Here is a 72,089-nt window from a genome sequence, read left to right on the forward strand (position 1 = left end):
ACTGCAAGTGCAGAAGTTCTGTCCTACAGATCACACATGAAGCAGCTCCTGCAGTGATAATGCACCCAGATCAGCCATTATAAGCAGAAAACTGGCCTTTCTGCAAATCAGGATGTACGTTTAAATAATTTTTTGCCTACTTTTCTAATAGAAACACATCTCGGTATCTCACTCATCAAGTCACATGATGGTTTTTTATATCTGAACATAAGTAAGTCATCATAAAAGTCAGATTAAAGGGGAAAATTTATGGTGTCTGTGTCCAAAGATTAACAAGATGGTTGTGGAGGTTTTACATATCAGAAGATCACAAGTCAATAAGCTCATCATCTTTACATAAGAATTGTTTTGCCTTCAAGAATCTTATCTTGAAACAAAAAGATTTGTTTTGACTGGAAAACAGTTTGATTTACACGATTTTCCAGCAGTTTGATATGTCAGTCTGCCACTGTGGTACACAACTAGCTAACAAGTAGCTGTGCTGGTTAAACCATGTCATGTTGGTACTAAGGCGACCAAGGTGGGACAAGATCCCCCAGTCTGTGTAAGTTATAGCCTCAGATTTACACTGTGTGCCTTTCTGCTGCATTCTGGTCCAGATAACCCTTTCAGACCATAGACATGTATAAGTAGATGGCGCATAGCATCACGCTGCCGATACGAGCTGACATCTCATCATGCCGCCATCTTGGATGGGTCTCCATGAGCCTCCAATGCATTTATTTGTAAGGTGTAGGTCCAACCACAACAATAACTTCACCAATTTTTACCTGATTTTTCTTCCAGTTTGGTTTGTTACAAAGGACAGAGATATTATTATGATACAGATCACTGTAAAAGATTAAAAACTACGTGCTAAAATATTTTTATAATGCTATTTAACAAAGACATAAGGTAACTACAGGATAAATAAATGTATAAATGAATTTGATACTAACATGTTTGATAGCTAATTGATGGATTTGGATTTATCTATTTTTATCTGGTCAAATAAATTATTATTCAACCTTGTGAAAAGTAAATCCACACGATCTGCTTTCAATATTTTGCTGGTTATTGCAGCCGTATGCTGAACAAAATACGGGAATAGCTGCTGGTTTCTCTTGACTACGGTTAACTCTTTATCTTCTTTACATTTATTAATTCATCAATATAAAGATAGAGTTGTACAAAGTCTGAAAATAAAGTTTTGTATCAAAACTGCAATTCAGAAGTTACCCAGAAAAACACTCGGAGAGCGTAAACCTCCGTCTAGGCCTTTAAAAAGTTCCTGGATCCAAACGGTGATCTGGATCACCACTAATCATTAGATTTTTCCATAGACACCTCATAGGAGTAAAATTTATTATTTGCATTTAGATTATTCACTGTGTTAACATTATTTACAAACCAATTATGAAGAAAAGTGTTTTGTTTGTGTGTAATATATACGCGTTGTTCCACAGAAAAAAGTTATGTGGGGAAACTACATTGACTCTGCATTAAGACATGAAAGCAGAGACCAATCCAATATGGCGGCGACCCATCCAATATGGCAGCGATCCATCCAATATGGAGGTGACCCATCCAATATGGCGGCGACCCATCCAATATGGCGGCGACCCATCCAATATGGCAGCGACCCATCCAATATGGCGGCGACCCATCCAATATGGCGGCGACCCATCCAATATGGCGGTGACCCATCCAATATGGTGGCGACCCATCCACTATAGCAGCGACCTATCCAATATGGATAGGACCTTCTTTGTTGTTCTGATGCTCATTTGGAACTTCAGCAGATTTACATGCTGTTTTTTTATTCTAGTAAAGGTGTAAAAGTTTGGTGATGTGGCTCCACTGTGTAATAATGGACCGCTGCTTAATCAGGGTAGTTCACGTCTGGTGATGGAGCGTGTGGAGGGGAACATGGAGAACATGATGGAGACTGGAGCTGAACATGACGTCCTGAACATGACGTTTTCATTTTAGCTCTGTTCACTTTTGGCCAGCAATATTTTCTGATTTTTCTACTGTTCTATTAAAAATAAAATTAAATGTATTTTTCCAGACATTAATAGAGCCTGAGTTTACAATATTAATGTCTGTGCCTTTTATTTGATTTGGTCGTCCAAAATAATGTATTTAAATTTTTTTTAAAAAGTTGTTTTGGGGCCAAAAATTGTTATGCCGTGAAATGTGATAAATCATATGAATTAAAATGACCTGTAATTATTGTAATTACAGCATATGCATATATGTGTATATTGCAGCATGCATGGTGCTTTTTGTTGCGTTATGTAGATATTAGTTATTTCTGGTGAAGGTGTGTGTATGTATGTGTGTGTGTGTGTGTTCAGATGGCCACTCCTATTTCATGTTTTAATCATGTTAGGGACAAAAAGCATCAGTATCAGAAAACTAATTGAGCTCTTTCAGGATTCAGTAAGTTAATTTTAAGATTTACTTACTTCACAAACTGGGCCATTTCTCTCCTTCATGAATGACAATATTTGTAGTATAATTACCACGTACGATCCCCACAGACGGCTGCCCGAACCCTCAGAAAGCAGATTATGGCGTTTTATGTATTTTATGTTTATGCTTCTTGGGAATGAACCAAAGTGAAAAAAAAAAGACTTGACCAAATAAAAAACTTTGGAAAATCTGGATTTTTTTAAAGCCTACAATTGAATGTTCTGAATTTGAGACACTTTTTAAGACCTTGTTGGAACTTATAATGTACTGAAATAAAAAATGAAGGATTTTAACCTTGCATATATGACTTATGTTGGTGTTTCTCAGAAGAAACAGGACAAAAAAACACAAGACTTTAATCAGTTTATTGACAAAATGTAATAAAAGAACTGCTGTGAGTACGTTTCTGACTACATGACACCAGAAGATCCAAACAGACACAGAAGTCTCATCCTAGAAGCTGTTACCTGGTTAGGAAACATTTCAGACTGTACATGTTCACGGAAACAGGACGCTATAAAAAAGCTCTGCACTCAAATCTAAAAACTGTAGTTTTCTTCGGGTGCACTTCTGCCAAGAATATCCATTTCTCACTTTAAAATAAGTTTTTTTCATTGAACAACTTCAGACATGGTTAAAAGAAACCTTTTGCTACTAAATGTGGGTTAAAGCAGGTGGGAAAGCTAACAGACACCTTTAGTAAAACGTTATTATCCTTATTTCCTCAAGCAGACGTCACTGGAAACACCGGCAGAAATATTGGTGGGAATTAAATTCATACAAATATTCACTAAAATTATGTACAAAGTACTAAAAACATTTCACAACAATTCAGAACACTGCTGTATAAAAATGAAAAAGTAAATTCACGGTTTTTATCCGTAACGCTGAATCTTCCAACTTTTCTTTACAAACTTCTTTCAGATTTTGGCGGGAAACTGAACGCCGGACATCGGGACGCCGGCGACACTCCAACACACTCAACCCATCCAAATTCATTTTCAGATGATCCGAAGATTAAAACTAAAACTTATAAAGTGCTTAAAGGAAACTGGACCAACGAAGGAAGAAAAATCCAATAAAACATAAAAAAACAAACCATTTTGCATTTTGTCGTGATTTCATCAAAGGCAGGCCGATAAATTCCGCCTTAACTCCGTTCCCTCGGTTTGAAGAGGTGACCTGCCGAGCCACCACTCGGCACTTTGGTGTATTTCTCCGTGTGGACGTTCCTGCACATGCAGATGGCCAGAATCATCCCCAGCAGCTGGAAACACACATCACAAGTTACTGCATCCAACGTCACACAAACATCACAGGAGTTTATCTGCAGAGGAAACGTTTCGGCCCGTTTTATCGGCAGCTAACGCTAACCCTCGCCGTCTGAAGCGACGTCGGACGTTCTGAAGGAGAACATTCACTGTACAGATGGAACAAGACGGAAAATATCAGATTTCATTAGTATGAAGCATAATTTACACACCGACTTGCAAACTGACTTGTGTTTTCTGACTTTCACTGTTTATTAGAATGAGCTTTGACTTTCCATACTGTAGGATTGACTTGTATTTTCTGACTTGTTAAAGATACTTATAATATTCTACGTGTTTTTTGACTTGCAGAATCATCTGCTCTGTGTCTTCTTACGCATTCCAATACGGAGTTACAAGTTATAAAACATACGTCTCTGTCTTAATAATCTGTATTTTCAGGCAACGAGCGTCTCTTCTTTTTGTTTTTCCATGAGTCAACATGCTGATGGTGAAGAACGAGCAGCTGGCAGCCAAGTCAAACCCGCCGTCACATTGTCTTCACGTAAACACGTCTGTTTATGTGGCCGTAGGTTGTCTGACTGGGATGGAAACACAAATGCTTTATCACGTATCTAGGGAGCGTTCACAGCAAGATAGTCTGGGGGGCATCGGTGTGATTGGGAGGGGGTTTTCTAAGGACACGTCCACATCAGCCTTTCTGATCCGAATCCAATTCCGTTTCCTGGAAAGTCGCTTCGTTTGGGGAAATGTGAACGCACCAAACTAATCCTGATTCGGACCAAAGAAGCAGACTTGGCTCGTCTACAAACCAGGTCTCGGCCCGTCCCAAGAGGACCAAATACAGGAAGCGGACCACAAACCAAGTCCCTTCCTGCATGTGGTGTAGCGTTGCATTGTGGGTAAATCCATAGCGATGGCGTTAAGGGTCCTCTGCCTCGTCTGGTGTTCATACTGCGTCCATTGTTGCAGTGGATTTCTGCAGGATACTTGCATAAGACACAATAAAAACCCAAAACAGCCATAGTTTGGTCTCCATGTTTAACTGGCAGGTGGAGGAAACAGAGTTTTCTTCTTCACGCCGGTCTGGTCCTCTCTTCTGCTAAACACTAGTGCAGCGCCACCTCTGGTGGGAATGGGGAGATATTATTCTAATGGTTTGACTGGTTTCACCAAAGTGCAGCGTGAACACGGTCCGCATGGACACACCCCCCTACAGCTGGACCGAGTCCCCAACTGGACTGAGTCCCCAACCGGACCGAGTCCCCAACTGGACCGAGTCCCCAACCGGACCGAGTCCCCAACTGGACAGAGTCCCCAACCGGACAGAGTCCCCAACTGGACTGAGTCCCCAACCGCACCGAGTCCCCAACTGGACCGAGTCCCCAACCGGACCGAGTCCCCAACCGGACCGAGTCCCCAACCGCACCGAGTCCCCAACCGGACCGAGTCCCCAACCGGACCGAGTCCCCAACTGGACTGAGTCCCCAACTGGACTGAGTCCCCAACCGCACCGAGTCCCCAACTGGACTGAGTCCCCAACCGCACCGAGTCCCCAACCGCACCGAGTCCCCAACCGGACCGAGTCCCCAACCGGACCGAGTCCCCAACTGGACTGAGTCCCCAACTGGACTGAGTCCCCAACCGCACCGAGTCCCCAACCGGACCGAGTCCCCAACTGGACCGAGTCCCCAACTGGACTGAGTCCCCAACCGGACCGAGTCCCCAACCGGACCGAGTCCCCAACTGGACCGAGTCCCCAACTGGACTGAGTCCCCAACTGCACCGAGTCCCCAACTGGACCGAGTCCCCAACTGGACTGAGTCCCCAACCGCACAGAGTCCCCAACTGCACCGAGTCCCCAACTGGACCAAGTCCCCAACTGGACTGAGTCCCCAACTGCACCGAGTCCCCAACTGGACCGAGTCCCCAACTGGACTGAGTCCCCAACCGGACCGAGTCCCCAACTGGACTGAGTCCCCAACCGCACCGAGTCCCCAACTGGACCGAGTCCCCAACCGGACCGAGTCCCCAACTGGACCGAGTCCCCAACTGGACTGAGTCCCCAACCGGACCGAGTCCCCAACCGGACCGAGTCCCCAACCGGACCGAGTCCCCAACTGGACTGAGTCCCCAACCGCACCGAGTCCCCAACTGGACCGAGTCCCCAACTGGACCGAGTCCCCAACTGGACAGAGTCCCCAACCGGACAGAGTCCCCAACTGGACTGAGTCCCCAACCGCACCGAGTCCCCAACTGGACCGAGTCCCCAACCGGACCGAGTCCCCAACCGGACCGAGTCCCCAACCGCACCGAGTCCCCAACCGGACCGAGTCCCCAACCGGACCGAGTCCCCAACTGGACTGAGTCCCCAACTGGACTGAGTCCCCAACCGCACCGAGTCCCCAACTGGACTGAGTCCCCAACCGCACCGAGTCCCCAACCGCACCGAGTCCCCAACCGGACCGAGTCCCCAACCGGACCGAGTCCCCAACTGGACTGAGTCCCCAACTGGACTGAGTCCCCAACCGCACCGAGTCCCCAACCGGACCGAGTCCCCAACTGGACCGAGTCCCCAACTGGACTGAGTCCCCAACCGGACCGAGTCCCCAACCGGACCGAGTCCCCAACTGGACCGAGTCCCCAACTGGACTGAGTCCCCAACTGCACCGAGTCCCCAACTGGACCGAGTCCCCAACTGGACTGAGTCCCCAACCGCACAGAGTCCCCAACTGCACCGAGTCCCCAACTGGACCAAGTCCCCAACTGGACTGAGTCCCCAACTGCACCGAGTCCCCAACTGGACCGAGTCCCCAACTGGACTGAGTCCCCAACCGGACCGAGTCCCCAACTGGACTGAGTCCCCAACCGCACCGAGTCCCCAACTGGACCGAGTCCCCAACCGGACCGAGTCCCCAACTGGACCGAGTCCCCAACTGGACTGAGTCCCCAACCGGACCGAGTCCCCAACCGGACCGAGTCCCCAACTGGACTGAGTCCCCAACCGCACCGAGTCCCCAACTGGACCGAGTCCCCAACTGGACCGAGTCCCCAACTGGACTGAGTCCCCAACCGCACCGAGTCCCCAACTGCACCGAGTCCCCAACTGGACTGAGTCCCCAACCGCACCGAGTCCCCAACTGGACCGAGTCCCCAACTGGACTGAGTCCCCAACCGCACCGAGTCCCCAACTGGACTGAGTCCCCAACCGCACCGAGTCCCCAACTGGACCGAGTCCCCAACTGGACCGAGTCCCCAACTGGACTGAGTCCCCAACCGCACCGAGTCCCCAACTGCACCGAGTCCCCAACTGGACTGAGTCCCCAACCGCACCGAGTCCCCAACTGGACCGAGTCCCCAACTGGACTGAGTCCCCAACCGCACCGAGTCCCCAACTGGACCGAGTCCCCAACTGGACCGAGTCCCCAACTGGACTGAGTCCCCAACCGCACCGAGTCCCCAACTGCACCGAGTCCCCAACTGGACTGAGTCCCCAACCGCACCGAGTCCCCAACTGGACCGAGTCCCCAACTGGACTGAGTCCCCAACCGCACCGAGTCCCCAACTGGACTGAGTCCCCAACCGCACCGAGTCCCCAACTGGACCGAGTCCCCAACTGGACCGAGTCCCCAACTGGACTGAGTCCCCAACCGCACCGAGTCCCCAACTGCACCGAGTCCCCAACTGGACTGAGTCCCCAACCGCACCGAGTCCCCAACTGGACCGAGTCCCCAACTGGACTGAGTCCCCAACCGCACCGAGTCCCCAACTGGACCGAGTCCCCAACTGGACCGAGTCCCCAACTGGACCGAGTCCCCAACTGCACCGAGTCCCCAACCGGACCGAGTCCCCAACTGGACCGAGTCCCCAACTGGACTGAGTCCCCAACTGCACCGAGTCCCCAACTGGACCGAGTCCCCAACTGGACCGAGTCCCCAACTGGACTGAGTCCCCAACCGCACCGAGTCCCCAACTGCACCGAGTCCCCAACTGGACTGAGTCCCCAACCGCACCGAGTCCCCAACTGGACCGAGTCCCCAACTGGACTGAGTCCCCAACCGCACCGAGTCCCCAACTGGACCGAGTCCCCAACTGGACCGAGTCCCCAACTGGACCGAGTCCCCAACTGCACCGAGTCCCCAACCGGACCGAGTCCCCAACTGGACCGAGTCCCCAACTGGACTGAGTCCCCAACTGCACCGAGTCCCCAACTGGACCGAGTCCCCAACTGCACCGAGTCCCCAACTGGACCGAGTCCCCAACTGGACCGAGTCCCCAACTGGACTGAGTCCCCAACCGCACCGAGTCCCCAACTGGACCGAATCCCCAACTGGACTGAGTCCCCAACTGGACCGAGTCCCCAACTGCACCGAGTCCCCAACCGGACCGAGTCCCCAACTGGACCGAGTCCCCAACTGGACTGAGTCCCCAACTGCACCGAGTCCCCAACTGGACCGAGTCCCCAACTGCACCGAGTCCCCAACTGGACCGAGTCCCCAACTGCACCGAGTCCCCAACTGGACCGAGTCCCCAACTGGACCGAGTCCCCAACTGGACTGAGTCCCCAACTGCACCGAGTCCCCAACTGGACCGAATCCCCAACCGCACCGAGTCCCCAACCGGACCGATTCTAGTGGACTATCCTGATGGAAATGCCCCTGAAAAGCTTCACACCTTTGGTTTGTACTGAAGGTGTCTGGACATAGTAACACGACGGCTCGCTACGGGATGAAACTCCTACAAAAACAGACTTTTGCTTGTAAAGACGACAGATTTCAGACAGATTTATTCCCAGCGGACGTGTTACAGGATCTCTCTCTCTCTTTTTTTTTTCTTTCGTGGACATGATGAGTTTTTTTCACCTGATAAGGTGTGTCAGCTTGTTTATTTTTCTTTATTAATATAGATGCTAATGTGTTAACCTAATTTACACCACACTCGACATGTTGTGTTTATGGAACGTGACTGATATGTGTCTGTCATGTAATATATTTTGGTGTCTTTTTATACAAGAAATCTCACGGCGTGGTTGACAGCATGTGTGTAAATAAATGCCTGTAACTCAACAACGCCTTGTGCCTGTAATTAAATCTGAGGATTGTTACATTAGGTTTTATTGGAAATAAATTGATTATTTTATTGTAAATTAATTGTCAACTCTTATTTTGAAACATTTTTAACTCTGCTCACTCTGTTTTAAAAGAACCTGCAAGTCAGAGTCCCAGAGCTCTACAAAGTATCTTTTCTTAATGTTGTTATTACATTTTTAACCATTTTTTAACTGATTGTAGTCGTTTAAGCGCCAGTCCGAGTCAGACTGACTCGTGGCCACGCGACATGTTTACAGACCTCGATGAAGGCCACTCCGAGGCAGATCCCCAAGACGACCCAGATGTTGGTGACGAGCCACGTCTCCACGCTGGCAGAACATCCCTGATCAACACACAAGCCCATTAGTCAGTGAAGACCAGCTAAACTGCACCAGGCAGGGCGGGGCAGCGAGGGTTACCGAGTCATAGACGGGCCAGTCGGTGGTCTGAGACTCGCAGAAGCCGCTGTGGGAGAAGTTTCCGGAGGCGAGCGTGACGTTCTGGCAGGAGCAGGGAAACAGCATCTGGGAGCTGTTGATGACGATCACGTTACCGAACCAGTCCTGATGGCCGGTCCAGCCACAGCACGCCATCTGCAGGTCCACACAGGTAACAACAGATTAAGCCCCCCGGCTGACCTGCAGCAACACCACCATACCTTTAACAGAACATCGACTTTATTTTGTCCTAACTTCTCTAGTCAGGTCTGGCTGGGTGACCCCGATCCGACCCTGCAGTCCCACTGCTATAAACCCAGCTTGCTGGGATATCCCATGATGCACTGGGCTCCTGTCCGCTCTGGTTACATGTAGAAATGTCCAGTATGAGACGGTTCGAACCCGAAACGTGCCGAGTGTCCCGCCTCAGTCAGCAATGTTCAAAGATCCGTCTGCAGATTCTGAGCTCAGCTTTAACCCCCATAATAAAGCAGATTATATTTATTTAACATGTTTCTGTTTTAATAAATAAAGCTGGAAATAAAGAAAGGATTTCTGAATGGCAGTTTAACATATTTTCAAATCTTTCACTTTGATTGATTGATATTAATAAGAGGAGCTGGAGTTCCGGCCTGATCAGGACCAGACCCTCCAGAAGAACTCACATTCCTCTGGATGAAGTCCCAGACCTTCTCCGTGGTGGTGTTGTTTCCAGAGTATTCATCCAGCACCTCGGTGATGATCTTGGACATCCCATTGTTCAGCTGAAAGACAGCAGGTTGATTAAACTAAATAAACGGGAGTTATGATGATTAACATAAAGAAACTGGAGTTATGATGATTAAACTAAAGAAACGGGAGTTATGATGATTAAACTAAATAAACGGGAGTTATGATGATTAAACTAAAGAAACGGGAGTTATGATGATTAACATAAAGAAACTGGAGTTATGATGATTAACATAAAGAAACTGGAGTTATGATGATTAAACTAAATAAACTGGAGTTATGATGATTAAACTAAAGAAACTGGAGTTATGATGATTAAACTAAATAAACTGGAGTTATGATGATTAAACTAAAGAAACTGGAGTTATGATGATTAAACTAAAGAAACTGGAGTTATGATGATTAAACTAAAGAAACTGGAGTTATGATGATTAAACTAAATAAACGGGAGTTATGATGATTAACATAAAGAAACTGGAGTTATGATGATTAAACTAAAGAAACTGGAGTTATGATGATTAAACTAAATAAACTGGAGTTATGATGATTAACATAAAGAAACTGGAGTTATGATGATTAAACTAAATAAACGGGAGTTATGATGATTAAACTAAAGAAACTGGAGTTATGATGATTAAACTAAATAAACTGGAGTTATGATGATTAAACTAAATAAACGGGAGTTATGATGATTAAACTAAATAAACTGGAGTTATGATGATTAAACTAAATAAACTGGAGTTATGATGATTAAACTAAATAAACTGGAGTTATGATGATTAAACTAAAGAAACTGGAGTTATGATGATTAAACTAAATAAACTGGAGTTATGATGATTAAACTAAATAAACTGGAGTTATGATGATTAAACTAAAGAAACTGGAGTTATGATGATTAAAATAAAGAAACTGGAGTTATGATGATTAACATAAAGAAACTGGAGTTATGATGATTAAACTAAATAAACTGGAGTTATGATGATTAAACTAAAGAAACTGGAGTTATGATGATTAAACTAAAGAAACGGGAGTTATGATGATTAAACTAAATAAACTGGAGTTATGATGATTAAACTAAATAAACTGGAGTTATGATGATTAAACTAAATAAACTGGAGTTATGATGATTAAACTAAATAAACTGGAGTTATGATGATTAAACTAAATAAACGGGAGTTATGATGATTAAACTAAATAAACGGGAGTTATGATGATTAAACTAAATAAACTGGAGTTATGATGATTAAACTAAAGAAACGGGAGTTATGATGATTAAACTAAATAAACGGGAGTTATGATGATTAAACTAAATAAACGGGAGTTATGATGATTAAACTAAATAAACTGGAGTTATGATGATTAAACTAAAGAAACTGGAGTTATGATGATTAAACTAAATAAACTGGAGTTATGATGATTAAACTAAATAAACTGGAGTTATGATGATTAAAATAAATAAACTGGAGTTATGATGATTAAAATAAAGAAACTGGAGTTATGATGATTAACATAAAGAAACTGGAGTTATGATGATTAAGCTAAATAAACTGGAGTTATGATGATTAAACTAAAGAAACTGGAGTTATGATGATTAAACTAAATAAACTGGAGTTATGATGATTAAACTAAATAAACTGGAGTTATGATGATTAAACTAAATAAACTGGAGTTATGATGATTAAACTAAATAAACTGGAGTTATGATGATTAAACTAAAGAAACTGGAGTTATGATGATTAAACTAAAGAAACTGGAGTTATGATGATTAAACTAAATAAACTGGAGTTATGATGATTAAACTAAATAAACTGGAGTTATGATGATTAAACTAAAGAAACTGGAGTTATGATGATTAAACTAAAGAAACTGGAGTTATGATGATTAAACTAAAGAAACTGGAGTTATGATGATTAAACTAAATAAACTGGAGTTATGATGATTAAACTAAATAAACTGGAGTTATGATGATTAACATAAAGAAACTGGAGTTATGATGATTAAACTAAAGAAACTGGAGTTATGATGATTAAACTAAAGAAACTGGAGTTATGATGATTAACATAAATAAACGGGAGTTATGATGATTAAACTAAATAAACGGGAGTTATGATGATTAAACTAAATAAACGGGAGTTATGATGATTAACATAAAGAAACTGGAGTTATGATGATTAAACTAAATAAACGGGAGTTATGATGATTAAACTAAATAAACGGGAGTTATGATGATTAAACTAAATAAACGGGAGTTATGATGATTAAACTAAATAAACGGGAGTTATGATGATTAAACTAAAGAAACTGGAGTTATGATGATTAACATAAAGAAACTGGAGTTATGATGATTAAAATAAAGAAACTGGAGTTATGATGATTAACATAAAGAAACTGGAGTTATGATGATTAAAATAAAGAAACTGGAGTTATGATGATTAAAATAAAGAAACTGGAGTTATGATGATTAAAATAAAGAAACTGGAGTTATGATGATTAAAATAAAGAAACTGGAGTTATGATGATTAAACTAAAGAAACTGGAGTTATGATGATTAAACTAAAGAAACTGGAGTTAGGTGGGTTTTCTGCAGATCTAGGCTCCTCGGTACAGATCTGTTCATTTCAACTCTACTTTTTTTATTCTGCATATAAAAATTCAGAAACGTTCTTGTTATAATTGTTTTCGCACAGTCAGGTGTGTGTGTGGATGCATGAGGTGGCCGTGACATGGAGTCCTGCTTGCTCCGCCACGGGCCAAAAGAAAACAGTGACCTGAGGACTAAATCTTCACGTTATCAGATCACATGGATCCGGTTTCTGGTCCTGTTAATCATCCGGTCTCCTCGGACTGAAGCCACGTCTCGGTGTCTGACCTCCCATTCGGACATTTTCATGTGTGGTGAGGACACACCCGTAGATTCATGCTAACTTCAGGTAGCATGTCTAACAAGCCGGTCTGTGTTGGAAGATTGTCATCAGCTGCAGCTCCTGAAATCTGGAGGCGGAGCCAATTTGAACTGCACATAAACCACGCCCACTTTATTCAGTCATGACTTTTTTCTAAAACGTGTCAGGGTGACTTCAACATGGTGTTTGACGCATATCTGTCCAGCTGCTTTTCTGGTATAAACTACTCATTGTTAGAGCGCCCCCTACTTGCTCTATGAACATGATGTCATCATCTTTTGTCATTTTTAAGTCATGGACATAAAATAATTGAGCTGGTTTTAACATGGAGCTTAGACACGCATAACTTCATAGGCAAGGGATAATTTATAAGTCTGTTTAGATTTTGTTTGTTTTACTTTTAGAAATAATGAATAGTTCACATCATATCATTATATATTATATGATTATTATTAATATTACTGAAATAAATCAGAACATTCTGTTTTACATCGGACCTTTTAATAATTTTAAAACTGTGTTAAACTTTATGAATAAGGTGTTTCATGATGTAATGTTGTGTCTGAACACAAGAGGGCGCCAGCGATTCGCTGCCGATTTGGCCAATCAGAGAGCTCAGTGTGCTTCCGCAGCAACCGCTGCAAGCCTCACAGCAACGGGTGATGCTGCAGAAGCGAATGAAGAGGAAATGAAGCACTCACCACATCCTTTTGAAAGTAGACGAGCATGCCACTTGCCACCTGAGCGAAGAGGATCAGCAGAAGGCAGGTGAAGTACTGAGGAAGAGGAGGAGGAAGAAGCGATACATAAACCCAAAAAGCCGGGCTTGAACATCAGATGAACATAAGAAACAAACATCTGCATGAATTTAGGGTGAAAAAGTGCTTCCTCTTCATCATCCAGCCGCTTGTAGCTTCTGGCTGACGTTATCAGCCTCTCGTGGTTGTGGAGGAATTTAGCTCCACTTCCCGTCGTTGTTCCAGATCATTGAGGTTTGCAGGATCTGAAGGCCGCCCAGGATGTCAGTCTGGTCGAGGTCTGGATCCGCTGCTGTTTGGGATTATCGTCCCGTGTCATGGCGTCCAGGTCCGTCGCTGCAGATCGTCACCACCATGCTGACAGTGAGGTCCATGTTGGTCTTTGCAGCTTTGCCAACCTGCACCGTGGTGCCATGCAACCCTTCCCAACAAAACAATACTGGTTCCGTCCTTTTCAAACTGGGCTGTCAAAAGGCTAACATGTGCCTTCCTCCAGTGACATTTAATTGTTCATTATACACAGTTTATTTGCTCATTTATGAAAGATTCCTTTGGAAAAAGACTTGTCTGGACTGACGAGCCTCGCGGTCCAGACCGGAGTCTGAACTTTAAGGATCCTGCTGTAGGAGCGTCGCTGATGTCTTTCCTCCATGGCATCATGTTGACACACCTGAATGGCCTCAGTTTGCCACATTCTGCTTCAGATTTAGTCTAATAATCTGTCATGTGGTGTTCATCCGAGGCTGGATTAGTTGTCCTCATCCTGCAGAGGAACTGGACTTTAGGATTTCTATACAGCCAAACTTTCAGCGTTTTCTGTCGGGTGAAGAGGCTTCCTCCTTTCCATCTCGGGGAGATGTGAAATGATTGATGTGAGAGAAGTAATTGCATAAATATCCAGTGGTTTCTGTTCTGTTCTGAGTAGAGAAAAGGTCTTGTCCTCCACGTATGAAGTGGAGGGAATAAGTATCTGACCCCCTGCTGAAGTTGTAAGTTCACCCACCTCCATAGAAATGAACAGGCTCTAGTTTTTATGGTTGTTTACTGATTATGTGTGTGTAGGGGGAATATCAGTCAAAATCGCCAAAACAACACAATATGAAAGTTATAAATGGTTGTGTGTTTTATTAATGGAAATAAGTATCTGATCCCCAACAACTCTCTCAGGATTCTGGCTCCCACGGACTGGCTGATGCTCACAACCCACTCCTGATCTTAACTCGTCATGTACGTAAAGCACCTCCTCTAGAATCAGTATCTTACAGTTCAACGTCTGTAGCGCCATGGGCACGACCACGGAGACGTCCAAAGATGTCAGGGACAAGATCGTAGACCTGCACAAGCTTGGAATGGGATACAAAACCATCAGCAAAAGGCTACTGGTACCATTATTCAATAATTCATTATTAAAAACTGGAAAACAAACATAATGACCATAAACAGTCCTCGGTCTGCAGTTCCCTTCAAGATCTTGTGAGGATGGTGATGAGACGGGTGCGGAAGCAGCCTAAAATAACATGGAAGGAGCTTGTTAATGATCTTTAGGCAACTGGGACGGTTGGTAGCACACTGCTCCGATGTGGACTGAATGTCTGCAAGCTCCCCCTGGTCAAGAAGGTCCAGGCCGCCGTAAGTTTGCCAGTGAACCTCTAGACAAGGTTTGGGACAAAGTGCTGTAGTCCGACAAAACCAAAGCTAACGCAACCCGCCGTGTTTGGAGGACGAAAAAATGCAAGTATGACCCGAAGAACGCCATACCGAGCATGAGGTGGACACAAGTCTGGGAGCTGTTTTTCAGCAAAGGGCTGAAGCTTTCAATTTCCAAGAGGCAGTCAAGAAACCTGAAGGATTTAGGATTTATCTGTAAGGAAGAGTGGTCCAAAATCCCTCCTGCACTGTGTGCAAACCTGGTGACCAGCTACAAGAGACGGCTGTGCTCGCCAACAAGGATTTCTCTACCAAGTACTTACATGTGGTTTTTATTTATTTCCTTTATTTCACCAGGAAAGTCCCATTGAGATTAAAAACCTCCTTTTCAAGAGGGTCCAAGCCAAGAGGCAGCAAAAAGTACCAATTACAGCAACGTCTCGACTACAATTACTTACAAATTTTAAAAAAGCTACAGATTAGGGAGGATGTCTCAATCTGGATTTAAAGTTATTCAATGAAAAAAGTTCTGTTAGTTTCCAATCATTTTGCATCATGTTCCATCATGTGTTTCGCTTGGGGATCAAATACTTATCTCACTAAATACAAGGCACAACCATTTATAACGTTCATATTCTGGTTCTTTAGGGATTTTTCGTCTGCCTACACACACATAATCAGGAAACAACCATAGAAACTAGAGCCTGTTTATTTCTATGGAAGTGGGCAAACTTAAAACTTCAGCAGGGGATCAACTACTTATTTCCTCCACTGTATTATTTTAAAGGTTTTTCCTTTTTTTGAAGCCCTTGGAGTTGCAGTCGTGCTGGAAAGATGCTTGATAAATAACTGAATTACTCCCTAACCTCCAGTTTGATCAGTGGAAGTGTCAGAGCGGAGACTCACCAGACCCAGAAGACAGCGGACCTCGTAGATGGCCCCGATGCAGCCCACGAAGCCCAGCAGCATGGAGAAACCTCCCACTCCAATGAGGACGTAGCAGGCCACCTTCACGGAGGCGGAGTTATCTGAAGACCAAAAGATGCATCAGAACTGAAACGTGAACCCACCCTGCAACGGAAACGCCACTTCAACCAACTAAAAACCCTGAAAGCTTCAAGTTTCATTCAAAGCAAACCCCTGAGAAGTGATTAGAAAGTGAACTGAGATCCACCCTGCCTCGGACCAACACCTCAGTCGGCTGCTGGTGTGATGGCGTGGAGGACTTTGGGCCCCTGAGACCAGCGTGGCATGCTTTAGACCAGACCTCTTCAAACGGCGGCCCGTGGCCCACATGCGGCCCAGAACTCAACCTCTATGTGGCCCAGCTTATGTAAAAGAATAAAGATATAAATCAAGAACCTTCAGTCATTCCTCATTAAGTAGCCTACAATCCTACAGTTGTGCAGACCCTGAATGCAACATGGTTGCCTAGCAACATTAACCCCAACGCATGTTGTTGTGGTTTGAAGTTGTAAGAGTAGCGCTAGCTAGCATGTCGCTCTCTGTCCCAAAATGCAAAATTACATGGAGAAGTTTAGTTAGATTTGACCTTTTTATGTTAAAAGTGAGGAGAAAAACAGGCTGACTGGAATTTTAATTATTTTATTTTATGCATTTGTCCTTTTCATGTGGGACTAAAGTTAAAATAGAAAAATTAATAAAGTACTTATTTTTCAGATTGTAAATGTCTTTTATTTATTTATACTGATTTATTTTCTCTTACTTTATTTATTGGCTCTGATCAGTTTTATATGTGAAAATCTGGCCCGTCTGAATATGTAATGGAGTAGCCCTGCTTTAGACGCTTGATTGGACTGAAAATGATGAATGATGAAGGATAGTTGGTCTGTTTAGTAACTGAATCTGAGCGTTCACATCGGACAGGTAAAAGCTCCTCCATGTGGCACACCTGTTTGAACCTGGAAGCAGGTCTTGTTTTGGTTCTGACCCGGAGCTCCGCGTTGCGCCGACAGGCTGAACTGATCCCGACACGATGCATCAGGCAGCTTATTGATTCAGCTGTGGTCATCAATGAGTGCGCTCAGAACAGAAAATGTGCCATTCAACTCTGATATGTGTCATTTATGTGCAGACACAAAGAGAAACTGTGCTTTTACTGTGTGTGCGTGGGATTGTGTGACCACACTGCCGAGCTTGACGACACCCTGCTGCCCCCCCACCCGGTTCGGGTGATGTAAAGTGGGCTGAGTGGGCAGTGATGAGCAAGGCGGTGATGTGATGCATGCTGATGCTGGACGGAGCAGAAAGAGAGCAGTGTCTGAGGGAGGACACCTGCTGAGCAGACAAACATCCTCAGTGACGCTCGCCGTCCTCCATCACACTTGCTCAGTGTCCGTCGCTTTATTCCTGCCATCAGTCGCCTCTCTGACATGACTCGCCTCTTTGTTCCCGTCCTTCCACCCGGCTTTAAAAGCCTTCTTCCAGACCAGCAGCCAGCAGGTGGGCCCATCTTTCACCTCCATGTTGGAGGAAACTTTCTTTTCCAATGAAATCAGGTTTTATGGTGAAATTATTTTAACCCTTCCATCCACAGTCGACATATTTACAGGATTTTTCTTGCATATTTACGGTTGGAGGATGGTAAATGTGTGACTAAAGCACTTCGGTGGATGTTAAGAGTCGTTACTGAGGAAGGAATAAATATGTCTAACATAAATGCATAAATTACACAAGTTTGCCTTTGTGATAAATAGGAAAAAATAATTACACATGAATGTGTATATTTACATGATAAAATCATGATTATATATTTTATAAACATTATGTAGAATACATTTAAATAAACCAATAAATCAAATGCATTTATAATATCACTAATAAACAAGCAAGTATCTCATGTATGCATATGTCTGTAGACGTAAAATACTGTATTAAAAAAATGTGGCACTGTTTTTTATTAATTCACACATGAACAGATTAACTCCTAAAACTCTACTAGACCCTCTAAGAGCCGCGACTTGTACCATCATCAACGTGTCAGGAGAAGCCATGATGTTCAGCAGCTTGGCTGATGTTTTCCAGTCTGGATACAAAGAAATAAATAATTAAAATATGAGGTTGTATATTCTTCCAGAATAAAATCTGCACCAACTGGACAGATTCCACATCAAAATAAATCCTGTTTTTATGATGCTTTAGTTCTACAACGTCGATGGTTTATAAAGATCTTAATGAAACCAGCTGAGCTGCTCTTTTCTGTTCAAATGTAAAAACTGCAGGAAGGAAAACAGCAGAATCCAAAGCAAAACTCTGGCTGGAGGTTTAGTTTGTGGTTTGTAGCTGTGGAAGCAAACTGCTGCCAGGAACAAGTTTCATCTCATCTTCTGGGGAAACAACTGGAGAAAAAGACACACAAAGCAGTTCGAACCGTGAAACCAGTCTGAAACTACTTACTGAGGATCATAATGAAGCTCTGATTGTCCAGGAGGACCCACAGTCCAAACCCCATGATGACCACTCCGAACAGCTGGAAGACAGATGCAAGCATGTCAAACCACCGGTGGAAGCTAACGCTAACGCTAACACACGACTGCTGCAGAAAGTCTGCAGAAGGTCGACGGTCACAGAGCTTTGCTGACTCATACCAGGTTATCGCCACGGATGTCCTCAATCGATGCAAGTCATCAGTCAAACTTCAGTGTCAATCCATTTATTTACAATATTTATAAAACCTCATCAGCATGAACTCGTGTCTGAAAGTCGTTCTCAGATCAGTGATTTCACATTTACACGTTTCCTTGGTTCAACAAGGATTTTTATACATTAAAATCCCATAAATTACAGGAACATTCCTCATGGTCGTTCCGCTTAAGTAAAAGTTAGCGGCGGGAGAGTCGAATGGAAAAATCAAATATCGGGATTGTTTTTCTTCAAAATTTTAAAATAGATTTTTTTGTTAAAAAAAATCTTTTTTTTTCTCCAAATAAATACAAATAATCCATTATGAAATTTTTGTCATTTTTATTGTTTTTATTGATCTTTTAACTGGTCTTCTTGGGCGTTATAGCAGCAGAATGATGGTCTGGCTGCTGTGATGTTTTTCCAAACTGAAATTTAGAAAATCGTTTTTTTTTTTGTTTGTTTGTTTTTTAAATCTACAAAATCTACAAAAATCTAAAAAAATAAACAATATTGAAGAATTGTGAGAATCACAATTTAAATCGAAGCGGTGCCCAAAAAAATTGGAATTAAATTGAATCTGGACGAAAGCGTATCGTCACAGCCGTAGTATTGTAAAGAAATGAATCTGTGGAATGAACTTATTTTTCTTAAACAGTTATTTATATTTGGTACGGACGCAACGGTCCGTAGAACCAAAAGAAACAACATCAACAAACACAGATACACAGACACCACACAAACCAGTCAACGTTGCTGTTAACCAGTTTCTCCATCGATAGATGTCGATACACAGAGACACAAAGTGTCGAATTTGTTCCAATGAGAAGAATTTCTGTTTTATCCCCATTTAATTTCAGGAAGTTGGAGGTGAACCAGGATTTAGTTTCAGATGGACGAGCAGTGAGGGAGGAAGTGTGTTGTTTGGTTTGGTGGAGAGTAGAGCTGGGTGTCGTAGATGATGAAGAGAAGCGGTCCCAGGACTGAACCCTGGGCCACACCTGATGTAATGGGAGATGTTGGGAACTGGGGGGGGTTTGAGTTGGATGAACTGGGTGCTGTCTGAGAGATCAGAATGAAATGAGTGGAGTGGGGAATGCCGATGGAAGACAGGCACTCTCAGATCAAGAAGGATGAGAAAACTGAGACCAGAATCAGCAGCGATGAGGAGGTTGTTGGTGGTTTCAATAAGAGCTGTTCCAGTACTGTGGCGGGAGTGGACCCCAGACTGGAACTGGTCATACTGGAAGATCTGAGTCAAATGAGTGTGCAGTTAAGTAGAAACTACTTTTTCAATCATTTTGGAAATGAAGGGAAGATTAGAAATGGAACAGAGGTTATTATAACTGCTGGGATCTAAACCAGGTTTTTTCTACTAACGGTTGCAGTTTTACAGTGACTGGGAATAGTTCCAGTGGTTACTGGGGAGCGAATGATGGCAGAGATACGAGGCAGAAGAGAGAAAGTGCAGGACTTAACTAAGACTGTAGGGAGAGGATCAAGTTGGAGACTTGAATTTGGTCCCTAAATTGGAGGTCTGACATTTTTTGAGCATTTAGTAGAAACTAGAAAATGACTGTCACGACCCACAGCTCATGACCATAGGTGAGGGTAGGAACGTAGATTGACTGGTAAATCGAGAGCTTCGCCTTCTGGCTCAGCTCCTTCTTCACCACGACAGACCGGCGCAGAGTCCGCATTACTGCAGACGCCGCACCGATCCGTCTGTCCATCTCACACTCCATCCTTCCCTCACTCGTGAACAAGACCCCGAGATATTTAAACTCCTCCACTTGAGGCAGGACCTGACTCCCGACCCGGAGAGGGCAATCCACCCTATTCCAGCTGAGGACCATGGTCTCAGATTTGGAGGTGCTGATTCTCATCCCAGCCGCTTCACACTCGGCCGCGAATCGGCTGGAGATCACGACCAGATGAAGCCAACAGGACCACGTCATCTGCAAAAAGCAGGGACCCAATCCTGAGGCCACCAGGCCGGATCCCCTCAACACCTCGGTTGAACAAGAGGAACACTCCCTCCAAGAAGACCAGAAAGCGGACTGCATCAGCACAGTCAGGACCCGTCCCCCCAACCCGAAGGCAGAGGGAGGCTACCGCCGTGTCCACTGGGGTAAACCCAACATACAGTCAACAAGCCGGGGGCCAATGAGCATGCCTACACCCACAGGGCACCTCTCACTGGGACAAACTCCAGACTAACGGGAGAAGGTCCCGGTTTGATCATTTCGCTTACGTCAAAACGAATAAATGCCAAGTCTTGCGTGGGAAATGACTGAAAGGCGTCCAGAACATGATCCCTCCACCGCCGTGCTAAAAGCTGCTATGAGGTGTTCATGCTGATGTCGTCATAATCTAAAAGGTTTCATTCAGCTTTTCCAGCCTGCTGCTTTCTTTTTTTTCCCTCCCACAACCCAACAAGTCTGATATCTTATCGTTTTATTCTGACGAGAAATAGTAGAGGAAAGAAACGGGTAAATGACAGAAAAAAATATTTATTTTAAAGCGTACCTGCTGTTACATCATGTACCAGCTGTTACATCAGGTACCCAGTTTTACATCATGTACCGGCTGTTACATCAGGTACCCGGTGCTACATCAGGTACCGGCTGTTACATCAGGTACCCAGTGTTACATCATGTACCGGCTGTTACATCAGGTACCGGCTGTTACATCAGGTACCCAGTGTTACATCAGGTACCGGCTGTTACATCAGGTACCCAGTGTTACATCATGTACCGGCTGTTACATCAGGTACCGGCTGTTACATCAGGTACCCAGTGTTACATCATGTACCGGCTGTTACATCAGGTACCGGCTGTTACATCAGGTACCCGGTGTTACATCATGTACCGGCTGTTACATCAGGTACCGGCTGCTACATCAGGTACCGGCTGTTACATCAGGTACCCAGTGTTACATCATGTACCGGCTGTTACATCAGGTACCCGGTGTTACATCATGTACCGGCTGTTACATCAGGTACCCGGTGTTACATCATGTACCGGCTGTTACATCAGGTACCGGCTGTTACATCAGGTACCCGGTGTTACATCATGTACCGGCTGTTACATCAGGTACCCGGTGTTACATCAGGTACCGGCTGTTACATCATGTACCCAGTGTTACATCAGGTACCGGCTGTTACATCAGGTACCCGGTGTTACATCATGTACCGGCTGTTACATCAGGTACCCGGTGTTACATCAGGTACCGGCTGTTACATCAGGTACCGGCTGTTACATCAGGTACCGGCTGTTACATCAGGTACCGGCTGTTACATCAGGTACCCAGTGTTACATCAGGTACCGGCTGTTACATCAGGTACCGGCTGTTACATCATGTACCAGCTGTTACATCAGGTACCCAGTTTTACATAATGTACCGGCTGTTACATCAGGTACCCGGTGCTACATCAGGTACCGGCTGTTACATCAGGTACCCAGTGTTACATCATGTACCGGCTGTTACATCAGGTACCCAGTGTTACATCATGTACCGGCTGTTACATCAGGTACCGGCTGTTACATCAGGTACCCAGTGTTACATCAGGTACCCGGCGTTACATCAGGTACCCCGTGTTACATCATGTACCGGCTGTTACATCAGGTACCCGGTGTTACATCAGGTACCCGGTGTTACATCAGGTACCCGGTGTTACATCAGGTACCCGGTGTTACATCAGGTACCCCGTGTCACATCATGTACCGGCTGTTACATCATGTACCGGCTATTACATCAGGCACCGGCTATTACATCAGGTACCGGCTGTTACATCAGGTACCGGCTGTTACATCAGGTACCGGCTGTTACATCATGTACCGGCTATTACATCAGGCACCGGCTATTACATCAGGCACCGGCTATTACATCAGGCACCGGCTGTTACATCAGGTACCGGCTGTTACATCAGGTACCGGCTGTTACATCATGTACCGGCTATTACATCAGGCACCGGCTATTACATCAGGTACCGGCTATTACATCAGGCACCGGCTGTTACATCATGTTCCGGCTGTTACATCAGGTACCCGCTGTTACATCAGGTACCCGCTGTTACATCAGGTACCGGCTGTTACATCAGGAACCCGGTGTCACATCATGTACCGGCTGTTACATCATGTTCCGGCTGCTACATCAGGTACCCGGTGTTACATCAGGTACCCGTTGTTACATCAGGTACCGGCTGTTACATCAGGTACCGGCTGTTACATCAGGTACCGGCTGTTACATCAGGTACCCGGTGTTACATCAGGTACCCGGTGTTACATCAGGTACCCGGTGTTACATCAGGTACCCGGTGTTACATCATGTACCGGCTGTTACATCAGGTACCGGCTGTTACATCAGGTACCGGCTGTTACATCAGGTACCGGCTGTTACATCAGGTACCCGGTGTTACATCTGGTACCGGGTGTTATGTCAGGTACCCGGTGGTATGTCAGGTACCCGGTGGTACGTCAGGTACCGGCTGTTACGTCAGGTACCGGCTGTTACGTCAGGTACCGGCTGTTACGTTAGTGTTACGTCCTGCTTGCATAAAGTAAAGAAAGCTGCTGCAACTGAGTGACGATTAAACAGGTTCTGGAAGTGATGTGTAGGACAGATGGAGGGAAGCAGGAATCCGATGCTCCTTCAGTCTGTAACCTGCCCATACGTCCCCCTCCCCTCGCTTCACATGCTCTGGTGCTAAACTCTTGTGCTGCTCAGAGACTTCTGGCATATTCTGCAACTTTTACCACATGTTTACACAAACCCTGAGTGTTTTGGATATTTAATGTTTTTCATTAACGGTGAGGCATCGTGCAGCCCACCATGTTGCCATTTACTGCAGGAATACAACCAACAGGTCAGAAAATCTGTAGCCATACTTACAAACAGGATGAGGTTGAAGAGGAACAGGAAGTACTTGCTGGCCATGGTGCAGCCTTTCCCCATGATGCCGATGTTTTATCTGCAAACAGGAGGCGCAGAGTCAGAACATGAGCTTCTGCCGGCGTCGGATCTGCTCTCAGGATGAAGTTCATGTCAACAAGCGGTGACAGATGCTCTAAGAAGCACAGACCTCTGCACTTAATCTGAGGTCTGGATGAGTATGATCTGATCTGAGGGGGAGGGGGTTCAAATCTCCAGGATTACCCCACAGATCCAGCACAAAGCAGAGGGTCTGTCCCCAACCGGCCCGCTGTGACCCCCACATCCTAATGTAAACACCTATCAGCAGCTCTGCAGGGCTTCAATCTGCAGATCAGAAGTTTCCTGTTAAACAATCAGATTCAGGTTGTCGCACCAGCAGACATGTGACTTCAGCCTCGGTCGGGACAAAGTTGTGTTCAAATGCATCTGTTTTTACGGAAACTTCAGCCTTCATTCACTGCAAACGGCATCAGAAATGTTTTCATGAGCATGAATGTTTGTCTGCTCATCAGTTCAGTTCAGCATTATTTGTATGGCGCCACTTTACTACAATGTTGTCACAGGGAACTTTACAAACACATCATTCCAATCCTCCATCCTGAGCTGCACGCGGCGACAGTGGGAAGGAAAAAACTCCCCTTTAACAGGAAGAAAACCTCCGGCAGAAACCGGCTCAGGGAGGGCAGCCATCTGCCTCGACTGGTTGGGGTGGAGAGGACAGGAAAGACAGATCAGCATGTACAACTGCACTTATTCAGGAAGACCTGCGGAAAAATCACCAAATTAACTCAATATAAATAAAATATACTGATTTTACAAATTATTATTTTATACATGATTTTCCATTGAACTGATTTTTTTCTTTCTGTAGTTAAAAACACATTCCGTAACTTTCTGACATTAAAACTCGGCGTCCTGGACGTGTTCGATGACACAGTGACATCTATCATGTGTATTTCTAGAGCTGCTGCAGCCCAGCAGCGTCCCGAGGCTGAGAAACCGACTCTATACAACGTTTACATCTGAGACGCAACGTGACGTTTGGCTTCACGGTATAATAAGGACCTGGATGTTCTGAACACGGAACGTCGCTGATTCAGCAAAGAAACAAGAAGGTTAAAGGAGATAAAGAGACGAGAGTCATGGTGAGATGGTCTCCTGCTGGCTGGAGAGCCAACAGGTCGGGCAGGATGCAGGATGGAGGCTGGGTTAGCCGTCGATGGGGGCGCTGACGGGAACTTGGCTGAAATTCTGCAGTGTGTCTTTAAACTACCAGAAATCTTCTCGTGATTCTTAAAAATGATGTTTTGGATGTTTCACAGTAATATAAATCCTGACTAAAACAGCCGACATAACTTAGAATAAAACAGGAAAATAGTTCTTATGATCATTATTTGATGTATTTTAGTGTTTTTTTTTTCGGAAATATGAGCAGAAATAAAGGGCTTAAAACTCTTGGAATTTATCATTTATTCTGACAACTTTTGATGTTTCTTGTTTAAGTTTTGTCTCTTCACGCTGTAAAGACGCCGTGCTGTGTTTGCTTGCCATCTAACACATGAATAAAAGCTAAAAGTGAACAGAGCGCACTCATGTGTCAGAAGAGACGGTCTCTTTGGGGAATAACTGATCGAATGACCCAGATGACGGCTCATATTTATGGAAAATCCACCGTGACCTGAATGCAGCACCTTCCACGCAGTGCTGTCCTTTACTGTCCAATAAATCAGTGGTTTCTGGGTGAAATATGGACATCCCGCTCAATGTTTCCTCCTGGCGGTTTGGCCCTGCCGCCGACCCACTTTCCCATCACTAAATGGGTTACTGTTACAGCACGGAGCGGGGGGGGGCCAGGCAACTGATCGGGAACAAAAGAAACAAAGACTACAAACCTGAAACAAAAGCAGAAACAAAACGGCCTGAAATGGTCTCAGTCTGCGGTCGTTTCTCAGGAAAGTGTCCCTGAACGCATCACGCTGCAGTTTAATCAAATCCATCCAGACAGGATATGCAACACATCGAAAGAAGACTCGGTTCTGGTCTGGATTAGTACACATTTACTGTTCCAGACCGGTTCCAGTCAGAGCCAGACTGGTTCCAGTCGGAGCCAGACCGGTTCCAGTCGGAGCCAGACCGGTTCCAGTCGGAGCCAGACCGGTTCCAGTCGGAGCCAGACCGGTTCCAGTCGGAGCCAGACCGGTTCCAGTCGGAGCCAGACCGGTTCCAGTCGGAGCCAGACCGGTTCCAGTCAGAGCCAGACCGGTTCCAGTCAGAGCCAGACCGGTTCCAGTCGGAGCCAGACCGGTTCCAGTCGGAGCCAGACCGGTTCCAGTCGGAGCCAGACCGGTTCCAGTCGGAGCCAGACCGGTTCTAGTCGGAGCCAGACCGGTTCCAGTCGGAGCCAGACTGGTTCCAGTCGGAGCCAGACTGGTTCTAGTCAGAGCCAGACTGGTTCCAGTCGGAGCCAGACTGGTTCTAGTCAGAGCCAGACTGGTTCCAGTCGGAGCCAGACTGGTTCTAGTCAGAGCCAGACTGGTTCCAGTCGGAGCCAGACTGGTTCCAGTCGGAGCCAGACTGGTTCTAGTCGGAGCCAGACTGGTTCTAGTCGGAGCCAGACTGGTTCCAGTCAGAGCCAGACCGGTTCCAGTCGGAGCCAGACCGGTTCCAGTCGGAGCCAGACCGGTTCCAGTCGGAGCCAGACCGGTTCTAGTCGGAGCCAGACCGGTTCCAGTCGGAGCCAGACTGGTTCTAGTCAGAGCCAGACTGGTTCCAGTCGGAGCCAGACTGGTTCTAGTCAGAGCCAGACTGGTTCTAGTCAGAGCCAGACTGGTTCCAGTCGGAGCCAGACTGGTTCTAGTCAGAGCCAGACTGGTTCCAGTCGGAGCCAGACTGGTTCTAGTCAGAGCCAGACTGGTTCTAGTCAGAGCCAGACTGGTTCCAGTCGGAGCCAGACTGGTTCCAGTCGGAGCCAGACTGGTTCTAGTCAGAGCCAGACTGGTTCCAGTCGGAGCAGATTCAAGACTAAAAGGGCTAACACGTCGTTAACGGATCTTAGATGTTTTCATCATCTCACTGCTGGTGGGAAACTGAAGTTTCCGGTCAGGATGGTGCCTTCGAGGCTCCCCGAGCGCTAAATCCTGGACTGTAAACCCAACAAAGCCGGGTCCAGTCCACACAGGACCCGGGTCCAGTCCACACAGGACCCGGGTCCAGTCCACACAGGACCCGGGTCCAGTCCACACAGGACCCGGGTCCTGTCCACACAGGACCCGGGTCCAGTCCACACAGGACCCGGGTCGGCCCAGTCAGTCCCAGTTACTCCATGGAGTCCATAAACACGCCAGAAAACACTTGAACACAACAAAAGTCTGATTTAGTCTGAATCAAATATCTAACACAGAAAACCACTAAAATAGTTTCCCTTCCACTTTACAGTTCCAGTTTGTCCAGTTGGTTCTGGGCCATGGTTCATACTGGTTCTTACTGGTTCATACTGGATCATACTGGAAACCAGCTTTCTGATCTGAGCTTTACAGTTTAGAAACTAAACAAACGTGAAACGCAAACTGGTTTAAAACTGGTTTCAGCCGTGGCGACTTCAGGGACGAACCGGGGGAGCAGGCTGAGGGAATAATGGCGTGGCTGTGTCTCTCACACACACACACGGGCGTGTCTCTCTCTCACACTCACACACACACAGAGAAACCAAAGGACCTCCAGCCGTAACCATGGCGACCCGTTGGAATGAAGCAAAACCCGTCAGTCGTGGAACCGTTCCGCTTTCCCTCCCTGCAGACGCCGTTCAGGTCACAGCAGCCACAATCCAGGATTCAGACCTGGACCCAGTCGTGGACCCAGACCTAGACCCAGACCTTGAACCAGACCTGGACCCAGACCTGGACCAAGTCGTGGACCCAGACCTAGACCCAGACCTGGACCAAGTCCTGGACCAAGTCCTGGACCCAGTCCTGGACCCAGTCCTGGACCCAGACCTTGACCCAGTCCTGGACCCAGTCCTGGCCCTAGACCTGAACCCAGACCTGAACCCAGACCTGGACTCAGTCCTGGACCCAGTCCTGGAATCAGTCCTGGACCCAGTCCATGACCCAGTCCTGGACTCAGACCTTCACCCAGTCCTGGAATCAGTCCTGGACTGGGTTCAGGACTAGGTCCTGGACTCAGACCTGGACTTTCAGCACCACACTGAGACAGATGTGACTTTTATCGCATAAAGAACATCTGGAGGACTGAAGGACTGATGACTCAGCAGGACTTCTTTAGTAGATCAGACTACTGGAACGCCGTCCTTCCAGGTATCCCTAAAGTCCACCAGAACACTGCTGATCCAGTCCACACTAAAACCAGGAACTGGATCTTAGAAGGATGGACTACAACTGGACTACTGCTGGATTACAGCTGGATTACAGCTGGACTACAGCTGGACTACAACTGGACTACAACTGGACTACAGCTGGACTACAACTGGATTACAGCTGGACTACAGCTGGACTACAGCTGGACTACAGCTGGACTACTGCTGGACTACAGCTGGACTACAGCTGGACTACAACTGGATTACAGCTGGACTACAGCTGGACTACAGCTGGACTACAGCTGGATTACAGCTGGATTACAGCTGGACTACAGCTGGACTACAGCTGGACTACTGCTGGACTACAGCTGGACTACAGCTGGACTACAACTGGATTACAGCTGGACTACAGCTGGACTACAGCTGGACTACAACTGGACTACAGCTGGACTACAGCTGGACTACAGCTGGATTACAGCTGGACTACAGCTGGACTACAGCTGGACTACAGCTGGATTACAGCTGGATTACAGCTGGACTACAGCTGGACTACAGCTGGACTACTGCTGGACTACAGCTGGACTACAGCTGGACTACAACTGGATTACAGCTGGACTACAGCTGGACTACAGCTGGACTACAGCTGGACTACAACTGGACTACAGCTGGACTACAGCTGGACTACAGCTGGACTACAGCTGGATTACAGCTGGATTACAGCTGGACTACAACTGGACTACAGCTGGACTACAGCTGGACTACAGCTGGATTACAGCTGGACTACAGCTGGACTACAGCTGGATTACAGCTGGACTACAGCTGGACTACAGCTGGACTACAGCTGGATTACAGCTGGATTACAGCTGGATTACAGCTGGACTACAACTGGATTACAGCTGGACTACAGCTGGACTACAGCTGGACTACAGCTGGATTACAGCTGGATTACAGCTGGATTACAGCTGGACTACAACTGGATTACAGCTGGACTACAACTGGATTACAGCTGGACTACAGCTGGACTACAGCTGGACTACAGCTGGATTACAGCTGGATTACAGCTGGATTACAGCTGGACTACTGCTGGACTACAGCTGGACTACAGCTGGACTACAACTGGATTACAGCTGGACTACAGATGGACTACAGATGGATTACAGATGGATTACAGCTGGATTACAGATGGACTACAGCTGGATTACTGCTGGACTACAGATGGACTACAGCTGGATTACAGCTGGACTACAGATGGACTACAGCTGGATTACAGCTGGACTACAGCTGGATTACAGCTGGATTACAGATGGATTACAGATGGATTACAGCTGGATTACAGATGGACTACAGATGGACTACAGCTGGATTACAGATGGACTACAGCTGGACTACAGCTGGATTACAGCTGGACTACAGATGGACTACAGATGGATTACAGCTGGATTACAGCTGGACTACAGCTGGATTACAGCTGGACTACAGATGGACTACAGATGGATTACAGCTGGATTACAGCTGGACTACAGCTGGATTACAGATGGATTACAGATGGATTACAGCTGGATTACAGATGGACTACAGATGGATTACAGATGGATTACAGATGGACTACAGATGGACTACAGATGGATTACAGATGGATTACAGATGGACTACAGATGGACTACAGCTGGACTACAGCTGGATTACAGCTGGACTACAGATGGACTACAGATGGATTACAGATGGATTACAGCTGGACTACAGCTGGATTACAGCTGGACTACAGATGGACTACAGATGGATTACAGCTGGATTACAGCTGGACTACAGCTGGATTACAGATGGATTACAGATGGATTACAGCTGGATTACAGATGGACTACAGATGGATTACAGATGGATTACAGATGGACTACAGATGGACTACAGATGGACTACAGATGGATTACAGCTGGACTACAGATGGACTACAGATGGACTACAGATGGATTACAGATGGACTACAGCTGGACTACATCTGGACTACAGCTGGATTACAGCTGGACTACAGATGGACTACAGATGGACTACAGATGGATTACAGATGGACTACAGCTGGACTACAGCTGGACTACAGCTGGATTACAGATGGATTACAGATGGACTACAGATGGATTACAGATGGACTACAGCTGGACTACAGCTGGACTACAGCTGGATTACAGCTGGACTACAGATGGACTACAGATGGATTACAGATGGACTACAGCTGGACTACAGCTGGACTACAGATGGACTACAGATGGACTACAGATGGATTACAGATGGACTACAGCTGGACTACAGCTGGACTACAGCTGGATTACAGCTGGACTACAGCTGGATTACAGCTGGACTACAGCTGGACTACAGCTGGATTACAGATGGATTACTGCTGGACTACAGCTGGACTACAACTGGACTACAGCTGGACTACAGCTGGATTACAGCTGGACTACAGCTGGACTACAGATGGACTACAGATGGATTACAGATGGACTACAGCTGGACTACATCTGGACTACAGCTGGATTACAGCTGGACTACAGCTGGATTACAGCTGGACTACAGCTGGATTACAGCTGGACTACAGCTGGACTACAGCTGGATTACAGATGGATTACTGCTGGACTACAGCTGGACTACAACTGGACTACAGCTGGACTACAGCTGGATTACAGCTGGACTACAGCTGGACTACAGCTGGATTACAGATGGATTACTGCTGGACTACAGCTGGACTACATCTGGACTACATCTGGATTACAGCTGGACTACAGCTGGACTACATCTGGACTACAGCTGGATTACAGCTGGACTACAGCTGGACTACAGCTGGACTACAGCTGGATTACAGATGGACTACAGCTGGACTACATCTGGACTACATCTGGACTACATCTGGATTACAGCTGGACTACAGCTGGACTACATCTGGACTACAGCTGGATTACAGCTGGACTACAGCTGGACTACAGCTGGACTACAACTGAATTACAGCTGGACTACAGCTGGACTACAGCTGGATTACAGCTGGACTACAGCTGGACTACAGCTGGACTACATCTGGACTACATCTGGACTACAGCTGGATTACAGCTGGACTACAGCTGGACTACAGCTGGACTACAGCTGGATTACAGATGGACTACAGCTGGACTACATCTGGACTACATCTGGACTACAGCTGGATTACAGCTGGACTACAGCTGGACTACAGCTGGACTACAGCTGGACTACAGCTGGATTACAGATGGACTACAGCTGGATTACAGATGGACTACAGCTGGACTACAGCTGGACTACAGCTGGATTACAGATGGATTACAGATGGATTACAGCTGGACTACAGCTGGGTTACAGCTGGATTACAGCTGGACTACAGCTGGACTACAGCTGGATTACAGATGGATTACAGATGGATTACAGCTGGACTACAGCTGGACTACAGCTGGATTACAGATGGATTACAGATGGATTACAGCTGGACTACAGCTGGACTACAGCTGGATTACAGATGGATTACAGCTGGAGTACAGCTGGACTACAGCTGGACTACAGCTGGACTACAGCTGGATTACAGATGGATTACAGCTGGACTACAGCTGGACTACAGCTGGACTACAGCTGGATTACAGATGGATTACAGATGGATTACAGCTGGACTACAGCTGGACTACAGCTGGACTACAGCTGGATTACAGATGGATTACAGCTGGACTACAGCTGGATTACAGATGGATTACAGATGGATTACAGATGGATTACAGCTGGACTACAACTGGATTACAGCTGGATTACAGATGGATTACAGATGGATTACAGATGGACTACAGCTGGACTACAGCTGGACTACAACTGGATTACAGCTGGATTACAGATGGATTACAGATGGATTACAGATGGATTACAGATGGATTACAGCTGGACTACAACTGGATTACAGCTGGATTACAGATGGATTACAGATGGATTACAGATGGACTACAGCTGGATTACAGCTGGATTACAGCTGGATTACAGCTGCAATCTGGGGAAGCGGTTAAAATCCTGACGAACGATACCACCACACCCCCACACACACTGACCCACATTTCCATCTGTAACACACGGGTCTGTAAAACTTTGCCGCAGGCTGTTCTGTATGTTTCGCGGCTCCATTGTGGGTCAGTCTACGATCGAAGCGCCTCTCTGGATTCTGCTTGGAGACAAAACGATTCTCTGATCGATCATTTTTCCACCAGCCGACTTTCAGCCCAGATTCCCTGAAGATTTGAAGCTTTGTTCCGCTGAGCGTCTATCATGGAGACAGGAGAGACTTCCAGAGGTCCTGCTACTTCCACCAACACGATTAAACATTTAAAAAAACAACTGTACACCAAAGTAAAATAGACTCTAGAGATCCCAGTCCACAAGGAATCTCTGTGTGCACTGGAGAAGCAAAACATCTGATGTCAGCAACATATCTGTCCACAGCTGGAAGAAGAGCAACAAAAGTGCAGAAAAGTAACAAATCAGGAACATCTGGACAAAAATTTCCTGGTTGAACTGGGAACAGGTCAGGAACTTCAGTGGTTTAACTGTGAACTGGTTTAACTGGCAACAGGTCCTTAACATGACTAGATATAAAAGAAGCATTTCAGAAAGATTCATCATCTAGAGCAGGGGCTTCAGGGTGGCAGTCCTGACTCACATCAGACTTCATCAGCAGACTGGTGCAGAGCTTGACGATAGCCTCTGCACCAGTCTGCTGATTGGACGTTGATGTGAGTCAGGTATGTTGCAGCAGGGAAACTGCTAACATTCGCAGGACCGCAGCTCTGGAGGACCTGAGTTGTCCACCGCTGATCCACAGTTTAGAGTGTCATCAATAGATTCAGAGAAACTGAAGGAATCTCTGTATGCTTACATGTTACAGCAGAATTAAACATGTTTACAGCAGAAATAAACATGTTTACAGCAGAAATAAACACGTTTACAGCAGAAATAAACATGTTTACAGCAGAAATAAACATGTTTGCAGCCTGGTACAAAACACTTTAGGTTCATTAGGTCAGGTTTACCTTAATGACTACTGGGGGAGTGAAGTTTTTATTTATCTTCAATATATATTGCATTTTGCTGCATGTTTTTGTCTGTACGGTAACTTTGAGTGTCAATAAAAACATCTATAAATAAAATGTACAATTATAACGCATCCATTTAAGTGTTATTTAATCTAGAATTTATGCATAAATGGGGGCGTGTCCTTTTGATTGGCAAGTATCCAATGGAAAGAAGGCAGAGTTGTAACACAACCACTGCAGACTTTAGCCACCTTAAAGGGCTGGTTAGCTTCAGGTTAGCTCAGTTAACTTCAGGTTAGCTTCTGGTTAGCTTCAGGTTAGCTCTCAGCTATCATCATCAGCAATCAGCTCATATTTAATCAAAGCAACAACTATTCAAACTCCTCCAGGAATCCTCCGGAAGCTCCGCCCACTACGCTAAGACTGAAACTTTCTGCTTCCTCCCTGTAGAAGAACCTGATCAGGAGCATTGATCAAACTTTTCTCTTTATTTGAATGAAACTGTCCTGAAGACCAACCAAACCCTTCACAGACCCGGTTCTTGTCCGACCTGGTTCCTAGAAACCCAATCCCTGGACAACCGCTTCTTCTCAGAGCTCGGTTCCACTCCGACCCGAAACCCAAACTCAAACTGGGATCCAAAGCAAAACATCCGACTCACAGCAAACAAAGCCATTAACATGCTGGCACTATTTTCAGCGGCGGAGGGATTCACTTCTGCGTTTAGACTTCATGGCGGCGTGGTGGGCACTGCAGCAGGTCGCTGGTTCGATCCTCTACTGGGGGTGTGGGGGGTTCAGTCCTCACACGCGTGTCGGGTTAACTGGTCCCTTGTCACGCGCAACTGGTTTTGGATAAAAGCACCTAATGACACCAGAATAGAATAGAATAGAATGCGAGAAAAGATAAAAGTCGAAAGGGTTTTCCAGCTCTGGTTCTGATCCAGAGCTTGATGGACCAGTGAGTTCTGTGGGAACTTCTGGACCAGAACCAGAACCAGAACCAGCTGCTCCGGTTCTTCTGCTTCAAGCGCTCATCACGTTTCAGCAGAACTTTGTTTACAGGTAAACAACTTTTCTCATGTTGGATCTGGATCTGGTCCCAACCACAAGTAGAACTAGAACTGGGTCCAGGTGTTCCAAGGTTCGGACTAAGTGTCAGAAAGGTGATCTGGCTCTCCAACAAGAACCTGGTTCACGACCTGGACTGAAGTTCGGAACCAGGTCCAGCTTCAGTTTCTCTTCATCCGGATCAGATCTGCTTCTGATCCGTTTCCACAACTTAAGCAGAAACAGAAAACTGGACCCAGAAACTGATCAAAGATCAATCTGAACCCGATTACCCGAGGAGCCGCGCGCGCCTTGCGCTCACCGCGGCGGTCCGCGAGCTACTCACGTGTATCTGCGGAGAGAAGAGTCCTCGTGGGTCTGTGTGCAGCTGCGGGTTCGGACTGACTGGCCTGCTGGTCCGGGACACGACGCCACAGCGAGTCTGAGGAGGAGGAGGAGGAAGAGGAGGAATAGGAGCAGCTCCGCTCTGCTTCCACCCTGCGGTGGAGAGAAAAACCGACCCGGTTTCAGTCCTGAAACTGAAATAAATCCGGATTAAACCGACTGCAGACAAAGATTTGTTTGTTTGTTTGTTTATTGTGAGTTTTAGGTTGGATGTGAGCGTGATGTCAGAAGTTGAACTTTGTAAATAAATCATTTATCTCTGAAACTGGTTGTAATAAAGTGGATCAGAACTGCTGACTTGTTAGACAGCGATGAAGAATTATTTTACATCAAAATCTGTTTCTGAACTGTGACAGAAAAAACATGTAAGTCATATTACATGGTGTCAGAAAAGAGTCAGTCGGCTGGAAACGCAACGAACCTCCCTGAATTTCTTTCAATTTTCAATTTTCTTTTATCAGAAAAGCTTTAATATAAAAAACAGATTAAAGCTCAGTTTTGGAAACTGAAACATTTTACACCATTTTACTTCATTTTGTCCCTTTTGTAGACAACGTTTCCATGGAGACGTTATGTTTCCATGGAGACGTGATATTTCAGCCTCAGCTGTCAGATTCTAAGGCTAAAATTATGTAAAATGAATGTATGAATAGATAAGAGTACTATGGGAGACCTGGAGGGGAGTGACTGGGAGGCATGGTCCCCCCCTCTGAACCCAAATGGTGTTTTGTTATTGGACTTCTGTGCTCGTCATGGATTGTCCATAACGAACACCATGTTCCAACATAAGAGTGTCCATATGTACACCTGGCATCAGGACTCCCTGGGCTGCAGTTCCATGATGGATTTTGTAGTCGTATCGTCGGACCTGCGGCCACATGCCTTGGACACTCGGGTGAAGAGGGGGGCGGAGCTTCAACTGATCACCACCTGGTGGTGAGTTGGCTCAGATGGTGGGGGAGGAAGCCGGTCAGAGCTGGCAGGCCCAAACGTGTTGTGAGGGTCTGCTGGGAACGTCTGGCTGAGTCCCCCGTCAGAGCGAGCTTCAACTCCCACCTTCAGCAGAGCTTCAAACATGTCCCGAGTGAGGCGGGGGACATTGAGTCTGAATGGGCTGTGTTCCGTGCCTCTATTGCTGAGGCGGCCAGCCGGAGCTGTGGCTGTAAGGTCGTTGGTGCCTGTCGTGGCGGTAATCCCAGGACTCGTTGGTGGACACCAGCAGTGAGGGATGCCGTCAAGCTGAAGAAGGAGTCCTATCGAGCCTTCTTGGCCTGTGGGACTCTGGAGGCAGCTGATGGGTACCGACGGGCTAAGCGGCATGCGGCTTCGGCTGTTGCCGAGGCAAAAACTCGGGCATGGGAGGAGTTCGGCGAGGCCATGGAGAAAGGCTTCCGGACGGCTTCGAGGAGATTCTGGTCCACCATCCGGCGGCTCAGGAGGGGGAAGCAGTGCTCCATCAATACTGTGTACAGTGGAGGTGGGGAGCTGCTGACCTCAACTCGGGACGTAGTGGGTCGGTGGAAGGAATACTTCAAAGACCTCCTCAATCCTACCAACACGTCTTCCTATGAGGAAGCAGAGCTGGTGGACTCAGGGGTGGACTCTCCTATCTCTGGGGCTGAAGTCGCTGAGGTGGTCAAAAAGCTCCTTGGCGGCAAGGCCCCGGGGGTGGATGAGATCCGCCCGGAGTTCCTTAAGGCTCTGGATGCTGTGGGGCTGTCCTGGCTGACACGCCTCTGCAGCATCGCGTGGACATCGGGGGCAGTACCGCTGGATTGGCAGACTGGGGTGGTGGTCCCCCTTTTTAAGAAGGGGGACTGGAGGGTGTGTTCCAACGCTGGAGGGATTATATCTCTCGGCTGGCCTGGGAACACCTCGGGATCCCCCCGGCAGAGTTGGCAGATGTGACTGGGGAGAGGTCGGGGCTTCCCTGCTTAGGCTGCTGCCCCCGCGACCTGACCCCGGATAAGCGGCAGAAGATGGATGGATACTATGGGAGGAAGGGCCTTTAGCTATCAGGCCCCTCTCTTATGGAACCAGCTCCCACCGTGGGTTCGGGAGGCAGACTCCCTCCACACCTTTAAGATGGAGCTGAAAACCTTCCTTTTCCATGATTCTTATAGTTAGGATATGAACATCTCCTGAGTTGGAGTCTGCATGTACGGGACCCAACTGTCCAGGTTCTGCTCATTGCTCTTATAGTTGTGGGTAGTCTAGCCATCCATTACTTATGTAGCAATGGGGATGTTACCTGATGCACTGAGAGGTACCTCACTCTATTTCTCTAATATATTAATGTATAAATACATGTCAATATTGCCATCTCTAACTTATTTCTCCTTTTTTCTGCAGGTCTTCCTGAATAAGTGCAGTTGTACATGTTGATCTGTCTTTCCTGTCGTCTCCACCCCAACCAGTCGAGGCAGATGGCTGCCCTCCCTGAGCCGGGTTCTGCCGGAGGTTTTCTTCCTGTTAAAGGGGAGTTTTTTCCTTCCCACTGTCGCCTCGTGCAGCTCAGGATGGAGGATTGGATCCAAGTCATGACTCGATGCAATCAGTTGGTTTCTATTATAGGATATGTATGAACTGGATTGAGATGATGTGTATGTAAAGTGTCCTGGGACAACATTGTTGTGAAGTGGCGCTGTACAAATAAAACTGAACTGAATAAAGCAGCATAGCAGCATTACAAGACGTTGAATCCATATTAGAGCCGACACAGAGACTGAACCTCACCCAACAGTTTGATCCGACAACGGAAGCCGAGACCAAGAAGTATAAATACACATACAGTACATACTTTATGTACAGGTGAAGTACACAAGGAGAGCAGACCAGGTGAGTTAATCAAGAGGAAGTCAAACAGGAAAACGTACAAAATAAGACAGGAAACAAGAATAAACACAGAAACTCCAGAGCGTGACAACCGTGTCCCTCGTGATGTTTTTAATGTTTAAGTGTGACTTTCTCAGCAGAAATGTTCCTCTGTAGTTTCATTCAGTTGAAGCTGACGGCGCTCCGTCAGCGTTGTGGTGGTGTAACGTGGTCCGGTCGGGGTGAAGATGATGTCAGGCCTGGTCTGCGGAGCACAATGCCCCCCTCAGACCACGGCTCAGGCAATCTGTCAGGCTGTAAAGACACTCATTCTGCAGCTGAACGTCACTCAGAGCTGCAGCTTCAGCTGTTCCCACGTCCACCTTTGATGACATCATCACCGCTGACATCATTCCTTTTGTCCACAAACCTGCAGACTGACGTCATGCATTTTCTCTCTCTGGATCATTTTCATTGGTCAAATAAATTACATAATAATAATGTCAATAAGACCTGTAACGTTTATAATCACAATCCTTTTATTCTATTATTGCTCAATGTCAATCATCCCCCCCCTCCCCCCTGAAAGCAGCTACAGGTCTCAGACCCCCACCGTTGGAAGAACTACCAGAGGTGTAGCACATGGAATCCAAACGTACCTCTCACTGCACCATCCTGCTGACTCTACCTGTTATTATATATAAATGTTTTCACTTCTGTATTCCACAATATGATGAAACTTGTACTAAAGTTTTCAGATGAGAAAAGTTATAAAAACAAGTTTAGAATAAAGACTTTAAGAGATAAAAAAAAAATCTAATTATACGACGGGATGAATCAGATCAGAGAGCGAATAACTTCTGGACGAATTGCAGGAGTTGGAGGGGATAGAAAGAAAAATCAATCCTTTAGAACATCCATCCATCCATCCATCCATCCATCTTCTGCTGCTTATCCGGGGTTGAGTCGCAGGGGCAGCAGCCTAAGCAGGGAAGCCCAGACTTCTCTCTCTCCAGCCACATTTGCCAACTCTGCGGGGGGATCCCGAGGCGTTCCCAGGCCAGCCGAGAGATATAATCCCTCCAGCGTGTCCTGGGTCTTCCCCGGGGTCTCCTCCCAGAGGGACGTGCCTGGAACACCTCACCAGGGAGGTCCAGGAGGCATCCTGACCAGATGCCCGAGCCACCTCAACTGGTTCCTCTCGATGCGGAAGAGCAGCGGCTCTACTCTGATCTCCTCCAGGATGACCAAGCTCCTCACCCTATCTCTAAGGGAGAGCCCAGCCACCCTGCGGAGGAAACCCATTTCAGCTGCCTGTATACGAGATCTCCTTCTTTCGGTCACGACCCACAGCTCATGACCATAGGTCATAGATTTTAGAACAATCTAGAGCAAAACCCGACAACCAGGGATGAAATGGGATCATTTTGTTCATTCTCTTCAAGCCTCTGGTTCTGATGCTACTACCCCAGCAGATGCTGCAAAGCTGACTGCACTCTCCACAACAGACTTATAGAAGATATACAACATCTTGGTGCAGACGTTAAACCATCTCAGCTTCCTTAAGAAGTACAGTCTGCTCTGACCTTTCTTGTAGATGTAGTCAGTGTTGCATTTCCAGTCCAGTTTGTTGTCCAGCTGAACTCCAAGATACTTGTATTCCTCCACCACCTCCACCTCCTCTCCCAGGATGGAAACAGTGCTTTGTTTATTCTTCTTCCTCCTGAAGTCAACAATCATCTCTTTTGTTTTGTTCTGTACTCATACCTCCAGAAACACTTAAAGCGGCTCGATGACGCTATGTCTAGTTTTCTCAGCTTTCCAGCATGATATAGTGATGAATCCTCATCAGACATGTAAGCAGCGCTGTTTATTATCACCTAAACACATGTTTGAGTTCTCCAGCACTCTCTCCGTTCGGTTTCCATGGCGACGGAAACATTAGTTTCAGATATTTTTTTCTACTTTGACATTTTCGTGACGTCCCGGGGGAGGGACTCAGTGATTGGTCATCTTCTCCAGGTTGTGCACGAGAAGGAAGCCACGCCCACCTTCACTGCTCAAGATAACTATTCCTAGCAGCTGACCAATCAGAAGCAGCCTGCAGGCGAGGGGCGGAGCTTTCTCTGTTGTCTTGATGATCAATACAATATTGTGGAAAATGACTGATTATTCCATTTCCTTTTAACATAAATTAGACTGAAATGTGCATCATAGAGACAGTTCAAGAAAGAAACTCTGAAACTGCAGAATAAGATTCAGTCTGGAAAGAAATTCATTCATTTTCTGAACCTGCTTGATTCAAGTAAGGTTTGCAGGAGGCTATCCCAGCGAAAGGCAGGGTACACCCTGGACAGCTCGCCAGTCCATCGCAAGGCCACACAGAGACAAACAACCACTCACTCCTGGGGACAATTTAGAGTAACCAATCAACCTAACATGCATGTCTTTGGACAGTGGAAGGAACCTAGAGAGAACCCAGCATACACAGGGAGAATGTGCAAACTCCACACAGAAAGACCACCGTTAGAGCCCCCTCCCAGCCAAGGATCAAACCAGTGACCTTCTTGCTGTGAGGCCACAGGACTAACCACTATGCCTCCGTGCTGCCTCCTGGAAAGTAGTTAAATAAACTGAATAAAAACTATTCTTTTCTATTCTGCAGTCATTTGGCAGACACTGTTCTGCAAAGCGACGTACATCTGAGGACAACTCAAGCAAGAAGCCAAACAGGTCGGATCTGGATGAATCTCAGTCTGATGAGCAGAAAAGTTAAACTAAGAGCAGAAACGATGCCTGAACAGCTGAGTCTGCAGCTTAAAGCAGGACTCTGCAGAGCGGACAGAGTTCAGCAGGTCGTTCCACCATCGTGGAACAACAGGGGAAAAGAGTCTGGTGGTGGTTTAGTCCCATGTAGTCATGGTAACGCTAAGAGTCTTCCACTGGTAGAGCATAGCGGTGGAGAGGGAGTGTAGCTCTGGATGAAGGAGTGAAGGTAGACAGGAGACGTCTGACTTGTTTTGTAAACCAGAAGCAGAGCTTTGGATGTTTCCTCTCTCACCGGACACTGAGTAGGTAGGCAGGATGTAACCAGGTTATGGACTCTAGCTGGGGTAGGTGGTCGGGTGTCCCACTGTGGGTGATGCACGTGAACGCATCTTCAGCGGTGCGTCTTCCCCTTCCCCGTTACGTCCGACTCCCATGATTAGTGATTGATAAAAGGTGGGCACGCCAAAGGTTTTCTGACTGCTGGAATGAATGAGGTGTTGGAAAGGAGTCGGTGGTGGTGTCCAGAGTTCCATTTGAATAGGGGATCAAACTGATAAAGTGAGTAGCTGCGTTCTTATCGCAGTATATGACTGTTAAGGATGGGATGAGTTTAATCTGTGCGTTTTCTATTTGCAGTGGGCCTCTGCTGTTTAATTTATGCTCTCGTTTTTAATATACAATCAGTCAGTGCTGCGGATGTACAGTGCTCAGTAAATCTTTACTGCAGTTTTTGTAATATTGGTGCCCGATGACTTTGGTTAGGTTAAGTGGACGACTTAATTTCTTTACTAATGTTTGGTTTTGTTACTAATTATGGTTTGTTGTGTTATTTTATTTTATTTTTTTTTGGGGGGGGGGGGGGGGGGGGGGTTCAGTTAACCTGATCTAAGCCTTTCTGGTGCTTTATGTTTTGAGCTATAGCCCATTTTAAAAGAGTTGTTATATTATTAAAAAAAAAACATTTTTTTACAAGTAGTTTGTCAAAAATATGTTTTTACTAGCTATTTTTGACTCTGTTCCTTCAGTTGCCACACCTACCTGCTTTTGTAGTTTGTCCAAGGTTTGGACTGATGGTGATTTAGGTTGGCGTGGTAGGTTTGTCATATCTTTACACCATCAATAGAGGTAGAACTCGGTTACATCTTTTCTGGCGTTGTCGGCAGGATGTGGCAGTGAACAGAGCAAGAAGGGTGGTTTAATTTGGGGATTGAGGTAGTTTTTTTTTGAGAGCATAAATTAAGCAGCAGGTAAAGGCCACGGGACGTGGCTGGGGATTACTCCGTAAACCGAGCGGAGCGCATCCAGTTGGGCCATGGCGGAGGAAATGGAACAACTCCGTGCGAAGATCCGGGACCTGGAAGCCGAGCGGGATCGGTTGTGACGGCAGGCGGATATTGGAGAAGTGGGACTTAGCATGCAGGGTCCACAACAGGGAAACACTGGTGCAACGGACCGCATTATCTACTTGCCACGGGAGTGTAAATGCCCAGTCTTCCGAGGGACACATGGTATTGGGGTTGATGAGTGGGTGGAGGAGGTTAAGGCAAGCATGTGGGTCCGGCATGTTGGGCCTATGGACCAGGCTGCTTTCATATTTGATCATCTCGAAGGTGAAGCAAAGAATGAAATCAAATATAGATCTACAGCAGAACGGGATGATCCAGATCAAGTGCTTGAAATATTAAAAGAACTCTATGGATGTCAGAAGCCCTATGTATTACTGCAGGAAGAATTTTTTTCTCGCCGCCAGCTGGACGGGGAGAGTTTGCAGGAATATTCTCATGCATTGTTTTGTTTGATGGATAAGGTTGAAACTAATGCACCCTATCGGTTAACAAACATTCCTGTGATGCTCCGTGATCAGTTTGCTCAAAATGTGAATAATTCAGATTTACGTAGGGAGTTAAAAAGACACATTTGTAACCATCCACATTACACTGTGCTGGATGTTAGGGCTGAAGCTATGAGGTGGGCACATGAAGGTGGGATTACAAATAAAAATAGCCATGTACCCACATTCTGTGCTGCTCAGAATGTTGGTCCATCACTCTTGGCTGAGTCTACCCCTGGTGTTGCCTCACACCTAGCTACCCTGTCGTCTATTGTACAGAAGCAACAAGAACAGTTGGATCAGATAACAAAGACTCTAGCGTCCATGCAATCTCTTGCTGACTCTTCAGCTTCTAACCCGGTGGTTTGTTTTCGTTGTCAACAGAGTGGTCACATTGCTAGGTTTTGTAGGGCTAACGTTCGTTCTCGGCCCCCACGCTCAACTAACTCTACCCCGGCAATTGTGGACTCTCACTCACCGGAAAACTAACTCCCCCTATTGTTAGGAGCCAGACTTTAGGAGGGAGTGCTCCCGGCTCATTAGAACCACATGCCGGTGAGGGGTTAAAGGAAAGTCTAATGGCCCCTTGCCCCCAGGTTACTGTTAAGTTTGCAGGTGTGCCAGTTCAGTGTGTTTTGGACACAGGTTCAATGGTATCTACTATTCCTGAGAGTTTCTTTAATGAGAATTTTCAAGATAAGCTTAAAGCATGTCATTGGTTGGAGTTGCGGGCAGCAAATGGGTTGGCTATTCCCTACCTTGGTTATTTGGAGCTTGACATTGAAGTGGGTGGGGAAGTAATCCCTAGGCGGGGGATTCTGGTGGTTAGAGACCCCCCTGGGCAGGTTGGTTCTCCTCAGGCTCCAGGTATAATGGGGATGAATGTCATTAAAGCTTACTATCAGCAGCTGTATTCCCAACATGGTTCTAAATTGTTTGACCATCAGTCTGTTAAAGCAGCTCCTTTTTCCTGGTTACCTGCCTTTCAGTTATGTCATCAGGCAGAGTTGCAAGAGTGCCCCAATCAGACCAGTGTTGCAAAGCTCCGGGGTAGGAGAACTATTGCTGTTCCTGCAGGTTGTACAAAGTTTGTGCCTGCTACATGTTCCTTTATCTTTGCATCCACTGGGTCGACTCTAGTGGAGCCTTTGAATGCTACATACAGTTTACCTAATGGTTTGTTGGTGCCCCCCTCTGTGGTGACTGTGATCAGGGGCACAGCTTATGTCCCGGTTGTGAATATAGGAGTGTCCACAGTTACATTGAAGTCGCGTTACCCCTTGGGCATTTTATCTCCTGTGGAGAATGTTAACTTACCTTCAGGTCTTCAAGAAGTTCCCTGTGCTCAGGAGCAGGTAGTTGCTGCAGTTCGGTTCCACACAGCAGAGGTGGGTTCTGTTAAGCAGAAAATCGAGTCTTTGGACCTCTCAATGCTTGGTGAAGTAGAGCAACAGAAAGTAAGAACACTGTTGTTAAAGTATGAGTCTGTGTTTGCTAAATTTGAAGGTGACCTGAGCTGCACAAATTTAATAACACATAGCATACCTTTGTTGGATGAGGTTCCAGTGCATCAGCGGTATAGGCGTATTCCCCCGTCCGAATATGAGGCCGTAAAATCCCACCTTAATTAGCTACTGGCATCCCAGGTAATCAGGGAGAGCACCAGCCCCTATGCATCACCAATAGTCCTGGTCAGAAATAAGGATGGGAGCCTGCGCCTTTGTGTGGATTACCGGCAGTTAAACAAAAGGACAAGGAAGGATGCTTTCCATCTTCCCCGCATTGAAGAGTCCTTGGACTCATTGTCAGGTGCTCAGTGGTTCACCACACTGGATTTGGCTTGTGGCTATAATCAAGTTCCTGTTACTGAGAGTGACAAGCCCAAAACTGCATTCTGTACTCCCTTTGGTCTCTTTGAATTTAACAGAATGCCATTTGGACTTTGTAATGCCCCAGGAACTTTTCAGCAGCTAATGGAGAGGATGTTTGGGGCACAGCATGGACAATCCCTCTTGTTGTTTCTGGATGATATTGTTGTGTATGCTGCCAGTGTGGATGAACATCTCAAGCGTCTGGAGGTGGTATTAAGTCGGCTGCAACAAGAAGGGCTTAAAGTAAAGATAGAGAAATGTGACTTTTTTAAAGCTGAAGTTTCATACCTGGGTCACCTCATCTCTGCAGATGGGGTGTCTACTGATCCAGGGAAGATCTCTGCAGTGTCCAACTGGCCGCGCCCCTCTAATGTAATGGAGCTTAGATCTTTCCTTGGCTTTGCAAGCTATTATCGGAGATTTGTAAGTGGCTTTTCCAAACTTGCAGCCCCCTTCCATCAACTGGTTGCCAAGGTTGCTGGTCCCACAGGTCGGAAAGGGCGACGTTTAACACTGGAGAGCGCCTGGATCGAGGACTGTGAACAGGCTTTTCAGGACTTAAAAGCTTGTCTTGTAAGTGCCCCCACACATGCTTTTGCTGACTTTTCATTGCCTTTTATTTTAGAAGTTGACGCAAGCCACTGTGTACTTGGAGCTGTGTTATCGCAGGAGCAAGGAGGTCGTGTGAGGCCAGTTGCATATGCTAGTAGGAGTCTCCATGCTGCTGAAAAGAACTACAGTTCCATGAAGCTTGAAATGCTTGCCATGAAGTGGGCCATGGCAGAAAAATTTAAGGATTATCTCTGGGGACATAAGTGCATGGTGTGGACAGATAATAACCCACTGCGTCATCTGGATACGGCTAAGCTAGGGGCAACTGAGCAGCGATGGGTGGCAGAGTTATCAGCATTTGACTATACTGTCAGGTATCGTCCCGGTCGGATTAATCAAAATGCTGATGCTTTGTTCCGGCAAGACACCAGTGGAAGCCGGGACCAGTTGGAGCAGTTCCTTCCTGGCACGGCCCTACCACAGGATTTACATAAGGAGGTTGCTGGTTCAACTCAAGCAGCTGTTCAGTCCCTTACTGCCTTGCCAGTTCGAACTCATGCTGACCTTGGAGTACTTCAAAGAGCAGATCCCACAATCGCAGCATTTCTGGAGTTCTGGCAGCAGCAGAGAGTACCAAGCCGCGTGGAAAAGGAAGAACTGAGTGCTGAAGTGCGTGGCTTGTTTAAGCAGTGGGACCGGATTGTTCAAAAAGAGGGTCTCTTGTACCGCCGCCTTCGGAGGCCTGATGGTGGGGAGGAAGTCCTACAGCTTATTCGTCCTGAAAGCTTGAGAGCAGAGGTGTTACAGGAGCTGCATCAGAATCATGGGCACCAGGAGATAGAGTGGACAACAGAAGTGATGAAACAGAGGTGTTTTTGGCCCGGTATGGACAATGATGTGAAAAACTGGTGCCAGCGATGTGAACGCTGTGTCATCTCAAAAAATACTCAGCCAACAGTTCGAGCACCTATGGGCCACCTGCTTGCTGTAAAACCAAACCAGGTGCTGGCCATTGACTTCCCTTTCTTGGAGCCTGCTCGTGATGGACGAGAGTTGATAATGGTGATGACAGACGTTTTTTCAAAGTTTACTCAAGCTATTCCAACCCGTGACCAGAAAGAGTCCACCGTAGCCAAGGTCTTTGTTCGAGAATGGTTTTGTAGTTTTGGGGTTCCAGCCCGTATACACTCTGACCAGGGGAGGAACTTCGAAAGTGTCTTGGTACATCAGCTATGTGAGTTGTATGGGGTCCAGAAGAGTCGAACCACACCCTATCATCCACAGGGAAATGGGCAGTGCGAACGCTTTAATCGGACAATGCACAACTTGCTCCGCTCGCTTCCCCCAGAGGAAAAGCGTAACTGGCCAGAACACCTCCCTAAATTGATTTTCCATTATAATGCCACAGCCCATCAGTCCACCGGAGAATCACCGCACTTCCTTATGTTTGGACAGGAACCAAATCTGCCTGTGGACTTCCTCTTAGGACATTTCCCAGAGATCACTGCTGGCAGAGTGTGCGATTGGGTGGCGGAGCATAGGAGGAGGCTTGCAGTGGCTATGGATCTGGCCCGAGATCGCATGGAGTCTGCAGCCCGGAAGAGGAAAGACAGGCATGATGAAAAAGTGCGATGTGTACCATTAGAAGTTGGGCAACGGGTCTATCTTTGTGAAGTGGGGCCAGGACGTCGTAAGATCCAGGATGTGTGGTGGTCTGTGGTGTACCAGGTTGTAAAGGCTCCGTACCCAGATGGAGCAGTATACTCTATTGCCCCAGAAGATGAACCTCATCGCATCAGACAGGTGCATCGCACTTCACTTAAGCCTGCACTGTTATCTAATGAGACCCGTTTGAAGGTGTGGCCACAAGGAGCAGATGGCAGTGACACCAGTGAGGATGACGACTCAGGATCCTGGCTTGTGTTACGGCACACCAATGTTACGCCATTGCGGGTGGTGGAGCCTTTGCAGCCAGATGTGGAACTTACTCCTGCTCCCATATGTGCATCCCAGGATCCGCAGAGTACTGGGGAAATACCTCGTAAATCATCACGAAAGAACGCGGGGAAACATGGCAACCTCTATCTATCACCTTCCAGGACCAGTCAAGAGCAAGGACCAGAGGGTTGTTGCCTCTCCTCTGATCCAGGGTGCCAGTAGTTCTGCTGCCGCTGTCTTCAGACCCTGGTCATAAGATTAATCGGTGGGACACCGATTCAGTTGGTGGGGGGAGGATGTAACCAGGTTATGGACTCTACCTGGGGTAGGTGGTCGGGTGTCCCACTGTGGGTGATGCACGTGAACACATCTTCAGCAGTGCGTCTTCCCCTTCCCCGTTACGTCCAACTCCCATGATTAGTGATTGATAAAAGGTGGGCACGCCAAAGGTTTTCTGACTGCTGGAATGAATGAGGTGTTGGAAAGGAGTCGGTGGTGGTGTCCAGAGCTCCATTTGAATAGGGGATCAAACTGATAAAGTGAGTAGCTGCGTTCTTATCGCAGTATATGACTGTTAAGGATGGGATGAGTTTAATCTGTGCGTTTTCTATTTGCAGTGGGCCTCTGCTGTTTAATTTATGCTCTCGTTTTTAATATACAATCAGTCAGTGTTGCGGATGTACAGTGCTCAGTAAATCTTAACTGCAGTTTTTGTAATATTGGTGCCCGATGACTTTGGTTAGGTTAAGTGGACGACTTAATTTCTTTACTAATGTTTGGTTTTGTTACTAATTATGGTTTGTTGTGTTATTTTGTTTTTCTTTCTTTTTTGTGTGTGTGTGTGTGTGTGTGTGGGCGGGGGGGGGGGGTTTCAGTTAACCTGATCTAAGCCTTTCTGGTGCTTTATGTCTTGAGCTATAGCCCATTTTAAAAGAGTTGTTATATTATAAGGAAAAACATTTTTTTACAAGTAGTTTGTCAAAAATATGTTTTTACTAGCTATTTTTGACTCTGTTCCTTCAGTTGCCACACCTACCTGCTTTTGTAGTTTGTCCAAGGTTTGGACTGATGGTGATTTAGGTTGGCGTGGTAGGTTTGTCATATCTTTACACCATCAATAGAGGTAGAACTCGGTTACATCTTTTCTGGCGTTGTCGGCAGGATGTGGCAGTGAACAGAGCAAGAAGGGTGGTTTAATTTGGGGATTGAGGTAGTTTTTTTTTGAGAGCATAAATTAAGCAGCAGGTAAAGGCCACGGGACGTGGCTGGGGATTACTCCGTAAACCGAGCGGAGCGCATCCAGTTGGGCCATGGCGGAGGAAATGGAACAACTCCGTGCGAAGATCCGGGATCTGGAAGCCGAGCGGGATCGGTTGTGACGGCAGGCGGATATTGGAGAAGTGGGACTTAGCATGCAGGGTCCACAACAGGGGAACATTGGTGCAACGGACCGCATCATCTACTTGCCCCGGGAGTGTAAATGCCCAGTCTAAGCCTTTCTGGTGCTTTATGTCTCTAGAAATTGAGCTATAGCCCATTTTAAAAGAGTTGTTATATTATAAAAAAAAACATTTTTTTACAAGTAGTTTGACTAATAAAATATGTTTTTACTAGCTATTTTTGACTCTGTTCCTTCAGTTGCCACACCTACCTGCTTTTGTAGTTTGTCCTAGGTTTGGACCGATGGTGATTTAGGTTGGCGTGGTAGGTTTGTCATATCTTTACACCATCAATAGAGGTAGAAGTCGGTTACACAAGGTTGTGCGGTGTAGACATAGTGGGACTCACCTGGAACCAGTTCCCTAGAGAAGGGCTGGACCTTCTGTCAGTGACCTGCATCCAGGCCAAGGGAACCTTACACTCATGTGTGATGTACAACATGAGGACAGGACGAGCAGCCAGGCAGTGAACTGAGGTGTGTAAGTCATGTGACTGAAAAGCTACTGACCTTTGAATTATTTAAAAATTAATATAAAAGTGTGACACTCAAACAAATGTTGAATAGTCTAAAATGGTTTTGACATTTATAGCTCCTGTGGTTGAGGAGATCATTCTTTTTAAATTCTGTAATTTGCTGACGGTCCCCAACTATCCGCTGGAAGTGAAGACCACTATGGTAAAACTAGTCATCACAACCGTAGACCATGACTAAACATGAAAGATGGACAGAGCCTCCGGCGGTTAAAAATGAAGCAGATGCAGAAGGGCAATAAAACTGCAGTTCCCCCTTCATCCACTAGAGGCTGCAAAACAGAGCAAATCCCCATAGACTCCCATGTTAAAAAGACCAACTTCACAGCAGAAATAAACATGTTTACAGCAGGAATAAACATGTTTACAGCAGGAATAAACATGTTTACAGCCTGGTACAAAAACATCTTAGGTTTAATAGGTCATCGGTACCTTCATGACAACTGTGGGGGGAGTGAATTTTTTTCTAACTCGCCCGTTTAAAAGTAATTTAATCTCAAAATTCGGCATATTTAGAGGCGTGTCCTTTTTTTTTTTTTTTTTTTTTTTTGTCTTGTCCAGCATTTAGGCAAGCAGAATGATGGTCTGGATGCTGTGTTCTGCTGAGCAAATTTTCTCTGCCAGGGGAAGCTTTATAGATATAATGATCCCCTTGACTTTCTGAATTTTTATTTTATTTCTATGTTTATTTTGTATTGTTGTTTGAATTGTAGAGTTTGTACTGCTGGACCAGAGAGGACAGACAAAAGACAGAAAGAGAAAGGAGAAAAAACACCTCATAAGAAAAGGGAAAGAGATAAAGGGAGAGAAAAGGGAGAGAAAAAAACAACAACTAAAAAATAACCCAAAAACAAAAAGAAAGAAAACAACCTACAGATGTATACATACACACATACAGGCACACACATACATATACACACACATACACACGCATACATACATATACATATACACACACGTATACACACATAATATATATATATATACACATATATATACATATGTACACATATACATATACACATACATACATATACACACACACCTCTATGCACACACATACACACACATACATACGTACAAACATATACGCACTTGCCAGTATTAACACATATACATACACATACAAGCCAACTTTAGATCATAGTAACTAAACTATGAATCTAAAAAGTGAAATATAAATGAGAAACAAACAGAAATGAGAAAACTAGCTGCTGTTAGTGAATAAACCTGCAGACGACTCGGTGACTGTGTCACATGCAGAACATGCAGAGTGGAACGTGTTCAGAGAAGATCATGCCAGTGTGACCCCTCCCACACAAAGGCAAGAGGCACGCCAGGAGGACCCCCGAGACCAGGGCCATCGGCAGCCATCCCCAGGCACAGACCCCAACCGCCCCACCCCGGAGCCAGCCATGCACCGACCCAGGAGGCGGCAGAGGGGGGTCCCAGCCAGAGTCCCCCGCAGTCAGGGGGAACAGGCCCCAGCAGGCCCGGACCAGCGAGGACCGGCCCCGCCGGGCACCGGCCACCCAGGGCAGACAGAGCGCGGGCCCCACGGCCCCAAGAGCCCAGAAGCAACCCCCCACCCCCGCAGGCAGAGGGCCCAGCCCACACCGACGGAGGGCCGGGATCCCCAGACCGCCACCGAGCGGCAGCCAGGCCGCACCCCAGCTCACCAGCAGCGCTCCCCGAGCACCAAGACCCTCCACGCACCCACGCACACAAACACACACACATACACACACACGCACATACATGTGCACACACACACACACACACACGCACACACACACACACACACACACACACACACACACACACACATGCACCCACCCACCTACCCCCACCCACACCCACACGCATCCACACTTCCTCCTTAAACACACCCTATCCACCCATTCTCTTACACACGCTCAGACTCACACTCTCCTACCCCCGTTCTTTATACACACACACCCCCTCACACACACATCCCTGCTCCCTCTATAATCACCCATTCTTCCATACACACACACCCCACTCTACACACACACATACCTCCCTAGATACCCCCGGGGGAGCAGGGGATAGGAGGGCCCCGATCAGGGCCCCACAACTACCCCCCACCCCCGTCAACGCCCCCCCACCACTCCACACATGCAGCCGATCCAGCACCACCCAGGGCCAGCAGCAGTCCCACCCCCGCCAGGCCAGCCCAGACCCAGGCCCCCTGAACAGCACCACTCCCCCGCCCAAACCCCCCCGGCACAGCCCCAGAAATAGGGGCGTGGCAGGACCCCATTGTCACCCCCTCCCTCCCAGCTTATGAATGATTGTGAAGTGTGTGTTGTTTGCAATTAAAATTGGGAAGAAGTAACCACATCATGTTGGGAGCGGGACCACCAAAGCAGCCCCGCCCACCGCACACTGCATGGCCCGCCCCCCAAAATATGTCCATGTGTTGTCAGTGTGTGTTTTTTGTGTTATGTTGACTAAGTGTAATTAAAACTGGGAGGTGAACCGATGCTGTTTGCAGCGATCGAAACCACCTTGATGGCCTCTCTCACCATCCAGATCAACGTGTCCACCTCCCAACGCCCTGCCTGTGTGGTGGAAGAAGGGAAGGAGGGGGGTCCGGGGATTTAGGTCCCGAGGGAAGCGCCCCTCCCTCAAGAAGATGAGCCACCTGCGGCACGAGGCACGTCCCCCATTCCCGGGGCCCCCGAAGGCCAGGACAGGCCAAGGGCAGCTGCCCCAACAACCAGGGCCCTCAGCAACCCCAATAAAGGAGCCGCCACCGGCCCCAGAAGGCACCAACGAACCACATGCAAAAGTGGGGGGGGGGGGGGGGGGGGGGGGGGGGGGGCAAAGAAGAGGAGGGGCGGGAGAAGGAGAGACAGACCAAGGGCCCACCGCCCCCACACCCCTAGGAGACGCCCCCACCCAGAGACACGTTGCATTCCCTTCTCCTTTACACACCAACACATTCACACCCCCTCACCATCAGCCTGGTATACACACACATCTACACACACACACACACCTACAGACCCACACATACATCTATACACATACACACCCATTCTAACAGATACACGGCCAAAAGATTAGTCCACCTCCAAAACCCTACATCCCACTCACCTCCCTGCCCATCACAAAACACCCCTTCTCATTCTACCTACCCTAGAACAAACCACTACAACTCCCCACTTCTCTCACTGAAGTCCTACCCCCTTCCTCATCACAACCCTCCACCCCCCTATACACCTACATACACATGTACCCCCCCACTCCCCCCTACACATGGGCCACTACCCCCCATACACATGCATCTCAATACTCCTCTATATACACACCCCTATCTCCCATGCATTTAACACCAGATTATCCACACACAAGCCCTTACCCCTTCCCATACACACACACACACACCACCCACTCCCTCATTCACAACCCCGACCCCCCACACAATCATGTACTATCACACGCCCCAAAACCTCCACCCCCACACCTACATGCCCTAACACACTCCCCCTTACACACAACCCTACCCCCCACAAACTCATGCTCCACTACACTCCCCATAAACCCCCCACATATAAACCACCACACACTTCCTACACCCCACACACTCATGTACTATCACAGTCCCCTAAACCTCCACCCCAACACCCCTCACACACTCCCGCATACACACACCCCTCACCCCCTATACCTTCATGTACCGCTACAATCCTCTATACACACCCCGCATATACACCACCGCACTCCCTCATACGTACCCCCCCTACACCCCACACACTCATGTACTTTCACACTCCCCTAAACCCCCACCCCAACACCCCTCACACACTCACCCCACACACACCCCTCACCCCCTATACCTTCATGTACCGCTACAATCCTCTATACACACCCCGCATATACACCACCGCACTCCCTCATACGTACACCCCCACACATACATGCCTCAACACACTCCCACATACACGCACCCCTACCCCCCATACATTCATGTACCACTACACTCCTCCATACACACCCCATATATACACAGGCACCCCCCCATCCTCAACTATCTTGGGCCCGGGTCCCTCTGCCGGGCACCAGGGCACGGACCCGCCCCCGCTGCAGCGGTCCAGGTCAGCCCAACCCCCCCACGGCAGGGCCGACCCCCCATCCCCGAGAAGCAGGGGACAGCCCCGGGCACCGGAGCCCAGGACCTGCACCCAGCCCACCCCACAGCGGCACGGCCACCCGTCACGGAGCCAATACCCGCCGATCCAGCCCCCTCCAGCGACCTCGCCCCACCGCCAAAAGGCAACTCCAACCATTGATCAACCCAAGGCCTCCCGCCAGGTCTGGAAACCTAGCCCCCCCAGTAATGAAGCAGCCAAGATCCCCGTCCAGGGGTCCACCCCAGACCCATAGCCACCTGAGCCACCCAGCCACTCCCCAGCCCCGAGCAGGATGAGGTCACACTCTCCCCCCTACACTAAGTGATGGAGTTGATCACAGGAGACCAGAGAGAGTGAAATTCAACTGACTGATCGTTTGAGGAGGCAGACATCATTTCCATGCTGATGTAATCTAATAACAGATTTCTAAACTGCTGGATACACAGATTCTGTTTGCTTTTCCAGTTCACAAGGATAGTTTTCTTTGCAATGCACAGGCTGCTGAGGATTGGTTTTGCTAAATTAAACCCTATGTTATTTTCACCTAAGTGACTCAATAGGCACAATTTGGGGTTTGCAGGGATATTACATTTAAACCAGTCTGACAGATCTTTACATACCTGGAGCCAGAATCTCTGGACAGGTGGACAAGACCATAAGGCATGGTAGTAGCTGTCAATCATGTTGTCAGTACAGTGTGAACAGATATGTGAGTGTAACAGACCCATCCTGAACATCCTGTGTCCCGTATAATGAGTTCTGTGTAGAATTTTGAATTGTATTAATTGCATGCTTGAATTCTTAGTCATTTTGAATGTGTTTGAGCAGATTTGTGACCATTCATTTTGATTGAAGTTACTGGATAAGTCTGCTTCCCATTTAGAAGTTGGGAGAGAAATGGAATCTTCTAGCTTCAATAGTAATCTGTATATTTTGGATTGTAGCTTCGGGGCCTTAAGATTTAGGAATTCTGCAACCCTTATAGGTAACTGTAAGTTTAGTTGATCAGTGGTGTATTTCTTACTTATGATAGATTTAAGTTGGTGGTATTCTAAGAATTTGGTGCTGCTGAATTCATACCGTGAAGAAATTGCATCAAATGGCAGAAAGTTTCCATTTTCTATTATATGTTCTAACTGCTTTACTCCTTTATTCTTCCACCGAGGGAAGTTTATCATCTTTTTGTTTTGCAGGAAGTCAGGATTGTTCCAGATGGGTGTGAGCTTACATGGAATAAGCGCAGACTTGGTTACTTTCAGGAATTCCCACCAAGCCGTTAAACTGGAGCTGATGTTAATGCTTTTGAAACACTTATATGACTTGACAGTTGAGCTGATGAATGGTAAATCAGAGATGACTAAATCCTCACACAATGCTTGCTCAACATCCAGCCATGGCTCATCCAAAGAACTTGGATTAAGCCACTTGGAGATGCATTGCAGCCTATTACATAAGAAATATTGATTAAAATTTGGCAGGTCCAACCCACCTCTGTCTTTGGTCTGTTGTAAAGTTTTTAGACTAATGCGGGATGGCTTGTTTTTCCAGAGAAATCTGGATATGTGGGAGTCTAGTGATTTAAACCAAGTGGAGGATGGTCTGATGGGAACCATTGAGAAAAGGTAATTAACTTTTGGTAAAACCATCATTTTAACAGTGGAAACCCTCCCCATAAGTGATATGGGCAAGCGGTTCCACCTTGAGAGGTCATCCTCTACTGTTTTTATTAGCTGATCATGATTTACCTTTATTAGTTCGGTTAGTCTGGGAGAGATTATTATACCTAAATAACTAATATTTCCTGACTGTATAGTGGTGTTAGATATGTTTTTAAAGTCACAGGTAATGGGCATTGCTGTAGTCTTTAACCAGTTAATAGAATAGTCTGATATTGAAGAGAATTTATTAATTAGTGTGATTGTTTGAGAAAGTGTTGTTTGTGAGTTGTTAAGGAAAAGTAAAATGTCATCTGCGTAAAGACTAATTTTATGTTCAATATTTTTAGCTTGAATTCCTTTGATTTCTGGGTTTTGTCTTATGGCAGCTGCCAGGGGTTCAATAAAAATGGCAAAGAGTGATGGAGAAAGTGGGCAGCCCTGTCTGGTGCCTGTCTGTAAGCAGAAGTTTGGAGAAGTTTTGTCATTAGTCTTCACACATGCATTTGGGTTGTTGTATAATATTTTTATCCAGTCAATAAATGACCCAAACCCAAATTCTTTTAAAGTTGCAAATAAAAGTTTCCAGTTTACACGGTCAAATGCTTTTTCTGCATCTAAAGATATAACTGTGGACTTCAGATTGTGTAGAGTTGAATAATCTATTATGTTAATTAATCTGTGCATGTTAGTGTAGGAATGTCTACCTTTTATAAAGCCTGTTTGATCAGCGTGAATAATGGAAAGGGTTATTTTCTCTATCCTTCTGGCTAGAGCTTTGCTGATTATTTTGAGATCTACGTTTATTAATGAAATTGGACGATAACTGCATGGGAGTGTAGGGTCCTTTTGATGGACAGGTACCTGATTTCCCGCTCCAAGTCAGAAGAACGTAGAACAACTGCGGTTTTTTAGCCGGTTAACAACGTGACTTAGCTTTAGCCCGCTTACCTCCGTTAGCTGGTTAGCTCCTGTTATCTCCGGGTTAGCTCTTAGCTACAGAAAGCTCGGAGTTCGCTCGATGTCAATCATCCACCATGACACTCACAGCCCCCCTCTCAGTTCCACCTCTTTGCCCATATTTGTATTTTCCGGGCGAGACGACACGCGATGGCCATTTTAGGAACCGCCCACTGAGCTTGAATTCAGCTCTTCAGAAACCTACGGGTGACGTCACGGAGGCTCCGTCCATCTTTTATATACACTCTATGGGTACATCCCACTACAAAGCAGCACAAGGTCGGCAGGAAATAACGAGGAGAATACCTGTCGGATGTTTTGATATTCAGCAGAAAAGTAGCTTTATAAACCAGCTTTACCTGCAGGCAGACCTGCCAGCAGGGAACCGGAACCAAAAGCTCCTTCTAACGCTGAGATGAAACAAACCTGTTTGTAGGAAAAACACTGAGAACAAAATCAGGAAACAATAGTCACAAAGAAACTTTATATAGTTTTCAAGTATTCAAAACTGTTAAATAAGTACAAGATGTGTTCACATGATTTACATATCGGACAATAGCCGCACTGCCCGTTTTAATTTTCTTTACACGTTTCCCACCAACATTTCATTCCTTCTCACGTTTGGAATCAAGCAGAGATCTTCACTGCTGTCTATTGGACAAACACAGACGGGACACCTGGAAGAGTTTACAGTGTGCGATGGAGACGTCCGGCGGAGGAGGGGTTGCCACGGTGATTTGCTGCTGGTGATGCTGACAGGAACACAACAAACGAGGTTAGCATTCAGTCTCAGTTGATCCCTTGGTCTGTCGGACTAACACGGCAGAACTAAAGGTGTTTCCAGCGTTTCAGAAGGACGGACCAGCGTTTTCTCTCTGACCAGATTACAAACATGGTGAAACATAGAAAAATGGGATAATTCAGGTGGTCTTTTTTTATTTTTTGGGGGGTGCCCAAACATCTGCATGTCAGTGCTCCATTCGTATGGAAGAAGAAAGGGAGCAAAATGAACAAATCTAGCATCTGAAAATAATCATTTATCAAATTTTGGAAATGCGTCAGTTGTAAATGAAATTACATTTAAATGATAGATAAAAATGAAATATTCCAATATATTTAATATTTTTGCATATTTTATTCTAATTTTAATTAATTAAAAAAACATTGTTATATTTAACTGTATTCTTTTGGCCCTTTTCAGCTTCCATACTATGAACGATTGCGCCGTTGTCCACCTGAAAAACTGGACAGGAAGTCAAACGTGGAGGAAATCAAAGTAGCACCACAGAAGAAGAAAAAAAACATGATTCCACACAGACTTGTAGTGTCAGTGAATGCCACTTATCAATAACATGATCAATAAATGGCGATTCTGAAGGAAATGAATGTAAAAAACCAAGCAGAGGAACAGGAAGCAGTCTTTCAATATAAAACGCATTCAGTGGCTCTGGCGTGGATGCGGTTTCACTTCCAGCTGTGCCGTGTTGTCACCTGTTTGACCTGAAACCAGATGTGCTTCTCATTCAGGTTCAGGATCCGTCTACAGGTAAGGAAGCCCATTTATACCAAAACTAGCGTGTACAGAAAGAAATGGGTTCATCCCTGGTGAAGAATAAAGTCTGACATGTTTGTAGGTCGTTGGGATGCCATATGGAGCCAAATTAACTGCTAAAGGGTTAGCTGAAGATTTCCGCTTCCACTTTGCGTCGAAAAATGTCAAAATCTCGCCTACGAGTCAATCAGATGCTAATGCAAGCTAGTAGAGGTTAGCCATGGGCTAGTATGGACCAACAAGTTGTCTTAGAAGGGCTAGCTATTAGCCACTAGCACATTTTCCACCATTTTTCATGCCCAGAAGAGACGTTAGCAGAGCCCGATTATAATATTAACCTCTTGACGTCTGTATTCTTTTGTTGTAATTTTGATCCAATTATTTAATTAATTTACTTAATTGCATTTAATTCAATTCTCTTTTGAAATAACTATATAATTTTATTATATAAATTTAGGCAAATTATCATTTACTTAAGTCACATTTACCATTTTTATTGATGAAAAATAAAATTATTTAAAAAAATGTGAAGTTGTAATGCAATTTATTGCAGATAAATAATTGCAGATGAGGAAATTTTTTTCTAAAAACACCACATTTACAATATTTTAATGTTAGCGTTTTTAAACATTGCTTCGCAGCTAAACCGGCCACTTTAAATTTATTTTAACAGAAATAAATGAAGCTATAGAAAATCAAAGTCCGCTGAAAAAAAGAATAAAAATGATTTAGACAAATTTCAAACGACACGTTTAAGCGTTGCCTTTTTGTCCCTCATAACATTCCATACACAGAAAAAGATTTGAACGAGAGAAACGTTTCTGTATGATTGAATGAATCGGTAGCAACTGAATCCTGATTGGAGGTTTAAACTAGCTGAACTTTACGCAAACATGATTAAACTTTATTTAAAAAGTAGCTGCTGACAGGTGGAAACACGGTGATCTCGTGGTCAAACCACTCCACGCCAAGCTTTTACACGAATGAGACAAAAGAAGAAGAAGCTGAATAAAACCTGCCCGTGAGACCCCCCAGGTGGGGGTTTGGAGGTGGGGGGGGGGCGTGTCACCATACTGTACATATTCTACAATATCCACATCTGTATGAAAATAAGTGCATTCACGTAAAGGAATAATTCAACTTAAAACGACGTCAGTTTTCACTGCGATGAGGTCAAAGTGAAGAACGGAGGTCCTCTCTTCTTCTTCTTCCTCCTCCTCCTCCTCCTCCTCCTCCTCTTGCTTTACTTCTTTTACACAACAGCTGATCAGCGAGGGGGGGGGGGCGTATTTACAGCTTATGCGTTGAGCCTCAGAGACTGATCCTCTCTCCTCCTGGAGGAGATATCGATGTCTATGGAGTCTTTCCCCACGATGAGTCGCAGCCGCTTCGCCGGCGGAAGCGGAATGAAGTCGTCATCGAAGTCGTTGTCGAAGTAGTCGTCCTCATCGTCCTCGTCGCCTTCCTCCTGCTCCTCCTCCTCCTCGTCAGACGAGGGTTCGGCCGGGACCTTCTGGGTCCGATGCCCGCCATTCCGGGACTCCAGACCCAGCGCCGTGTCGCCGTTGTAGGACACCGGCTCCATCTTGGCGTGGGATAACCGGCGAGCGTCTTCCTCCCTCTTCAGCTGGATCTTCAGCTTGGTGGCGTTGCCGTGGACGACAGGAGCGAAGCCGTTGTTGAGCTTGGCGATGTACGAGCCGCCTTTGTCCTTGTCGTGGTCCTTGCTGAACTTGATGCTGATCTTGCTGGAGGAGGCGGAGTTGACGGCGTGGTGGGCGGGGCCAGTGAGGTCATTGGGGTCGTTGGTTTTGCTGCTGCTGCTGTCGCGCCGCCGGCGGAGCGTCAGTTTGGGGATGCCCGTGTTGTTCTCCAGGATCAGCTGCGCGTCGTACCGCGTGATGCGGCGCTTCTTCTTCGCCTTGTCCTGCGAGCGGCAGCCGCTCTTCCCCTTGTCCCTGCGCAGCGCCTTGTTGCTGTTAGCAACGCCGTTGTAGTCTCTGTGTCTGTCGGCAAAGCTCAGCAGCACGTCTGAGAAGTCGGGGCCCGCCGCCGCCGGCATGAACGGCTCGCCGTTCGAACCCTCGCATTTAATGGTGCGCTCGGTCCTGAGCCGCGTTGGCCGCTTTCGGCCTCTTCTGGCGTCCGGCGGCGGCGGCTCTGGGCCGCTCCCGTGCTGGAGGTACTCCTCCATGTCTGCGGGCTCCGTTTTGATGACCACGCCGCCAGGAACTGGGCTCAGACCGTCCATGGCACTGGGCTCCAACTTGACGCCAGCGGCCGGCTCCTGGCTCTTCCCCAGAGTCCTGGTGGACCTGCGAGTCCTGTAGGCGGAGCCTTGGTCGCCAACGCCGCTTGCCCCGGCCGGAAAGCTGCCGTGCTCCTTGGCGGCGTGGCGAGTGAGGCAGCTGCGCGTGCCCGGCGGCAGCTGCGCCACTTCCTGTCCATCCTTCTCCTTCTTGACGGTGACGCCCTTACAGTGCGACACCTTGGCGTCCCTGAGGCCCAGCGGGCAAGCCTGGCCTCCGGCCGACGGCAGAGGCTCCGCCCCCCTGCGGCGGCTCCGCAGCTGGACTTTACTGAGGGAAGGCTTGGACTGGGATTTTAGTCTCTTTGGTACCCTGTTGTTGTTTACTCGACCTTGTTTGGAGCATGAGGTAGAAAGGAGCCGCGCCGCCGCCGCTCTGGTCCGGTTCTTGTACTTCCGACCAGGTGATGAAGGTGACGAAGATGATGTTCTTTTTCTGGCGGCTGCGGAGGAGAAAGCAGAGAAAGTAAACGGTGACCTGTGGGGACGAACAGCAGAGCGGCGGGGCGTCCAGCTCTTACACTGGTGTGTTTTTGGCATTTCCTGAGAGTCCACGTCGGTGTGGGAGCCCACGGAGTGGCTGTCCGAGCTGCGGTTTCCTTCCCCCAGCTTCTTCAGCCGGTTCAGACGCTTGTCCGTCTCCCGCAGACCGTACTTGCTGTTGATCACCGGCACCTCCATCGGAAGCCCAGCTTTGGATTTGAAAGCACCGGTTCCCCGCCTGCACGGCGACAAGCACCAGATGTGTGATCGATCACGTAGAAAGAAAATAAAATCTGCATTTTTTTTAAACCAAATCAGATTTCCCATTTTCCTTGCTGCACTTCTGTAACTTTATCCTGACATAAAAAACTAATGAATATATAAAAGAGCCTCCGCTTAGGAGGAAAACAGCGACTCCTTTTACAGTAATTTGACAGTAAATAACCAAAACAATTTCCCTTTCTGGGAATGGGGTAATAAAAGTTAAAGTTTCATTAAACTTAACGTGTTTTCATGAAAACTGACCTTTTTTATTCCAAACAAAATCCATTTTATAAGAAAAAAAATCCCTTAATGTTAACAGAACTAAAGATAGATTTCTAACATGTATTTTTACTGGAGGTGGGAAAACCGAATTAAAAAAAACAAAAAAACAAATATCGTGCTTTTTTGCTTCACAATTTAAAAATGATTATTTTTGTTCAAATATTGATTTCTTTTGAAATGAATAAAAATAATCCATTATAAAATTTTTGTCATTTTTATTGCTTTTATTGATCTTTTTACTTTTCTTGGGTATTATAGCAACAGAACAATGTTCTGGCTACTGGGTTGTTTTTTCCAAAGTGAAATCAAGAAAAATTACCAAAACAAGTTTTATACTTTTTTTTTTTTTTTAAATCTACAAAAATCAGCAATATAGAAGAATTGTGAAAAATGACAATTTAAAATCAAATCGACACCCAAAAAAAAGAAAAGAAAAAAAAAAAAATTCGGAACTGAATTGGGACGAAAGCATATCGTCACAGCTGTAATGATTACGTTATTGCTGTTTTTTGTTTAATCTACACGTTTCTGGCGAGGAAGACGAGGCCGTCAACTGCACCTGGCATGTGTCCATGGCCCCTCCCACACTGCCTTTCCGTTACACCTGGAACGGAGCAAAACCGAAACATCGCCATGAAAACGGCCAACAGAAACGCTTCGGACAGACGTCTCAGAGTTCACTAGAAAGTTTTTACGCTCTCATGGGGAGCTTTTTCAGACGTTTAATATAGAAACATATCGCCAAAGTGGAAACACTTTTTCCACATGTACGTGTTTCTGGACATAACGTCTGGGGAGTCATGTGACCGGTTCATTTCCGGTAAAGATGGCGTGGAGCAGAACAACAGCAAATTTCAGAGTTTTAGGAAAGAAAATAGAGAAAAGTTTCAAAAGTTTGAATCAAATTCTCCGCAGCGAGTTGGAAACCCAAAATACACTACGTGGCAATCTATATAAAGCGCATCTCTCTGAAAATCCCGCGAGATCTTACGAGACTTGAGGCTAACGCGCTAAACACTTCAGTTGAAACGCCCAACCAACTGGTTCTGACGGGAAACCGGCGGGTTCTGACGGGAAACCTGCTGGCGAAATGTCACTAAAGGTGCGGAACCCCAGAAGATGTTGGGGGGCCAAAAACATCTCAATTTTCATAAGATAAATCTTCATAAACATCAAATTTAAATAAATCAATAAAATCGATTAATCGCCCAGCTTTACAATCACACAAGGTGGTGGACTTCGTCCTGACATTCACAAGTTTCAGACCCAGACAAACTTTAATCCAGAAAATCCTAAAATGTATCAACAGACGACTTCATCTCCGTACAAGACGACGAGACCAAAGCGCCAACGAGGTTTTGAAGGTTAAAGTCTGCCAAAAGCAGCTAACGGTTTCATATGAACTTCAGCTGAAGTTTTAGCTGCACTTCAGCAGCATTTTAGCCATTTTTAGCTGAAGTTCAGCAGCATTTTAGCCGTTTTTAGCTGAAGTTCAGCAGCATTTTAGCCATTTTTAGCTGCACTTCAGCAGTATTTTAGCCATTTTTAGCTGAAGTTCAGCAGCATTTTAGCCGTTTTTAGCTGCACTTCAGCAGTATTTTAGCCGTTTTTAGCTGAAGTTCAGCAGCATTTTAGCCATTTTTAGCTGACGTTCAGCAGCATTTTAGCCATTTTTAGCTGACGTTCAGCAGCATTTTAGCCATTTTTAGCTGACGTTCAGCAGTATTTTAGCCGTTTTTAGCTGCACTTCAGCAGTATTTTAGCCATTTTTAGCTTAAGTTCAGCAGCATTTTAGCCGTTTTTAGCTTAAGTTCAGCAGTATTTTAGCCGTTTTTAGCTGCACTTCAGCAGTATTTTAGCCATTTTTAGCTGAAGTTCAGCAGCATTTTAGCCGTTTTTAGCTGAAGTTCAGCAGCATTTTAGCCATTTTTAGCTGCACTTCAGCAGTATTTTAGCCATTTTTAGCTGAAGTTCAGCAGCATTTTAGCCGTTTTTAGCTGCACTTCAGCAGCATTTTAGCCGTTTTTAGCTGAAGTTCAGCAGCATTTTAGCCATTTTTAGCTGACGTTCAGCAGCATTTTAGCCATTTTTAGCTGACGTTCAGCAGCAATTTAGCCATTTTTAGCTGACGTTCAGCAGTATTTTAGCCGTTTTTAGCTGCACTTCAGCAGTATTTTAGCCGTTTTTAGCTGCACTTCAGCAGCATTTTAGCCATTTTTAGCTGAAGTTCAGCAGCATTTTAGCCATTTTTAGCTGCACTTCAGCAGCATTTTAGCCATTTTTAGCTGCACTTCAGCAGTATTTTAGCCGTTTTTAGCTGACGTTCAGCAGCATTTTAGCCATTTTTAGCTGACGTTCAGCAGCATTTTAGCCATTTTTAGCTGACGTTCAGCAGCATTTTAGCCATTTTTAGCTGACGTTCAGCAGTATTTTAGCCGTTTTTAGCTGCACTTCAGCAGCATTTTAGCCATTTTTAGCTGAAGTTCAGCAGCATTTTAGCCGTTTTTAGCTTAAGTTCAGCAGCATTTTAGCCGTTTTTAGCTGCACTTCAGCAGTATTTTAGCCATTTTTAGCTGAAGTTCAGCAGCATTTTAGCCGTTTTTAGCTGAAGTTCAGCAGCATTTTAGCCATTTTTAGCTGCACTTCAGCAGTATTTTAGCCATTTTTAGCTGAAGTTCAGCAGCATTTTAGCCGTTTTTAGCTGCACTTCAGCAGTATTTTAGCCGTTTTTAGCTGAAGTTCAGCAGCATTTTAGCCATTTTTAGCTGACGTTCAGCAGCATTTTAGCCATTTTTAGCTGACGTTCAGCAGCATTTTAGCGATTTTTAGCTGACGTTCAGCAGTATTTTAGCCGTTTTTAGCTGCACTTCAGCAGTATTTTAGCCGTTTTTAGCTGCACTTCAGCAGTATTTTAGCCATTTTTAGCTGAAGTTCAGCAGCATTTTAGCCGTTTTTAGCTGAAGTTCAGCAGTATTTTAGCCGTTTTTAGCTGAAGTTCAGCAGCATTTTAGCCGTTTTTAGCTGAAGTTCAGCAGCATTTTAGCCATTTTTAGCTGACGTTCAGCAGTATTTTAGCCATTTTTAGCTGACGTTCAGCAGCATTTTAGCCATTTTTAGCTGACGTTCAGCAGCATTTTAGCCATTTTTAGCTGACGTTCAGCAGTATTTTAGCCATTTTTAGCTGCACTTCAGCAGTATTTTAGCCGTTTTTAGCTGCACTTCAGCAGTATTTTAGCCGTTTTTAGCTGCACTTCAGCAGTATTTTAGCCATTTTTAGCTGAAGTTCAGCAGCATTTTAGCCGTTTTTAGCTGAAGTTCAGCAGTATTTTAGCCGTTTTTAGCTGAAGTTCAGCAGCATTTTAGCCGTTTTTAGCTGAAGTTCAGCAGCATTTTAGCCATTTTTAGCTGCACTTCAGCAGCATTTTAGCCATTTTTAGCTGAAGTTCAGCAGTATTTTAGCCGTTTTTAGCTGCACTTCAGCAGCATTTTAGCCATTTTTAGCTGAAGTTCAGCAGCATCTTAGCCGTTTTTAGCTGAAGTTCAGCAGTATTTTAGCCGTTTTTAGCTGAAGTTCAGCAGCATTTTAGCCATTTTTAGCTGACGTTCAGCAGCATTTTAGCCATTTTTAGCTGACGTTCAGCAGCATTTTAGCCATTTTTAGCTGACGTTCAGCAGTATTTTAGCCGTTTTTAGCTGCACTTCAGCAGTATTTTAGCCGTTTTTAGCTGCACTTCAGCAGTATTTTAGCCGTTTTTAGCTGAAGTTCAGCAGCATTTTAGCCGTTTTTAGCTGAAGTTCAGCAGTATTTTAGCCGTTTTTAGCTGAAGTTCAGCAGTATTTTAGCCGTTTTTAGCTGAAGTTCAGCAGCATTTTTGCCATTTTAGCTGAAGTTCAGCAGTATTTTAGCCATTTTTAGCGGCACTTCAGCAGTATTTTAGCCGTTTTTAGCTGCACTTCAGCAGTATTTTAGCCGTTTTTAGCTGCACTTCAGCAGTATTTTAGCCATTTTTAGCTGCACTTCAGCAGCATTTTAGCCATTTTTAGCTGAAGTTCAGCAGTATTTTAGCCGTTTTTAGCTGCACTTCAGCAGTATTTTAGCCGTTTTTATCTGCACTTCAGCAGTATTTTAGCCATTTTTAGCTGAAGTTCAGCAGTATTTTAGCCATTTTTAGCGGCACTTCAGCAGTATTTTAGCCGTTTTTAGCTGAAGTTCAGCAGTATTTTAGTCGTCTTTAGCTGAAGTTCAGCAGTATTTTAGTCGTCTTTAGCTGCACTTCAGCAGTATTTTAGCCATTTTTAGTTGAAGTTCAGCAGCATTTTAGCCGTTTTTAGCTGCACTTCAGCAGTATTTTAGTCGTTTTTAGCTCAAGTTCAGCAGCATTTTAGCCGTTTTTAGCTGAAGTTCAGCAGTATTTTAGCCGTTTTTAGCTGCACTTCAGCAGCATTTTAGCCATTTTTAGCTGAAGTTCAGCAGTATTTTAGCCGTTTTTAGCTGCACTTCAGCAGTATTTTAGCCGTTTTTAGCTGAAGTTCAGCAGTATTTTAGCCATTTGTAGCTGAAGTTCAGCAGTATTTTAGCCGTTTTTAGCTGAAGTTCAGCAGCATTTTAGCCGTTTTTAGCTGAAGTTCAGCAGCATTTTAGCCGTTTTTAGCTGATGTTCAGCAGCATTTTAGCCGTTTTTAGCTGAAGTTCAGCAGTATTTTAGCCATTTTTAGCTGAAGTTCAGCAGTATTTTAGCCATTTTTAGCTGAAGTTCAGCAGTATTTTAGCCGTTTTTAGCTGCACTTCAGCAGCATCTTAGCCGTTTTTAGCTGAAGTTCAGCAGCATCTTAGCCGTTTTTAGCTGAAGTTCAGCAGCATCTTAGCCGTTTTTAGCTGAAGTTCAGCAGTATTTTAGCCGTTTTTAGCTGAAGTTCAGCAGCATTTTAGCCATTTTTAGCTGACGTTCAGCAGCATTTTAGCCATTTTTAGCTGACGTTCAGCAGCATTTTAGCCATTTTTAGCTGACGTTCAGCAGTATTTTAGCCGTTTTTAGCTGCACTTCAGCAGTATTTTAGCCGTTTTTAGCTGCACTTCAGCAGTATTTTAGCCATTTTTAGCTGAAGTTCAGCAGCATTTTAGCCGTTTTTAGCTGAAGTTCAGCAGTATTTTAGCCATTTTTAGCTGCACTTCAGCAGTATTTTAGCCATTTTTAGTTGAAGTTCAGCAGCATTTTAGCCGTTTTTAGCTGCACTTCAGCAGTATTTTAGCCATTTTTAGCTGAAGTTCAGCAGCATTTTAGCCGTTTTTAGCTGACGTTCAGCAGTATTTTAGCCGTTTTTAGCTGCACTTCAGCAGTATTTTAGCCGTTTTTAGCTGCACTTCAGCAGCATTTTAGCCATTTTTAGATGAAGTTCAGCAGCATTTTAGCCGTTTTTAGCTGCACATCAGTAGTATTTTAGCCATTTTTAGCTGAAGTTCAGCAGCATTTTAGCCGTTTTTAGCTGAAGTTCAGCAGTATTTTAGCCGTTTTTAGCTGAAGTTCAGCAGCATTTTAGCCGTTTTTAGCTGAAGTTCAGCAGCATTTTAGCCGTTTTTAGCTGAAGTTCAGCAGCATTTTAGCCGTTTTTAGCTGAAGTTCAGCAGCATTTTAGCCGTTTTTAGCTGAAGTTCAGCAGTATTTTAGCCGTTTTTAGCTGAAGTTCAGCAGTATTTTAGCCATTTTTAGCTGAAGTTCAGCAGCATTTTAGCCGTTTTCAGCTGAAGTTCAGCAGCATTTTAGCCGTTTTTAGCTGAAGTTCAGCAGCATTTTAGCCGTTTTTAGCTGAAGTTTAGCAGTATTTTAGCCGTTTTTAGCTGAAGTTCAGCAGCATTTTAGCCGTTTTTAGCTGAAGTTCAGCAGCATTTTAGCCATTTTTAGCTGCACTTCAGCAGCATTTTAGCCATTTTTAGCTGAAGTTCAGCAGCATTTTAGCCGTTTTTAGCTGCACTTCAGCAGCATTTTAGCCATTTTTAGCTGACGTTCAGCAGCATTTTAGCCATTTTTAGCTGACGTTCAGCAGCATTTTAGCCATTTTTAGCTGACGTTCAGCAGCATTTTAGCCATTTTTAGCTGACGTTCAGCAGTATTTTAGCCATTTTTAGCTGCACTTCAGCAGTATTTTAGCCGTTTTTAGCTGCACTTCAGCAGTATTTTAGCCGTTTTTAGCTGCACTTCAGCAGTATTTTAGCCGTTTTTAGCTGCACTTCAGCAGTATTTTAGCCGTTTTTAGCTGCACTTCAGCAGTATTTTAGCCATTTTTAGATGAAGTTCAGCAGCATTTTAGCCGTTTTTAGCTGCACATCAGTAGTATTTTAGCCATTTTTAGCTGAAGTTCAGCAGCATTTTAAGCCGTTTTTAGCTGAAGTTCAGCAGTATTTTAGCCGTTTTTAGCTGAAGTTCAGCAGCATTTTAGCCGTTTTTAGCTGAAGTTCAGCAGCATTTTAGCCGTTTTTAGCTGAAGTTCAGCAGCATTTTAGCCGTTTTTAGCTGAAGTTCAGCAGCATTTTAGCCGTTTTTAGCTGAAGTTCAGCAGTATTTTAGCCGTTTTTAGCTGAAGTTCAGCAGTATTTTAGCCATTTTTAGCTGAAGTTCAGCAGCATTTTAGCCGTTTTCAGCTGAAGTTCAGCAGCATTTTAGCCGTTTTTAGCTGAAGTTCAGCAGCATTTTAGCCGTTTTTAGCTGAAGTTCAGCAGTATTTTAGCCGTTTTTAGCTGAAGTTCAGCAGCATTTTAGCCGTTTTTAGCTGAAGTTCAGCAGCATTTTAGCCATTTTTAGCTGCACTTCAGCAGCATTTTAGCCAGTTTTAGCTGAAGTTCAGCAGCATTTTAGCCGTTTTTAGCTGCACTTCAGCAGCATTTTAGCCATTTTTAGCTGACGTTCAGCAGCATTTTAGCCATTTTTAGCTGACGTTCAGCAGCATTTTAGCCATTTTTAGCTGACGTTCAGCAGCATTTTAGCCATTTTTAGCTGACGTTCAGCAGTATTTTAGCCATTTTTAGCTGCACTTCAGCAGTATTTTAGCCGTTTTTAGCTGCACTTCAGCAGTATTTTAGCCGTTTTTAGCTGCACTTCAGCAGTATTTTAGCCATTTTTAGCTGAAGTTCAGCAGCATTTTAGCCGTTTTTAGCTGAAGTTCAGCAGTATTTTAGCCGTTTTTAGCTGAAGTTCAGCAGCATTTTAGCCGTTTTTAGCTGAAGTTCAGCAGCATTTTAGCCATTTTTAGCTGCACTTCAGCAGCATTTTAGCCATTTTTAGCTGAAGTTCAGCAGTATTTTAGCCGTTTTTAGCTGCACTTCAGCAGCATTTTAGCCATTTTTAGCTGAAGTTCAGCAGCATCTTAGCCGTTTTTAGCTGAAGTTCAGCAGTATTTTAGCCGTTTTTAGCTGAAGTTCAGCAGCATTTTAGCCATTTTTAGCTGACGTTCAGCAGCATTTTAGCCATTTTTAGCTGACGTTCAGCAGCATTTTAGCCATTTTTAGCTGACGTTCAGCAGTATTTTAGCCGTTTTTAGCTGCACTTCAGCAGTATTTTAGCCGTTTTTAGCTGCACTTCAGCAGTATTTTAGCCGTTTTTAGCTGAAGTTCAGCAGCATTTTAGCCGTTTTTAGCTGAAGTTCAGCAGTATTTTAGCCGTTTTTAGCTGAAGTTCAGCAGTATTTTAGCCGTTTTTAGCTGAAGTTCAGCAGCATTTTTGCCATTTTAGCTGAAGTTCAGCAGTATTTTAGCCATTTTTAGCGGCACTTCAGCAGTATTTTAGCCGTTTTTAGCTGCACTTCAGCAGTATTTTAGCCGTTTTTAGCTGCACTTCAGCAGTATTTTAGCCATTTTTAGCTGCACTTCAGCAGCATTTTAGCCATTTTTAGCTGAAGTTCAGCAGTATTTTAGCCGTTTTTAGCTGCACTTCAGCAGTATTTTAGCCGTTTTTATCTGCACTTCAGCAGTATTTTAGCCATTTTTAGCTGAAGTTCAGCAGTATTTTAGCCATTTTTAGCGGCACTTCAGCAGTATTTTAGCCGTTTTTAGCTGAAGTTCAGCAGTATTTTAGTCGTCTTTAGCTGAAGTTCAGAAGTATTTTAGTCGTCTTTAGCTGCACTTCAGCAGTATTTTAGCCATTTTTAGTTGAAGTTCAGCAGCATTTTAGCCGTTTTTAGCTGCACTTCAGCAGTATTTTAGTCGTTTTTAGCTCAAGTTCAGCAGCATTTTAGCCGTTTTTAGCTGAAGTTCAGCAGTATTTTAGCCGTTTTTAGCTGCACTTCAGCAGCATTTTAGCCATTTTTAGCTGAAGTTCAGCAGTATTTTAGCCGTTTTTAGCTGCACTTCAGCAGTATTTTAGCCGTTTTTAGCTGAAGTTCAGCAGTATTTTAGCCATTTTTAGCTGAAGTTCAGCAGTATTTTAGCCGTTTTTAGCTGAAGTTCAGCAGCATCTTAGCCGTTTTTAGCTGAAGTTCAGCAGCATCTTAGCCGTTTTTAGCTGAAGTTCAGCAGCATCTTAGCCGTTTTTAGCTGAAGTTCAGCAGTATTTTAGCCGTTTTTAGCTGAAGTTCAGCAGCATTTTAGCCATTTTTAGCTGACGTTCAGCAGCATTTTAGCCATTTTTAGCTGACGTTCAGCAGCATTTTAGCCATTTTTAGCTGACGTTCAGCAGTATTTTAGCCGTTTTTAGCTGCACTTCAGCAGTATTTTAGCCGTTTTTAGCTGCACTTCAGCAGTATTTTAGCCATTTTTAGCTGAAGTTCAGCAGCATTTTAGCCGTTTTTAGCTGAAGTTCAGCAGTATTTTAGCCATTTTTAGCTGCACTTCAGCAGTATTTTAGCCATTTTTAGTTGAAGTTCAGCAGCATTTTAGCCGTTTTTAGCTGCACTTCAGCAGTATTTTAGCCATTTTTAGCTGAAGTTCAGCAGCATTTTAGCCGTTTTTAGCTGACGTTCAGCAGTATTTTAGCCGTTTTTAGCTGCACTTCAGCAGTATTTTAGCCGTTTTTAGCTGCACTTCAGCAGTATTTTAGCCATTTTTAGATGAAGTTCAGCAGCATTTTAGCCGTTTTTAGCTGCACATCAGTAGTATTTTAGCCATTTTTAGCTGAAGTTCAGCAGCATTTTAGCCGTTTTTAGCTGAAGTTCAGCAGTATTTTAGCCGTTTTTAGCTGAAGTTCAGCAGCATTTTAGCCGTTTTTAGCTGAAGTTCAGCAGCATTTTAGCCGTTTTTAGCTGAAGTTCAGCAGCATTTTAGCCGTTTTTAGCTGAAGTTCAGCAGCATTTTAGCCGTTTTTAGCTGAAGTTCAGCAGTATTTTAGCCGTTTTTAGCTGAAGTTCAGCAGTATTTTAGCCATTTTTAGCTGAAGTTCAGCAGCATTTTAGCCGTTTTCAGCTGAAGTTCAGCAGCATTTTAGCCGTTTTTAGCTGAAGTTCAGCAGCATTTTAGCCGTTTTTAGCTGAAGTTCAGCAGTATTTTAGCCGTTTTTAGCTGAAGTTCAGCAGCATTTTAGCCGTTTTTAGCTGAAGTTCAGCAGCATTTTAGCCATTTTTAGCTGCACTTCAGCAGCATTTTAGCCATTTTTAGCGGCACTTCAGCAGTATTTTAGCCGTTTTTAGCTGAAGTTCAGCAGTATTTTAGTCGTCTTTAGCTGCACTTCAGCAGTATTTTAGCCATTTTTAGCTGCACTTCAGCAGTATTTTAGCCATTTTTAGTTGAAGTTCAGGAGCATTTTAGCCGTTTTTAGCTGCACTTCAGCAGTATTTTAGTCGTTTTTAGCTCAAGTTCAGCAGCATTTTAGCCGTTTTTAGCTGAAGTTCAGCAGTATTTTAGCCGTTTTTAGCTGCACTTCAGCAGCATTTTAGCCATTTTTAGCTGAAGTTCAGCAGTATTTTAGCCGTTTTTAGCTGCATTTCAGCAGTATTTTAGCCATTTTTAGCTGAAGTTCAGCAGTATTTTAGCCATTTTTAGCTGAAGTTCAGCAGCATTTTAGCCATTTTTAGCTGCACTTCAGCAGCATTTTAGCCATTTTTAGCTGAAGTTCAGCAGCATTTCAGCCGTTTTTAGCTGAAGTTCAGCAGCATTTTAGCCATTTTTAGCTGCACTTCAGCAGCATTTTAGCCATTTTTAGCTGAAGTTCAGCAGTATTTTAGCCGTTTTTAGCTGCACTTCAGCAGCATTTTAGCCATTTTTAGCTGAAGTTCAGCAGTATTTTAGCCGTTTTTAGCTGCACTTCAGCAGTATTTTAGCCATTTTTAGCTGAAGTTCAGCAGCATTTTTGCCATTTTAGCTGAAGTTCAGCAGTATTTTAGCCATTTTTAGCGGCACTTCAGCAGTATTTTAGCCGTTTTTAGCTGCACTTCAGCAGTATTTTAGCCGTTTTTAGCTGCACTTCAGCAGTATTTTAGCCATTTTTAGCTGAAGTTCAGCAGCATTTTTGCCATTTTTAGCTGAAGTTCAGCAGTATTTTAGCCATTTTTAGCGGCACTTCAGAAGTATTTTAGTCGTTTTTAGCTGCACTTCAGCAGTATTTTAGCCATTTTTAGCTGCACTTCAGCAGTATTTTAGCCATTTTTAGCTCAAGTTCAGCAGCATTTTAGCCGTTTTTAGCTGCACTTCAGCAGTATTTTAGCCATTTTTAGCTGAAGTTCAGCAGCATTTTAGCCATTTTTAGCTGACGTTCAGCAGTATTTTAGCTGTTTTTAGCTGCACTTCAGCAGTATTTTAGCCGTTTTTAGCTGCACTTCAGCAGTATTTTAGCCATTTTTAGCTGAAGTTCAGCAGCATTTTAGCCGTTTTTAGCTGCACTTCAGCAGCATTTTAGCCATTTTTAGCTGAAGTTCAGCAGCATTTTAGCCGTTTTTAGCTGAAGTTCAGCAGCATTTTTGCCATTTTTAGCTTAAGTTCAGCAGCATTTTAGCCGTTTTTAGCTGAAGTTCAGCAGTATTTTAGCCGTTTTTAGCTGCACTTCAGCAGCATTTTAGCCATTTTTAGCTGAAGTTCAGCAGTATTTTAGCCGTTTTTAGCTGCATTTCAGCAGTATTTTAGCCATTTTTAGCTGAAGTTCAGCAGTATTTTAGCCATTTTTAGCTGAAGTTCAGCAGCATTTTAGCCATTTTTAGCTGCACTTCAGCAGCATTTTAGCCATTTTTAGCTGAAGTTCAGCAGCATTTTAGCCGTTTTTAGCTGAAGTTCAGCAGCATTTTAGCCATTTTTAGCTGCACTTCAGCAGTATTTTAGCCATTTTTAGCTGAAGTTCAGCAGCATTTTAGCCGTTTTTAGCTGAAGTTCAGCAGCATTTTAGCCGTTTTTAGCTGCACTTCAGCAGTATTTTAGCCATTTTTACCTGAAGTTCAGCAGCATTTTAGCCGTTTTTAGCTGAAGTTCAGCAGCATTTTAGCCATTTTTAGCTGCACTTCAGCAGTATTTTAGCCATTTTTAGCTGAAGTTCAGCAGCATTTTAGCCATTTTTAGCTGCACTTCAGCAGTATTTTAGCCGTTTTTAGCTGAAGTTCAGCAGCATTTTAGCCATTTTTAGCTGACGTTCAGCAGCATTTTAGCCATTTTTAGCTGACGTTCAGCAGCATTTTAGCCGTTTTTAGCTGCACTTCAGCAGTATTTTAGCCATTTTTAGCTGAAGTTCAGCAGCATTTTAGCCGTTTTTAGCTGAAGTTCAGCAGTATTTTAGCCGTTTTTAGCTGAAGTTCAGCAGTATTTTAGCCATTTTTAGCTGAAGTTCAGCAGCATTTTTGCCATTTTAGCTGAAGTTCAGCAGTATTTTAGCCATTTTTAGCGGCACTTCAGCAGTATTTTAGCCGTTTTTAGCTGCACTTCAGCAGTATTTTAGCCATTTTTAGCTGCACTTCAGCAGTATTTTAGCCATTTTTAGCTGCACTTCAGCAGCATTTTAGCCATTTTTAGCTGAAGTTCAGCAGTATTTTAGCCGTTTTTAGCTGCACTTCAGCAGTATTTTAGCCATTTTTAGCTG

At 45.4% G+C, this 72,089-nt stretch overlaps 2 protein-coding genes across 2 annotated transcripts in view; both read right to left on the reverse strand.

Annotated features, from left to right (window-relative positions):
- Nucleotides 1-2,807: 2,807 nt before the first annotated feature.
- LOC306755747 (CD82 antigen-like) lies at nt 2,808-34,741 on the reverse strand. Its single transcript, XM_079240254.1, has 9 exons — nt 34,640-34,741; nt 23,828-23,906; nt 18,710-18,782; nt 16,199-16,320; nt 13,589-13,663; nt 9,921-10,019; nt 9,238-9,411; nt 9,078-9,161; nt 2,808-3,724 (listed from the first exon to the last, which is right to left on the reverse strand). The coding sequence occupies exons 2-9, from the start codon at nt 23,888-23,890 to the stop codon at nt 3,608-3,610; spliced, it is 807 nt and encodes a 268-aa protein (XP_079096380.1). The 5' UTR covers nt 23,891-23,906; nt 34,640-34,741; the 3' UTR covers nt 2,808-3,607.
- A 21,004-nt stretch (nt 34,742-55,745) lies between these two features.
- The window catches only part of kmt5b (lysine methyltransferase 5B), a 34,290-nt gene continuing 17,946 nt past the window's right edge, over nt 55,746-72,089 (reverse strand). Inside the window, exons 9-10 of the mRNA XM_079245287.1 lie at nt 59,601-59,800; nt 55,746-59,522 (exon numbers count right to left, since the gene is read on the reverse strand). Of these exons, the coding sequence (XP_079101413.1) occupies nt 58,069-59,522; nt 59,601-59,800 (1,654 nt within the window). The 3' untranslated portion in view covers nt 55,746-58,068. The remainder of the gene's footprint in view (nt 59,523-59,600; nt 59,801-72,089) is intronic.

The sequence above is a fragment of the Telmatherina bonti genome, assembly GCF_933228915.1.
Source record: "Telmatherina bonti genome assembly, chromosome: 1".
NCBI classification, from domain to species: domain Eukaryota; kingdom Metazoa; phylum Chordata; class Actinopteri; order Atheriniformes; family Telmatherinidae; genus Telmatherina; species Telmatherina bonti.

Coding starts and splice junctions, on each gene's coding strand:
- LOC306755747 (XM_079240254.1), bottom strand. CDS start 23,890: ATGGGGAAAGGCTGCACCATGGCCAGCAAGTACTTCCTGTTCCTCTTC. Junction 13,664..16,198: donor TCCGCTGTCTTCTGGGTCTG/GTGAGTCTCCGC, acceptor CCTCTTCCTCAG/TACTTCACCTGCCTTCTGCT. Junction 9,412..9,920: donor GGGACTTCATCCAGAGGAAT/GTGAGTTCTTCT, acceptor GTGGACCTGCAG/ATGGCGTGCTGTGGCTGGAC.